General features: G+C 37.1%; 1 protein-coding gene across 1 annotated transcript; it reads right to left on the reverse strand.

The window, feature by feature from the left end:
• Positions 1-13772: 13772 nt before the first annotated feature.
• On the reverse strand, positions 13773-60288 carry KIF5B (kinesin family member 5B). The gene is made up of 26 exons (XM_059404366.1): positions 60150-60288; positions 51703-51790; positions 43588-43661; positions 42568-42672; positions 41840-41888; positions 41218-41273; positions 41038-41125; positions 40728-40852; positions 39559-39663; positions 39129-39274; positions 38024-38172; positions 37388-37581; positions 35579-35647; positions 33250-33456; positions 30444-30587; positions 26249-26437; positions 25550-25667; positions 24955-25016; positions 24744-24853; positions 23771-23872; positions 22679-22739; positions 22495-22566; positions 22219-22323; positions 21103-21319; positions 20429-20578; positions 13773-16279 (listed from the first exon to the last, which is right to left on the reverse strand). Exons 1-25 carry the CDS (start codon positions 60273-60275, stop codon positions 20448-20450), a joined length of 2892 nt encoding a protein of 963 aa, XP_059260349.1. The 5' UTR covers positions 60276-60288; the 3' UTR covers positions 13773-16279; positions 20429-20447.
• Positions 60289-72089: the final 11801 nt, after the last annotated feature.

Below are 72089 nucleotides of genomic sequence, written 5' to 3' on the forward strand. Positions count from 1 at the left end.
TTTAGTGGAGATAAACTTTTTTTAACAATTTCAAAACCTGAGAATATTAGTGGTAGCTCTTTAAAATGTTCTCTTCTCCCTTCATAGACCCACTTTTCTCCCTATTATTTTTAATTTTTTTTTTTAATTCTTTCACTGTAAAGGCTTTCCTCGAATGCTGACGATCCATGGCCATCTGCACATATTGGTTGAATGGGAAGCTGAATGGGAGCAATTGATTCATATAAGTAGGATTTGTTGACTGACATTTCTAAAACTGCTTCCCTGGGTATCCCCAGTATCAGCTGTCAATTTTTTCACAGAAGAATCTTATCTTCTGGATGGGGACCATAAGCCTGGCTGCCAGCATTCAGGTAGCCAAGTGAGGGGGAAAGGGCTGAAGGTCTAAATATTCTTTTATTTTTTTTAAAGATTTTATTTATTTATCTGACAGAGAGAAGAGAGAACACAGCGGGGCGGTGGGGGGTGGGAGCAGCAGGCAGAGGGAGAGGGAGAAGCAGGCTCTCTGGGCAAGGAGCCCAATGCAGGGCTCAATCCCGGGACCCTGGGATCATGACCTGAGCCCGTGGCAGACGCTTAAGGACTGAGCCACTCAGTTGCCCAGTTCTAAATATTCTGATAATAAATTTTCATATTACTTTCTGTATCAGTCATGGTCCAAAGGGATTAAGTATAAATGGGTACAGACAACTTTAAAGAACACTCTAGGGCTAAGGGAGAGTACCCCAAAAAGAAACACACTTAGAAGGCCTCCCTGCACCCCTATGTCTGGGATTCAGATCTCATTGGTGAAGGTGTGATTGCAGCCCGCTGGATGGAGAAGTTTGCTAGGTTTCCCAGGCGAGCAGGAACCATCCCTCTGGACTGTAGTTAGGACAGAGCTGGCGAGCAGGGAACCATGACTGGGATTGAGAAGAACCATGTATCACTGGGATATAAAAGGGGTGAGCCTAGAGCGCTCCTACTAGGGACGCTAGGTGAGTAGGAAATGCCTCTCTCCATGCGGCTGAAGGGTAGGTTCACAGAAGGAGTCAGGGCTTTGGAAGCCCATCCACCGGCCAGAGGCAGTCATGTGGTCCGGGCTGCAAGCTCTCTTAGAGACTGTGCACCCTGCGGCTACGAGCCACTGGATGTCTCCACCCAAAACCACAACAAACACACCACTAACAACTGGGTGGTATTAACAAGGAAAAGCAAGCTAAGGCATGTCAGCTAAGAAAGGAGAAAAGCAGAAACGCAGGAAGGGTCCAGCTCAATATTGTAGTGTAGCCAGTTGTATTAGTTTGCTACGGCTGCCATAATTAAGGTCCCACAGCCTGACTTCATAGAAATTTATGGTCCAACAACTGAGGAGTCTGGAAGTTCAAAATCAGGGTGTTGACAGAGTCGATTCCATCTGAGGGCCGAGAGACGGATCTGTGCCAGGCCTCTCCTTGGGTTGTAAATGACTGTGTTCTTCCTGTGTCTCCTCACGTCATCTTCCCTCTTGTCAGATTAGTCTTTTACAAGGACCCCAGACATATTGGATTAGAGACACTCTGGTGACCTTTAACCTGATTACCTCTGAAAAGACTCCATCATCCAAGTAAGGTCACATTCTAAGGTGATACGGGATGGGCCTTTAACATAGGAATTGGGTGAATTAAGGGTGAATATAGGGACGAGGGGCAATAATTTAATACCTGGCATGCTCTTTACTCCTTTTCAGTAGGTCACTTTACCCTCAGCTCTTCCTGGTGTTTCCTAGTATAGAGACCCTCCAGTTGACCCCTTCTAAATGAACACACAGGCTTGTGTAGGGACATTGGAAAGGCAGTTGCCAAACCGTGTAGTACTAAAGGTCCCTTCTGGGGATCGAACTGAAAGTCCTAAATCCTTTCAACTAATGCTATATTCAGGCTCCTTCTGCTGGTACCTGGTATCATTTTCAAGAACACTGGGGAGTTCCAGGGGGGGACATTGGGTTGCTTCTTGGCATTCCCCACTGTTGGCTTAGGAGGCAGGTTTTTGGGGTTTGCTAAGTTTTGCTTTCCAGCTTCTAGAATGTTATTGCTGTCATCTCCATACCTTGTGGCTTTATAAATTATTAAATAAGGCTACTATATCAGAATAATTTTAGATTTATGAAGTTGTAAGGGTAATAGAGGGGATTCCTTTATGCCCTTTACCCAGTTTCTCCGAATGTTAACATCTTACATCAGCAGTGCATCAGAACTAAGAAATTAACTGGTATGTTACTTATTCACCAGGTTTTCCATTGATGTCTTTTTGCTCCAGGATCTAGTCTTAGGATACCACACTGCTTTTACTTGTCAAGTCTCCTTAGTCTCCTGTGATTTGTGACAGTTTGTCTTTCCTTGCTTTTCATGACCATGGCACTTTGGAAGAGTACTGGTTAGCATTTTGTAGAATGATCCTCTAACTGGTTTGTGTGGTGTTCTTTTCACAATTAGACTGGAGTTAGGAGTTTTGGGGGGAGAATAACACTGGTGAAGTGCCCTCCTCACATATGAGGAGTACAAGATACCCACATGTATTATTGGCAATCACTTGGTTAAGGTAAAAAGTTCAACAGTGGCTCTCTTCTATAGGGTAGGACTGATACCTGTCATAGAACTAGATTCACTGGTAGCAGTGGGGGGGGGGGGATGAAATTCTCCCCACCTTCTCCAATATAAATGCCAGGTGGTGGTGCCTACCATAAGACAGATGGATATAATTATACTGTGCAACAGGAGGCTGGCCTGGCAACCAAGGAGATGGACTCACAGAGAATTATAGATATGACTAATAGAATACAGTATGTGTAGGGCAACATATATGGGCAGTTTTTACCATCAGAATATTAATTATGGAAGATGACAGGGAAGTTGAGGGTAGTTGCCCTAATAAAGTCACAATCCCTTCCCCAGTTAGCCAAGCTAGTTTTCCAACTCAGAACACACAAATAAAAGGTTGAGAACCCAGCAAGAAGGACCTGGCAACAACATAGCATGCACAGACTAAAACACTTGCCTATCTGGTGCCAAAAGGAATTAAGGCCATTCAGAATTGTACAATGGAGAAAGGGGAATACCCACATATTTTGAGGGAGGGCTATCAGACACAGGTAGGAGTTGATACTGACACCCAGAAATCTGAAGCATCATCATGGTGGGAGGGAGGGGTTCATATATAGGCACAGTAATAACTTAATAATAATAAGTAATAATAGGCACAATAATAATAACAACTTAAAAATAATAAGTATGGGCCAAGTTATAAATGTATATTTAAGTGCTCTTATTATAACAGCATAAGCTCATGGATTGGAAGAATATTATTAAAATGTCTACTGAAAGCAACCTACAAATGTAATACGATCCCTATCAAAATACTAACAGCATTTTTCAGAGTTAGAACAATTCTATAATTTGTATGGATCCACAAAAGATCTAGAATAGCCAAAGCAATTTTGAAAAAGAAAAACAAAACTGGAGATATCACAATTCCAGACCTCAAATTATATTACAAAGCTGTAATGATCAAAACAGTATGGCACTAGCATAGACATACAGAACAGAAAACCCAGAAATAAATCTATAATTATGTGGTCAGTTAATCTTCAAAAAGGAGGAAAGAATATGCAATTGGAAAAAGACTGTCTCTTTAACAGTGTTAGAAAAACTGGACACTTTTTGTCACCACACACAAAAATAAACTAAAAAATGGATTAAGGGAGGAGCAAGATGGCAGAGGAGTAGACCTAAATTTCATGGGGTCCCAGGAATTCAGCTCAATAGTAATCAAACCATTCTGAACACCTACAAACTCAACAGGAGATCAAAGAGAAGAGCAGCAATACTAGGAACAGAAAATCGACGAGTTTCTGGAAGGTAGGACATACAGAGAAGTGAATCCGAAGCAATATATGGGAAGAGAGACTGCGGGGGTAGGGGCTGGCTCCCAGCAAGTGGCAGAGCAGCAGAGTCACAAATTCGGAACTTTTAGAAATCTGCTCCACTGAGGGACTTCACTCTAGAGGCTAAACACGGGTGGGGTGGCGGGGAGGGAAGCCTTCACAGGGACAGTTGTGGCTCAGGACTCTTAGGGTCACAGGAAGACTGGGGATGCCTGAATGTGACAGAGCTCCCAGGTATCAGAGAGGGGAAGCCGGCTGCAGAGATGGAGCTGAGGAGTGAGCTCTTAGCTCAGGGTTGCCATAAACTGTGATCCCTAGCACTGTCATGCCACTACTCTTCAAGCAGGGACCCCACAACTGGCAGATATTGGGAAACTCACCGTCCTTCCCTGGGAGTAGCAGCACAGGAGCACACTGCAGAAATTGGATGGGTTTGAAGACTCCAAGCAAGGCTGTGCACCAGAGATAAAACGCTCAATCATAGGCTGGATGAGCAGAGTGCAGCCAGAGACCAGGGAGATGGGAAGGATTGACAGCTTTCTCTGAGGACTCACTTAAGTGTTGGGACCCTTAGCGCTCGGCTCCTCTATGGCCAGAGATGGGAAGCTACCATCTTCATTCTCATCCCCCAAAGCTGTACGGAAATTGATCAGGGAACAAAAGCTACCAAGAGCAAAATTGAGCAGATTACTTAGCCTGGCCCCTGGCAAGGGCAGTGCAATTCAGCCTTGGGCAAAGACAAGTGAGAATCACTGTAACAGGCCCGTAGCTCAGAAGTCAACAAGAACATCCAGCCAAGACCAAGTTCACTGATCAATGAGAATTGCAAAACTTCAGAGCAAAGGGAACACAGCACATAGAATTCATGGCTTTTTTTCCCCATGATTTTTAAGTTTTTCAAAGTTAAATTTTTTAAAAAAATTTCTTATTCTATTTTTTAATGTTTCCTCTTTCCTATTTTAACCTTTTAAAACTATTTAATCTTATCAATACCTTTTAAAAAATCTTTTAAAATTCTCATTGTTGTAATCATATTCTATCCCTTCATTGTATTTAATCTTATTTTTTATATACATTTAAGTTTTTCTTTCTTTAAAATTTTGGGATACAGTTTCTTCTAACAGATCAAAATATACCCTAAATCTAGTGTATGGCTTTGTTCTAGTCTCTAGCCTGACCTTTTCTCTTTTCTTTTTTTCAAACAACTTATCAATTCCTTTTTTAAAGTCTTTTTAATTTTCCTCTTTACATGTTTACCCTTATTTCTGTGTGTGTGTGTGTGTATGTTTTTCTTTCTTTAAAATTTTGGGAGGCTGTTTCTTTTTTTTTTTTTTTAAGATTTCTTTTTTAAGATTTTATTTATTTATTTGACAGACAGACAGAGACCACAAGTAGGCAGAGAGGCAGGCAGAGAGAGAGAAGGAAGCAGGGTCCCCGCTGAGCAGAGAGCCCGACTCAGGGCTCAATCCCAAGACCTGGGATCATGACCTGAGCCGAAGGCACAGGCTCAGCCCACTGAGCCACCCAGGCACCCCAGGAGGCAGTTTCTTTTAACGGACCAAAATACACCCAAAATCAAGTATGTGGCTCTGTTCTACTCAACAGTCTTAAAAAAAATTTTTATATCTATCTATCTATCTAGATAGATATAAAATATAATATAAAATATTCCCTTCCTCCTTTCTTCTCCACCTGGTTTCAGGTCTCTTCTGATTTGGCTAAGGTATATTTTTCAGGGGCCGTTACTACCTTTTTAGTATTTTATTCTCTCATTCATCTGTTCTTCTCTAGCTAAAATGATAAGGTGGAAAAACTCACCTCAAAAAAAAAAAAAAAAAAAAAAAAAGAACTAGAGGCAGTACCAATAGCTAGGGACCCAATCAATACAGACATTAGTAAGATGTCAGAACTAGAGTTCAGAATGGTAATTATAAAGATGCAAGCTGGGCTTGAAAAAACCATAGAAGATACTAGAGAATCCCTTTCTGGAAAAATAAAATCCCTTTCTGAGGGAATAAAAGAACTACAATATAACAAAGTTGAAATTAAAAAACAGCTATTAAGGAGGTGCAACTAAAAATAGGAGGTTCTTACTGCCTGATAAATGATAAACTGATAAATGAGGCAGAAGAGATAATTAGTGATATAGAGGACCAAATGATGGAGAAGAAAGCAGCTGAAAAAAAGAGAGACAAACAACTACTGGACCATGAGGGGAGAATTCGAGAGATAAGAGATACCACAAGACAAAACAATACTAGAATAATTGGGATCCCAGAAGAAGAAAAGAGAGAGAGGGGGGCAGAAGGTATATTGGAGCAAATTATAGCAGAGAATTTCCCTAACCTGCAAAGGAAACAAGCATCAAAACCCAGGAGGCACAGAGAACCTCTCTCAAAATCAATAAAAATAGGTCCACACCCCATTATCTAGTAGTAAAACTTAAAAGTCTCAGTGACAAACAGAAAATCCTAAAAGCAGCTTGGGACAAGAGTCTGGAACATACAGCAGTAGAAATATTAGACTGGTGTGAAATATTCAGAGCACTAAATGAGAAAAATATGCAGCCAAGAATACTATACCCAGCTAGGCTGTCATTGAAAATAGGAGGAGAGATATAAAGCTTCCAGGACAAACAAAAACTAAAGGAATTTGCAAACACCAAACTCTCCCTACAGGAAATATGGAAAGGGGTCCTCTAAGCAAAGAGAGAGACTAAAAGTAATGGACCAGAAAGGAACAGAGACAATAGACAGTAACAGGCACCTGGCAGGCAATAAAATGGCACTAAATTCATACCTTTCAATAGAACGCCGAATGTAAATGTGCTAAATGCCCCAATCAAAAGACACAGGATATCAGAATGGATAAAAAACAAGACCCATCAATATGCTGTCTACAAGAAACTCATTTTAGATCCAAAGACACCTAGATTTAAAGTGAGGGGGTAGAAAATAATTTACCATGCTAATGGACATTGAAAGAAAGCTGGGGTGGCAATCCTTGTATCAGATAAATTAGATTTTAAGCCAAAGACTATAAGAGATGAGGAAGGACACCATATTATACTTAAAAGTTCTGTCCAACAAGATCTAACAATTTTAAATATTTCTGCCCCTAACATGGGAGCAGCCAATTATATAAACCAATTAATAACAAAATCAAAGAAACACATCAACAATAATAGCAGGGGACTTTAACACCCTCCTCACTGAAATGGACAGATCATCTGAGCAAAAGATCCATAAGGAAATAAAGGCTTTAAATGACACACTGGACCAGATGGACATTACAGATATATTCAGAACATTCCATCTAATGCAACAGATTACGCGTTCTTCTTTAGCACACATAGAACATTCTCCAGAATAGATCACATCCTGGGTCACAAATCAGGTCTTAACCAGTACCAAAAGACTGGAATCATTCCCTGAATATTTTCAGACTACAATGCTTTGGAACTAGAACTCAACCACAAGAGGAAAGTTGGAAAGATCTCAAATACATGGAGACTAAAGACCATCCTACTACTAAAGAATCAGTGGGTCAACCAGGAAATTAAACAATTAAAAATCAATTCATGGAAACAAATGAAAATGAAAACACAACTGTTCAAAGTCTTTGGGATACAGCAAAGGCAGTCCTGAGATGAAAGTATATAGCAATAAAAGCCTTTCTCAAGAAACAAAAAGGTCTCAAACACACACCCTAAAGGAGCTGGAGAACAAACTGCAAATAAAGGCTAAACCCAGCAGAAGAGAAATAAAAAGATCAGAGCAGCAGTGCCTGGGTGGCTCAGTCGTTAGGTGTATGCCTTCAGCTTGGGTCATGATCCCGGGGTCCTAGGATCGAGCCCCACATCGGGATCCCTGTTCTGTGGGAAGCCTGCTTCTCTCTCCCACTCCCCACTCTCTACCTGTGTCTCTGTCAAATGAATGAGTAAACTCTTAAAAGAAAAAAAATAAAGATCAGAAATCAATGAAATAGATACCAAAAGAACAGTAGAAAAGATAAACAAAACTAGGAATTGGTTCTTTGAAAGAAATTAATAAGACTGATAAACCCCTGACCAGATTATCAAAAAGAAAAAAGACCCAAATTAATAAAATCATGAATTAAAGAGGAGAGCTCAACATCAACACCAAAGAAATACAAACAAATATAAGAACATATTATGAGCAACAATAGGCCAGCAAATTTGACAATCTGGAAGAAATGGATGCATTCCTAGAGATGTAATAAGCTACCAGAACTGAACCAGGAAGAAATAGAAAACCTGAACTGACCCATAACCCGTAAGGAGATTGAAGCAGTCCTCAAAAATTTCCCAGCAAACAAGAGCCCAAGGGCCAGATGGATTCCCAGGGGAATTCTACCAAACATTCAAAGAAGAATTTATACCTATGCTCCTGAAACTGTTTCAAAAAATAGAAATGGAAGGAAAACTTCCCAACTCATTTTATGAGGCTAGCATCACCTTGATCCCAAAACCAGACCCCATCAAAAAGGAGAATTACAGACCAATATCCCTGAAGGACATGGATACAAAAATTCTCAGGAAAATACTAGCCAATAGGATACAACAGTATATTAAAAGGATTATTCACCAGGACCAAGTGGGATTTATTCCTGGGCTGCAAGGTTGGTTCAACACCCACAAATTAGTGTGATACAATACATTAATAAAAGAAAGAACAAGAACCATATAATACTCCCAGATGCTGAAAATGGGTTTGACAAAGTACAGCATCCCTTCTTGATCAAAATTCTTCACAGTGTAGGGATATGATATTTCAATATCTTAATATCATAAAAGCCATCTATGAAAAACCAATATCATGCTCAATGGGGAAAAACTGAGAGCTTTTCCCCTAAGGTCAGGAACACAGCAGGGCTGTCCACTATCCCCAGTGCTATTCAACATAGTAGTAGAAGTTCTAGCCTCAGCAATTAGACAACAAAAAGAAATAAAAGGCATACAAATTGGCAATGAAGAAGTCAAACTCTCAGTCTTTGCAGATGATAAGATACTCTATGTGGAATACCCAAAAGACTGCTGGAACTCATACAGAAATTCAGTAAAGTGTCAGGATATAAAGTCAATGCAGAGAACCAGTTGCATTTCTATACACCACCAAGAAGACCGTATGATATCTAGGAATCAATCTAACCAAAGAGGCAAAGAATCTGTACTCAGAAAACTATAAAGTGCTCATGAAAGAAATTGAGGAAGACACAAAGAAATGGAAATACTTTCATGCTCATGGATTAGAAGGACAAATATTGTGAAATTGTCTATGCTACCTAGAGCAATCTACACATTTAAAGCAATACCTATCAAAATACTGTCAACTTTCAAAAAACAGAACAAATAATGCTTAAACTTATATGGAATAAGAAAAGACCCCGAATAGCTAGAGGAATGTTGAAAAAGAAAACCAAAGTTGGTGGCATCATCATTTCAGACTTAAAGCTCCAGGCAAAGCTGTAATCATCAAGACAGTATGGTACTGGCACAAAAACAGACACATAGATCAATGGAAAAGAATAGAGAGCCCAGAAATAGAACCTCAACTCTATGGTCAACTGATCTTCGACAGAGCATGAAAGAATGTTGAATGGAAAAAAAGACAGCATCCTCAACAAATGGTGTTGGGAAAATTGGACAGCCACAGGCAGAATGAAACTAGACCATTTCCTTACACCACACCCAAAAATAGACTCAAAATGAATGAAAGATCTCAATGTGAGACAGGAATCCATCAAAATCCTTGAGGAGAACATAGGCAGCAACCTCTTCGACCTCAGCTACCGCAACTTCTTCCTAGAAACATCGCCAACACAAGAGAAGCAAGGGCAAAAATGAACTCTTGGGACTTCAAAATAAAAAGCTTCTGCACAGCAAAGGAAACAGCAAAACCAAAAGACAACTGACAGAATGGGAGAAGATTTTGCAAATGACATCAGATAAAGGGATAGTATCCAAAATCTAGAAAGAACTTATCAAACTCAAAACCCAAAGAACAAATTATCCAAGAAATGGGCAGAAGACATGAATAGATATTTCTGCAAAACAATACAAGCTGGTGTAGCCACTTTGGAAAAATGGAGATTCCTCTAAAAGTTAAAAATAGAGCTACCCTACAACTGAGCAACTATACTACTGGGTATTTACCCTAAAGATACAAATGTAGTGATCAGAAGAGGCACATGCACCCCTATGTTTATAGCTGCAATGTCCACAATAGCCAAACTATGGAAAGAGCCTAACTAGATGGTCATCAGCAGATGAATGGAAAAAGATGTGGTGTGTACACACACACACAATGGAATACTATGCAGTCATCAAAACCCCAAAATCTTGCTATTTGCAATGACATGGCTAGGACTGGAGGGTATTACACTAAGTGAATTTAGTCAACCAGAGAAGGAGAACGATTACATGCTCTCTCTGATATGAGGAATTTAAGAGGCAGGACAAGGGGTCCTGGGTGGAGGAAGGGAGGGAAAAATGAAACAAGATGGGACCAAAGAGGGAGACAAACCATTAGAGACTCTTAATCTCAGGAAACAAACTGAGGGTTGCTGGAGAGGAGGCATGTGGGAAGAATTAGACAGCTTGGTGATAGACAATGGAGAGGGTATGTGCTATGGTGAGTGCTGTGAATTGTGGGAGGACTGATGATTCACAGACCTGTACCCCTGAAACAAATAATACATTATATGTTATTAAAAAATAGATTAAGGGTCTAAATGTGAGACATGTAACCATAAAAATCCTAGAAGAGAGCAGAGTCAGTAATTTGACATTGGTCATAACAACATCTTTCTAGTTAAGTCTTCCAGGGTAATTGTCTCCCTTCCTAACCAAGGGAAATAAAACCCTTTTTAGCACTACACCAAAATAAGCTTCTGCACAGGAAAACAAACAGTCAGCAAAACTAAAAGTTCACTGAATGGGAGAAGGTATTTGCTAGTTATATATCTGATAAAGGGTTAGTACCCAAAATATATAAAGAATCGATACAAGGCCTGGCTGGCTCAGTCAGTTAAGTGTCTGACTCTTGATTTTGGCTCATGTCATATCAGGATCTTGAGATCGCACACTGCACTGGGCTCCGTGCTCAGTGGAGAGTCTGCTTGAGATTCTTTCCCTCTGCCCCTTTCTTCCCACTTGCTTGTTCTCTCTAAAAATAAATCTTAAAAGAAAAAAAAAAAAACAACCCACAAAAGAAACCCTATATAACACTTAAATAATCCAACTTAAAAACACACAGAAGACATTTCTCTAAAAATGATATCCAAATGGCCAAGAGACCCAGGAAAAGATGCTCAAATCCCTCATCATCAGGGAAATACAAATCAAAAGCACAATGAGGGATCACCTCACAACTATCAGAATGGCTAAATTCAAAGACAGAAGAAAACAGGTATTGGTGAGAATGTGGAGAAAAGGGAATGCTCTTGCACTGTAGGTAGGAATGCAATTTGGTGCAGCCATGGTAGAACACAGTATGGAGGTTCCTCAGAATTTTAAAAATAGTACTGTGCTATCATCCAGTAATTGTACTGTTGGTTTTTATCCCCGAATTGCAAAAAAATTAAAAAAAAAAAAATTCAAAGGGCTACATGCTCCCCTATTATGTATTGTAGCACTATTTACAATGGCCAAAGAATGGAAACAGCCTGTGTCCAATGACAGATGAATGGATAAAGAAGATATTGTGAGTGTATGTACATGTATGTATTACCAATCCATAAAAAAAGAATGAAATGCCATTTGCAACATGGATGGACCTAGAGAGCATAATGCTAAATGAGATCAGACAGTCAAAGAAAGACAAATACAATTCCACTCATATGTGGAACTTAAGAAAACTAATAAAACAAGGAAATATTAGAGACAAACCAAGTAATAGACTCTTAACTAGAGAACAAATTGATGGTTACCAGAGGCAAGGTTGTTGAAGGGTGATGGGGATTAAAAAGTACACTTACCAAGAGAAAGAGTAATGTACAGAACAGCTAAAAAAAAAACAAAAAACAAAAAAAAACACAAAAGCATATGCTCTGCAGACTCGACCCTTGGGTCATTTCCCTATTTCTGCAAGTGTAACTAGAACTGACATACTCCGTAAGTGGCAGGACTCCCCACATGCAACTTTGGCCTGCAGGACACTGGCTATGCCAGAGCCAAACAGAAGCCTCTGAATCTGCTGTGCCCTCCCTTCCCACACCTACCAGCCAAATCAGTATGCAGTGCGCTCCTTTCAGATTACAAGAGGACCAAAAGCAGTTTACATTCACATGTAGCAGACAACATACATGTACAATTTTGCTCCAGGCCCGTGTTAACTCTCCTACCCTCTATTCTAAGTTTGAAGCAATCTGAGTATCTGGTCATTCCACAGAACATCAAATCGACACTGTTAAGCTTATTGAGCTGGATGAGACAGAAATGGCTAGCACACTGAGGCCCTGATAAGACAGACTGCATCAGCGCCCAGTGTGGGAGATAAACCTTATTAAGAATGTTTCCAATTAAATCTCCCCATGAAAGGGAAAAATGACTTGAGGCTCATAGAGCACTCTTTTTAAAAAGAAAATAACCAAATAACATACAAAAAACAAGGAAAAAAGGCACAACTGGTCACCACTATCAGATGATAATAAAATGATAATTTTGAAACTTTCAAGTAAAGGAAAAGAATCAATCATTTACCCTGTTTTTCCTAAACTAACTATACCACTGGTTAACCAAATAGTAGATGAAGGCAAAGTTCTCTATGACAACTAACAAATAATTATCAAATTAGAATACTGCCAACCCCTAATAAATTGATAAAGGGATTGATCATCAATGGCAGTTAATAATCCAACAAGAGACTAGACATTATGTGCCACCTGATGGAATACCACCACCTATGAAAGAATGCTGCCCCCTACGCCAACAAAAACAGCAATCTGAATCTGAAGTCTCTAGATTCAGGATAAATTTACTTTCTAAGGAAATACAAAGGTCGGAGGCGTTAGTATCAAAGGAATGCAATCAGCAAAATATGGGAATTTCTACAGGACAAATAACCTGTTTTCCTCATAAACTAATTACAAGGGGAAAAAAATGAGAAAGAGATATGGAGGGGACACAACTCTAGTATATGGATTATAATTGGGTCTTGATTCGGAGTTTATAAACATTGAAATTTTGTTTAGGAAACTTTTTTGTGTGTTTTAAAGAGTATGTATTTTAATATATATGCTGAAATACTTATGAATAAATGCATATGACATTTGGGATTGAGTCCAAATAATAGGGGAGAGGGGACACACAAGTGTGGTTATGGATGGAACAAGATTAGCCACGAGCCAATTAACTATTGAAATAGAGTGATAGGTACTTGAATCTTCATCATTTACTACATGCTTTTATATGTGATTAAACATTTCTATAACGAAGAATTTAAGATTATCCCTCTCCCCCACCCCCAACAAAAAGCCAAATCACCACTAGAATTCATGAGTAGTCTTTCTTTAGTTTTCTTCAACTAGGTCTGAATGACCATTAAGGACCACTGCGTAAGTACTGAAAAACAAACACTTCTTATACAGGTTAATAAAACAATCGAGATCAGATGAACAGAATCATGCAGGAAGGCTACACTAAAGTAACAGGTGAGATTGAGGATTCACTTCTGGCTCTAATTTTTTAGCCTACATACTTAATACCCACTGTCCAAAGAGTATGCAATACATTAGGAAACAAAATATGAACGAATATAACATTTTAGTCACCACCTGCAAGACAAAGGCCACTCAGTCATATGAAATCAACCTAATACTTCACTAAATAAGTTTTAAGAAAGTTACAACATTTCAAAAAATTTTTCTTCTTTATTTAAACATAAAACACATTTACAGCATGCAGGTTAACTTAAAACTTAAAGATTATATGGCGTCTTCCCAAACCAATTATCTTTGAGTGTGTCTTCAAGCACTGAAAATAAACCAACATATTCCACAGGTATATTCAGATTCTTTTCTGTCACCTTCTATCAAATTGAAAGTTATGAACAGTAGCTTGCTTAAATTAGACAAATAATTTAATTGATCACCATGAATAAATATTACTTTTATTTCATTGAGTTTCTCTTCTGAACCATTTATCAATACCATTCAGAGGAACGTTAATAGTCAAAAAAAAAAAAAAAAAAAAAAAAAAGACACCGCAAATTGAAACAAGTGTCAATGTTCCAGATGATCAGAAATTTTATAAGAGTAAATCTTGTGTTTAATGACCTACCATAGCAAAAAGAGCAATTCACTGAAAAACTAATTTATGAAATTCTTTGTACACTTCGTGAAAGTCTGAAATTATAAATAGAAAAGAACCATTTCAGTATTTTAAAAAACCCTAACATTGTGAATTCTGAACCACATGCTAATTACAATTGTTTGTTACACAGCACCAATACCCGTGATACATCTTACAAGAATGAAACTACCATAATGTTCAGATAAAAGAGAAAAAAAATTCTGCTTCATTTAAGAATACTGCCAAAGAAGCAAGCTTTCTTTTGAAACAAAATAATGTCTATGTAAATGCAGCCCAACAGTTCTCCATTTAGAAAACTATCACCATAAATAGGCTATAGCACTTTCTTTTTTTTTTTTTTTTTTAAAGTTAACTGTATTACTTCAATCTTGCTGCACACCAAGTTTTCATCTCAATTTCTGGAGTGTTTCTTTTGACCAATCTGAAAAGCAACACCATCATTTTGAAGGTTGCAGACTACAACAGCAAGGACTTTTGAGTGTTAAAAAAATAAATAAATAAATTTATCTTTTAAATCAAAACTATTATAAAAGTGGAAATTACAATAGTTAAATAGAAAAATAAGCCAATTATGATCTGAGTCTTCTGACTATGGCTCCAAATTTAATACAAATATCTGTGTATAAAACTTTTTCAAAAAGTTAATTCTGCCAGCCAGATCCCAATACAGAATTTTCCAACTTTCTCTATTGACTGAATCACCTTAAAATCATCATTATCTGCAAATTTCTGCTAATATAAGTATAGTCACCCCACACACAGATGAGGCAAATATTTAAATCTCCCTCCCTACTACATTTTGAACTTCTGAAAATAAACTTTTGACGTCGTTTTATAAGCTGAGGAAGAAGTGGCAAAAATGGATACACTTAGTACAAATTACCAAATTATGGGCTATAGCCAACAAAATTTCTTTGAGGATTATTAGTGACTTGCACTTTGCTATTTCTAGACTAACTAAATAAGAAATAAATTATAGTGTATGACTTAATGTAGCAGGTTAAAAATACCTCAGGGATTTCAGACCAAAATTCACCTCTAGATTTATAAGCTCACCATTAAGTTCTCCACAATTTTTCTCAATTTCCATTGGCTATAAATTTAGATCAACCAATACAGTAGTTAAGAATATAAATGCTGTTTAAACCTGTAGTATCTTACTTCATTTCATTATAAGAAGATGACAAATCAGTATCTAATTCTTACATTAATTAACAGGCTCACCAGAATGAAGCAGAGTGTTTTCATTCCATCCCGCCATGTTGATTATAGAACTGGGAAGAGAAATAGAATTCCTTCTCCAAATCCTCTTTCTTAAATGGAGATTTGCTTTTGATATTATAAAATATTTCTATTCAAGATAATTCAGCAACAGGCATTTCATGAAGACAATTAATTAGCTGTGCTCAGTCTCAAATGCCTTGTTACGCAGTTTTAAGGTTTCAGTGCTCAAACAGTAGTTTTCAGAAGCAACTTCAGACACAGTACAAATAATTTTAACTCTGAAATCATTTCAAGGGATTTTAAAGTACAGTACTGACCTGGTAGATTTTGTGGGCATGTAGTGTTTTAGGTGGTGAAATTAAAGACATTTAATCTAAATGTTCCATTTTCCCTAAAGTAAGGAAGACATTTTATTAAGAAAAGTAAGAAGCAGTAGCAGCTAGGTAACTTAAACTGAGATTAAAAAACAAACACAAACAAACAAACAAACAAGTACAAAAAGCACAATCCTATATGGTACAATTAGCTTGGCACAATGAAGACTAAATTTAAGACACAAAAGACAAACTGTGTAATAAATAGAATCACAGTTGTAAACTGTCATCTTTTCCCCTCCTAAGACGCCAAAATTGCACTCTAGTTGTGTTGGGAAGCAGCAGAGTTTACAAGAAGAGTGGGTAGGAAACGGCTGTACAGGCCAGGTATAATTTATACATTAAAAAAGGGTTATAATTCTACAATTCCCAGGGGGTAGAGGTTATAGTCACTGAATGACTCTGCCTGATATTATGTCCTCTTCATTCTTCAATTATTTTCAACACCTGAAAATAGATGCAAAAAAATTATTTATATAAATTAGTTTAAAACAATCACAAAAAGAATGAAACAAGTAAATAAAACATAACAATATATTTAAAAACATTTTAGCCAATAGCTTAGACCACTTGCCCCCAAATGATTTGATCATTTTTCTTTTTACTTAGCTTCTGCTTCAAAGAAGCTCTTTGTTTTTATCTCCCCAAGAGAGTTATGAGTGAGCATATGTAGGAATTACATTAAAAAAAAAAAAAAAAAAAAAAAAGATGGTTAATAAAATGGAAGCCAGTGGACGGTGTCAGTGACATTCTTAAGCCAAAAACCATGATGTTATATTCATGGTAGCTGTAAAAAAAACAAAAAAACAAACCACTAAGAAGTGTGGGTTGGAGAGAGGGATAGGTAAAAACAAGATAGATACAGTAGGAAAAGAAGCAGTGAAATAAACAACTCCAGTTGTTGTCACCTGGTGGCATTCTTGTATTAAGCCGCCCATTTACCTGTGTGTTTAGGAAAACTCAACTTGTTTTTTTTTTTTTTTTTTAAAGATTTTATTTATTTATTTGACAGACAAGAGATCACAAGCAGGCAGAGAAGCAGGTAGACAGAGAGGAGGAAGCAGGCTCCCCGCTGAGCAGAGAGCCCAATGCGGGGCTTGATCCCATGACCCTGGGATCATGACCTGAGCCGAAGGCAGAGGCTTTAACCCACTGAGCCACCCAGGCACCCCAAAAGTCAACTTGTTGACAGTATTACGGAAGAAAGACAAACAGACATGTAAAACTGGGTTCTAACAGAATCGGTATTATTAACACATTGCTGTCTTCCCCAGAAATAAACCCAGTGTTTTGAAATGTTTTGCTTAATAAGTAAAAATAATTTAAACATTTTTCTACATATTATTCAACTTTTCAACAGTTTATCACTTATGAAGCTCATATACTCCGCAATCATGGTTTAAGACTGAATGATCCAAGGCTTTAAGAAATAAAAACCACTATCCTTCTGGACCAGCAATGAAACAATCCTGTAATCAACTATACTTCTATAATTACTACTTCAAGTCTTCAAACCCTAGTCTGGCTAGGTTAGCTATCCCCCTCATGTGCTAAACTGCTGTCATTACACTGGGATCAGCATTCTACTTTCTAGCTAAAACTTAAGTTATACATAACAAAAGGCCCTGGTCTAACCTCTCTGCAAACAAGATAGGAGTTCAAAGTTTACAAGTGAATTCTAATGCGAGGACAATACCCAAAAGGAATAAACTTTTATCTGTATCTCTATTTATGCTGTGAAAATCCCTTTGCCCACCTACACTTCCAGAAAAGGCAGCCTGCCTATTACCGAACAGCTGCTCTGTACTAGGTAACATCATTTTAACTTGCATAATTCTCAAAAGTGACTTACATTTCACTAACAAAGGGGCTCAGCAAGTTATTACTCCAAACAGGGAAAAACAGAGGCCGTCTCTAATTGGCAGGAAAGCAATCTACTGTATGTCTACGGATGTGACACAACACATACTAATTTATTTGGTAGTCTTGTTAAAGATGCTTACGCCCCACCTCGTAAAGCTTTCATTATATAGGGAATAGAGAAATAAGGCTATCACATATAGAAACACACCCAGAGGAGGCATATGCTCAAGGTAACTGGCCTAGTCTCCTCAGTAAACCAATGTCATTAAAAAGGGGGGATTTTTCTAGATTAAAAGAGACTTCAGAGGTCTAACTGAATGTAAACAGTGGTCATGGATTATACCGTGGTTTAGATAAACCTAAGGCCTTAGGCGGGAAAAAAACAATTAGAGAAATCCGAATATGGACTGGCATTAGATAGTATTAAAAATATTTTGTTGTATGCAATGTATTGTGGTTATGGAAAAAATGTTGTTTTATAGGTACATTAGTTTTAGACCACAGATACATAATTTATTTTCATGCTTAAGAAATTTAAAGGAGTGGGCGCCTGGGTGGCTCAGTGGGTTAAGCCGCTGCCTTCGGCTCAGGTCATGATCTCAGGGTCCTGGGATCGAGGCCCGAGTCGGGCTCTCTGCTCAGCAGGGAGCCTGCTTCCCTCTCTCTCTCTGCCTGCCTCTCCATCTACTTGTGATTTCTCTCTGTCAAATAAATAAATAAAATCTTAAAAAAAAGAAAAGAAATTTAAAGGAGTAAAAAAAAAAAAAAAGAAGTCAAATACTATAAAAAGTAATATGCTGATGGTCATAAAAATAGGAAAGTTGGGATTTAAACTGTCACTTTTCTAAACAACAAAAAACTGGAGTTTCTGCTATATGATGGAATACCAGCAGCTTACTACCTAGTTGTGTTGTACAAAAAAATGTTCAGAACATATTACTAAGTTAAAAAAGCAGGTTACAAGGGCATCTGGGTGGCTCAGTCGTTAAGCGTCTGCCTTTAGCTCAGGTCATGATCCCAGGGTCCTGGGATCGAGCCCCACATCAGGCTCCCTGCTCAGTGAGGAAACTGCTTCTCCTTCTCCCACTATCCCTGCTTGCGTTCCCTTTCTCATTGTGTCTCTCTCTCTGTCAAATAGATAAAATCCTTAAGAAAATAAATAAAAATTTAAAAAGCAGGCTACAAAGAAACATATGTACTAGGAGTAGTAGAAGAGTATTCATCAACAGTTTAAAATTAATTTTTAAAAGATCTTATTTATTTGTGAGAGAGAGAGCACAAGCAGGGGGAGCAGCAGGCAGAGGGAGAGGGAGAAGCAGGCTCCCCACCTGAACCACCCAGGTGTCCCTTGAAATTAATTTAAATATTCTAATATGCAAAGAAAGCACCAGAAAGATACAATGTATTGGACAGTATCTTTGGATGATATATATATCCTACTTTGCAGGTAGTCTTTATCCTCCTACAAGGAACAATCACTCATGTGATCAGAAACAGATTAAGACAAATCTGTTAGGAAAATCATTTGCAACAGATAAATGGAAAGGACAAAGAAATAACTTAAAAAAAAAAACCAATCCAAATTCTTTTTTTTTTTTTTTTTAAGATTTTATCTGACAGAGACAGAGATCACAAATAGGCAGAGAGAGCGAGGAAGCAGGATCCCTGCTGAGCAGAGGACCCTGAGATGGTGACCTGAGCCAAAGGCAGAGGCTTAACCCACTGAGCCACCCAGGCACCCCCGAAACAATCCGAGTTCTTAATAAATCAACAAGATGTTTATTTTGGACTATTAAAACGGAAGCTTAAAAACTATTAATATCCAGGGGCACCTGGGTGGCTCTGTCGGTTAAGCATCTGCCTTCGGTTCCAGCCATGATCCCACGGTTCTGGAATTGAGCCCCACATCGGGCTCCTTGCTCAGCGGGAGCCTGCTTCTCCCTCTCCTTCTGCCCCTTCCCACCACTCATGTGTGTCCGCTCTCTCTCCCGTTTCTCTCTCAAATAAATAAGTAAAATCTTAAAAAAAACCACAAAAAAACTATTAATATTCCATGCTGGCGAAGATGCAACAAAATGGACAGTATCCTTGGCTAATATGCAATTTGACCTAATCTTTCTGGCGAGCCATGTATTAAAATGTATCAAGAGCCTAAAATGGTTCACACTTTCTTGGGATGCCTAGGTGGCTCAGTGGGTCTTGCCTTCAGTTCAGATCTTGATCTCAGGGTCCTGGGATCAAGCCCTCCATCGGGCTCTCTGCTCAGCAGGAGCCTGCTTTTCCCTCTCTCTCTGCCTGCCTGTCTACTTGTAATCTCTCTTGCTGTCAAATAAATAAAATCTTAAAAAAAAAAAGTTCACACTTTCTTTTAATTCCACTTCTGGGAATCTTCTGAAAATAATCTAAAAGGTGAGGGGACACAAAAAGGTATTTCACACTTGAAATTCTCCAAATAGAAATTTCCATATATGAAATCTGAAATGTGACACATTTGATAATATAGAAAAAAATCAACTTAATTAAATGTCCAATAAAAGGGAATAGTTATAAACCATGCTATTCCACTAGACAGAATATAAGAGCTTTTAAAAACAATCCAGTATCTTACACATTAAAAAAAAAAACCCCAACTAATACGAAAATCCAAAAAAAGTAATATTTTTATTTTAATAATCAATGGCTGAACATTTCCATTTAGAGCTATAATTTAAAGGCCAGATTTAAACTACATACCTGTAGTAATGTGTAAAGATTACACTTGTTTGCCTCCTCCACCTCGAACTGCTACTGGCTGGCTGTTCTGAACAAATGCACCTCCTCCACGAATTGCACTTGGATGAGTTGGAGAAGCCGCTGGATGTTGCCCGGGACGAATAGGCTTAGCTAATATGAAAAAGAAGAACTGACTTTAGAATAAATCTTAACACATGACTGTAGTGACAGTTTAGGTCTCTCCTTTTCATTCACAATTCCCAAATGTGGTTTTTCTTTGCTATTCTGTTCCTCAGAAAATTTTCTTTTTGGTTATGACCTTTTCACCGGGACCTATATAATCCCTAGCCTCTTAAAAACCTTATTCCTCTATGAATGATTACTCTAAAGCATGTAATATTATTACTGACCACTTATTTTCTTGCAAGTCTCTCTTTGCTTTAGGAATGCTCTCTATATAGTTTCACCACTTCTGACCATTCCTGCATGGCCATCTAGTTCTCATTTATTTTCTTGTCCTGTGAATGTAGCTATCCCTCAATCTGCTCTTTATGCCCAACAATGCCACTCTTTGGTAAATTAGAAATACAATACCTCCATAACAACACATAATCAATCAATCAGATTATGTTTTCAAGAAAATAAAAACATTCAAACCAAGCAAAGTTTAAAAGGTTTTAATGTGTTCTACTAACCAATTTGTGCAGAATGTCCTCTTCTGGCCATATTCTTTGACCTGACTGCTTCCTTTATACGATCTACTTCTTGCTGATAGCGTTTGCGATCACGAGATGCATTTTCTTTGGCTTCTTTCAGTGCTGACTCCAAAGCTTTCACTCTTTCGGCTGTAGCTCTAAGTCGCTTTTCCAACTTAGGAAGTTCACAGCGAAGATCTGCATTATCACGTACCAACTACAAGTACATAAAGAAAATAAGTAGTTTAGCTTTAACAAGATGATTTGAGAAAATACAAACATTTCATAATTTCTCTTTAGAAAAAAAAGTAAAACTACATGTTATATTAACATTTTCCATTTAGCCAATTTAACTTAGGCAGCAACACACAAAGAATACATACATCCATGCATATAATCTATATATGTATTTCTTACAGATATAATTTCACTCAATTTTGGGGGGCGCAAGGGGAAATTATTTTGTCTCCTCACTAGGCAATGACCATAAGGTGTAACAGTGTTAGGTCTCTTAAATAAGGTACTAATCTGGTAAATACCATTTTAAGCATTAAAATAAGTGTGGAAAGCAAAACCGCTAAAAATTCCCTTTACTCTAGTACAAACATCACACTTATATGAACAAAGATGTGCAATTCCGTATGCTAAAAAACTTTAAAAATAATTAAATCACATATTATAAGCCACAAAAAAGCAAAACAACAAAAACAAAGACCCACACAATAAGCACAATTTTTTAAAAAAATGAACTGCCTCATTATTTCATATAGTTCACACTCTGGGGCATTAAATGACAGACAAAAATTACTGTATTTTAACTGCAAAGTCCTATTTACTAAATATTTAAAAATTATCATGAATAAGTACGAAAAACTGACATGCCTGAAATCCTAGAAAATAAATACCCATTTTCATTGGCCTCTTGATAATAGGGTTGTTAAAAACATTAACTTCCCTAAAAATTGCTAGTGATTTATTTATATAATTGTTAGATAAAGCAATAGAATAGCTCAGGGCATGAAAATTCCTTAGACCTCGGAAATACTCAAACACTTGCCATTCCTCAATTATTTTCTTATAATTTTGCAGTTACCTATAAAATAGATTCTTTGTTACCTGTTTGTGCACTTTAGTGAGTTGTTCAAGGTTATTTTCAAGAAAGGAGATCTTTTGCTTTTGAGCAGCACTGCCTCCAGTGTCATCAGAATCGATCTCGGCACTCTTAAGAAAAGAAGGTCAATGAATACTATGAAAACACTGAAAGTTAAAAATTCTAACCTCATCTATACAAAAATTGTTATGACAACGTAAAGTTACTCACTTACAGATATAAATAATTAGACATAGTGAGCACCACTTATATAAATACCCACCTCAGTATTATCTTATTACCTTTTTAACTCTGGTGGCGAGGTCCTGAACAAAGAGTTTCCGCAGGTTGTGTAAAGTCTGAAGTTCTTTTGCCTTGAATTAAGAACAGCAATGTTTTTGGAATTTGGTCTTTAAATATTTAGTATAACCAAGGGGAAACCCATTAAACATCCCACCATCTTATTTATTTTCGAGCTTTTCTTACCACTGTCTCTTCCAAACCCTTCAAATCTTGTCTTGCTTGTTCTCGTCTATCTTGCATGACTCTAAACAGCAGAAAATACATATTTTCAACTCTGATTCCATGAAGTTAGTTTTATTTTCAAATAAATTTTACACGCCTTACAATCTCCTTCTAAATCTATAGTTTATTAGACAAAAAACTTACTACTACAGCAGTGTAGAGATGAAATAAAATGTAGCAGAATTCAAAGAATTAGGAAGGAATGGTTCTTATATTTTAGAATATACCACACAGAACACACTAACTACTATTTATCCAAAATAATTCTGCTTAAACTTGGAATTATAAATTATTGAAGACTAAAACATTTTATGTATTTCATATTAAAATTATTCTAAACAGAACTACGGTTGAGATTTGGCAGTTTGTATAACACCAACTCTGAAAGCTGGTCCTGACATGTGACCGTACTAATAAGAGCAGTTCCATTTGTAAATCATCTGTCATAAATTCAAGAAGTGAGAAGTTATAGTCATGAGTTTTCTACCTGCTGAGATTCTAGAAAACTGAGTACTAAGTATCTCTCAGTACACCAGGTAAAAGAAATGAGGAACACTTCTTTTTAAATTTCACAGAAGGCTTTTGTGGCAGATTCTGAAATCTTCTAAATGACTTAATGATATTTAAGGTATATTTTTATAATGAAATCCTGACAGAAGTCTGGGCCTGCCATCAGTGAAGAATATAGGACCTTGCAAATTTTAAGGTATATATTAAAATTCAGAAGGTTTAAGAAAAATATCCTTTAGCTGATAAAAACTTAAAAATGTGTCCACTGGGTACATCCAAGAGCAATGCCTGCAGTCCTCTAATTTACTTTTGATTTTTTTTTTTTTTTTAAGATTTTATTTACTTATTTGAGAGAGAGAGACAGTGAGAGAAGAGAGAGAAAGCACGTGAGAGCAAGTAGCAGACTCCTGGCTGAGCAGAGGGAGCCTGACACAGGGCTCAAGCACAGTCACGACCCAAGATGAAAGCAGACATTTAACTGACTGAACCAATCACATGCCCCCAGTTGTTAGTTTTTAAATTTGAATTAAAACATTTACTCACGTAAGTTCATGTAGTTTTCTGCTCTTTTCCTGATCTGTAGCTTTCAACTTCTCATGCTCTACTCTTAGACGTTCCTGCTCTAACATCATTTTCTGGTTTTGGCTGACAAAAGGAAAAACGTAACACAATATCAATATAAAAAAAACTATCAATTTTCTGAGTGGCACCATTAAAATTCTTTCAAATTCTTAAATTCCATCCTTTCTCTACTAAAATACTCAAGACCACCTGTAATCCTGTCCCCCACAGGGGAAGGAAGAGGACCTGGCTACTTTTAGTCATGAAATATTTCTCATATTTTGGTTTGAAGCCATGAATCTCATTCTGTATTTATCATTAAGGCATTAACATTAAGACCCACATATCAAAATTTGTCACCATTTTTTGTTACTCTCCTCTGGTTCCTACTCAAATCATGATTTAGTTGCAGACCTCCAATTTTTATAAATTCTAGGCTATGTATACATACAGCCATGGAAACACAGAAAATGAAAAACCAAAAATACAATTGTTTTTTTTAAAGTTCTTGAATTAAAATAAAAACTTAAAAAAAAAAAACTCCAACCTTCTAAAACCCACATTTCCAAAAATTTTTCTCTGTTAGGGAATTTTTAAAAAGGAAGTTGATTTTTAAAATCCTTTTTTCTTTTTTAAGATTTTATTTATTTGAGAGAGGGAGAATGAGAGGGAGAAACAGAATCCCCAGTAAGCAGGGAGCCTTGACATGGGGCTCAATCCCATAACCCTGAGATCATGACTGGAGTCAAACTGAGCCACCCAGGTACCCAATTTTCTGAAAATTTCACCTGGAACTTAGAAGTTATGCTCTTAACTAAAAAGATTCTTTACGTGCAAGGCAAAATGAAAATTTTCAATGAAAAATGGACACTTCTGAAAAGATAGTATTTCCTCTTGCTAAACAATCTTTTTGAGTTAGTTTCTAATATCTCAGAGGGAAGAAAAGTATACTTACTCTTGAAGATCAGTGATGAGTTTTTCTTTTGCCTCAACTTCATCTCTCAAACTACTAATCTGTTTTTGATGTGTTTCTCTGTGGCTTTGGATCTGCTGTTCAACCGCTTGCTGAAGTTATTGGGAGAAAAGGATTTAAATCAGATTAATCAAGATTAAGAATAAGAACAATGGATTAAAGTCATTAGAATCCAACGTTACAGCAAACTTGCCTTAACTTCATTTGCAGTCTGAACCTTATTTAAGTGCTCCTTTTCCATCTCATGTACTTTCTCTGTTTGGGTAGAGAGAAAATAGGGAAGAAATAAGCCTTAAAGTCCTTCCTATATACCAAGGAGTCAAAGGTTTTATGAAGGATCTGTTGCTTGGCAGTACTTGATTTTAAATTATCTAAATGCTCCATAGTATATCTTGCTCTCCGGCCTCAGAACATGTTTACTAATAATATAGTTATAGCCTTTATGTTGATATTTTAGCTTATTTTCTTTGCCTAATCCTGGAACAGATGGGTTATGGCATGGTAGGGGCTAAAATAGCTTTCTCTATCCCCCTATGTTAAGATTTATACACCGCCCTCACCCCCCACCACACACACCCCTCATAACTTTGTGGGAAATTCCTAGATTGGCCACTTCCATATTCAAACACAATTTTAAAAATAGGTTTCAAAACCATTTTAAAATATATTATTTCTGTTCTAAGTTATCCATATTCCCACTACTTTCAGTGTAAATTTAATTTACTACAATTATACTAAAGAAAGAACCAATATATGTAGAACTCATAAAAAAAATCAAAAGTTAATACCTTGTGCTCGAAGCTGGACTAGTTCTTCACTGAGGGAATCAACTGATTCCTCTAGCTGTCTTTTCTTTTGCTCCACATTTTGAAGGTATTCAGTCAATGATTTGATTTTGGCTTCATGCTTTTGGGAAAAATGTACTGATATGAAGTGCCAAAAAATAAAAATCTCATGCACATTTTTCTTAGGAATAATCTGAACTTAGCAGGTTTTCTCTGTATATCTAAACATGTAATATTACAATGATAATTTAATTAAGGAAACGGTCCCCTGTATAGCTTACAACACTTGCAAACTATGGTACTGAAGGCAGAAATAGGCAATATCCTTACTAGTCTCTCCGTCTAACATTACTCTTTTCCCCTACTTCTACAACTCCTATCTTGGATGAATGGCCTCATCCATTCAGTTGCCAAAGCCAGAAAAATGGTTCTGTAGTTGTCTACCCCAGAATTCTTCTAGATTTTTCAAAAGCCAAATCAGTCACATTTTCTAGCAAATTTCTATATATAACATATACATGTCACTAAATATAATGCAGTTAAATTCACTCACATACTGCAGTGAACGAGGGAAGAACTAATTGACCTTTTTACTGTTATCCAAAATAACCCACAGAAGGTCATTTTCCTTAAAATTTTTATAATCAATAAAATGTATATATGGCTGTTCAAAGTGAAGAAACTTTGTTCTGTTATACATACTTGAGAGATACGAAGCTGGCATGCTGCTAATTCCTTTTCATTTTCTTCCATTTTTTTGTTGCTCTCAGTTTGTGTGCTTTCTAACTGTTTGCAGCGTTTTACCATTGTTTTTACTTCTGACTTCATTTTGCTAATGTAGAGCCTTGCAACAGTGAACTCTTCATCTATCATGCCAGTTCCTTCAGGCTGCTGTAAGAAAAAAATAAAATAAAAAATTAAAACCGAAAGTGTCCAGTTTGTGGTTACCTAATTAGACTCTAAAATCTTTTAACAAAATAAGTATTACCCAATATTCATTAAAAAGTATGGAGTTTTTCTTTCATTAAATATTGTTCTTAATAAAGGATAAATAAACTTAGCTTAATTTTTACCTTTCTTGTTTTCTAAAACTTAATGTTAATACATGCTTACAAGGGAAAACAACAAATGCAACCTAAAAACAAACTGAAGACACTGCCTCTTTCAATTTTTAGATTTCCTCTTCACTGATAATCATATGTAAGCCCAGTATAAAACTTAGTAATGATGTTTAGGGGCAGAGAAAGGATGACTTTTAAGTTCAATAAAGAAGAACCGTGGTGACTGTATATTCCCTAAGTTTCATTAAAAATTCCAGTACAGTATTCAATGTCAAAATTAAGTGGAGCTTGAGAAGAAATAAGACTACCTTTGTTTGTAGAAGACAGGATTGTTTAAAAAACAACAACATCTAGAAACAGTAAGCCATTATAGTTAATATTGCAGAATACAAGATTAACTTAAGAAAAGTCACATTCTTATATCAGCAATGAAGAAGGGAATGTGAAATTTAAAAAACAGTGCGGGTGCTTGGGTGGCTCTGTGGGTTAAGTTGCTGCCTTCGGCTCAGGTCATGATCTCAGGGTCCTGAGATCGAGTCCCGCATCGGGCTCTCTGCTCGGCAGGGAGCCTGCTTCCCTCTCTCTTTCTCTCTGCCTACTTGTGATCTCTCTGTCAAATAAATAAATAAAATCTTAAAAAAAAAAAAAAAAAAACCAGTGGCACAGACATTAGAATGAAAAGAAAAAAGTAATACTTAGGCATAAATGTAATATAGCAAATATAAAATCAATAATGCAAATCAATGAAGAACGAAACAAAATGGGAAATATTCCATATTCATCGATAGAAAGACTCAATATTAAGATGTCAGTTCTTCCCAACTTGATCTACGGATTTAACATAATCGTAATAACAATCCCTGCAAGTTTATCAACAGACACTAACTAAAGTTTAAAGGGAAAGGCAAAAAACCTGAATAGCCAAACACTACTAAAGAACAAAGTCAGAGGATTGATACTACTCAACTTCAAGATTTATTTTAAAGCTTGAGTAATCAAGATGGTGTGGGACTGGCAAAAGAACAGATGGTAACTGGAACAGAACAGAGCCCAGGAACAGACGCACACAAATACAGTCATTCCATCTCTGACAAAGGGGCAAAGGCAATTCAGGGGACAAAGGACAGTTTTTTCAATGAGCTGTCACAGAAAAACTATCAATCCAGATGTAAATAACAAAGCTTGACAGACCTTATACCTTACAGAAAAAAGAAAACTCCAAATGGATCACAGACCTAAATGTAAATTATATAAAACCAAAAATCTCCAAAACAGGAGAAAATCTAGGTGACCTTAGGTTTGGACATGAGTTTTAGATACAATGCCAAAAAACTCAACCCTCAAAGAAAGAATTTGTAAGCTAAACTTTATTAAAATTAAAAACTTCTGCTCTGTAAAAGACACTGTTAAGAGAATGAAAAGATAAGCCACAGACTGGAAGGAATATGTGCAAAACGCTTACCTGTAAAGGACTGCTACCCACAACATACAGAGATCTCTTTAAAACTCAAGATAAGAAAACAAACAATCCCACTGCAAATTAAAACAGTAAGATAATACTATACATATACATCTCAAACCAAAAAACTGATGACCTCAAATACTTGTCAGCATGTGAAGTAACAAGAGCGCTCATTTGCTGCTGACAGGAATAATACAAAATGCTACAGCCACTTTGGGGGTTTCTTATAAAGCCAATTCTTAACGTATGTTCTAGCAATTATGCTCCTAGGTATTTTTACCCAACTGAATTGAAAAGTTATGTCCACAGGAAAATTTGCATACGAATGTTTATAGCAGCTTTATGTGTAATGGCCAAAGACCTCAAGTAACCAAGATGGCCCTTGATAGAGGAATGGATAAACTGGTATATCCACACAGCGGAGTATCTGGTGATAAAAGAAATGAGCTATCAAGCCATGAAATAACTTAACTGCATGTTGCTAAGAAAAGCCAGTTGAAAATGAAAAATACTGTATGATTCCAACTATATGGTATTTTGAAAAAGGCAAAACTATACCAGAAAAGATTACACTGGCTGTTGTTCAGGGGAGAGAGGTTAATAGGGCAAAAAGCACAAGGGATTTGTAAAGGAGGTGAAAACTGTTCTCTCTATATATATCTATATATATATTTTGTAACATGCATCTGTTAAAATCCATTAAGTGTACGACACAAAGAGTGAATCATGATGTAAAAACCACAAAGTTAATAAAGCAAAAGCAATGCTTAATGATGATGTTAAGAGGAAAAGAATTACATACAAATGACAAAAATACTGAGAATTATTTTTTCTTTCTTTCTTTTTTTTTTCAAAGAACCTATTTGTGAGGCTGACTTAGATCAAAATGCTATAATGGTACAGTGAAAAAAAACAGTCTAGGGAGTCAAGGAACCTGTATTTTATCAATCGCGCTGCCACCGAAAAGAAACAATTCCTTCTCTTTTCTCTCTATTTACCACTTTTTCACTTAAATTAAGACTTAGTTGAACATAAAATGGAAAGACTTTTCTAAAAAGAAGCTGCGGGCGCATCAGTGGTTCAGAAAGCTAAACATCTGCTTTTGGTTGAGGTCATAACCCTGGGTTGTGGGATTGAGCCCCATCTCAGGCTCCTGGCTCACCAGGGAGCCTTGCTTCTCCCTTTCACCCTGCACATTCTCTCTGTCCCTCAAATGAAATAAAATCTTAATAAATAAATAAATAAATAAATAAATAAAAAGAAGACGCAAATCTAGAACAAATTTTGAACACCTATCTCGTGTTTAATGGTATGAAGTAAAATTTACTTTTTCATCCCCGAAGAGTCCCACATAGCTCTATCATATTAGTTCACCCTCAATATTCAGATGGAACATTCTGGAGGGAAGTAGAGTAAGTCAAGTCACCCAGTATTTAACATTTTTCTTTTGTGTCAATGGCATGAGCCAACATTAAAAAATGATTAGGAGACGAATCCTCCATCAACACACAGCAGCTTTGAATAACAATTAACAGAAGGAATGTGTACTCCATATTGGAAACTTTTATTTCATTTTCAAATCTTGTTAAACTGGGCATCTTATTCTTAGTAGGCTGTCACAATAAACCCTAGTGTAAGTTTGTTCTTTATTACATAATTAAGCTTTAATCAAGAAGAAAAAGTCCAAACAAATACCTACTGCAACATACAAATCTTTCGTATTATATACATGTGTTTGCAGTTAAGAGTTTTAGTTTGCTTTTTTTGGTCTAAGTTTTAAAATTTACGAGGTCACTAATCTTTTCTTCTTATCACATGCCCAGTGCTAACATAACCAATGTTAGCATCTTAAAAAAGATTAGAAAGAATAAAAGACATATAAGTACTGCAACATTTTGATTACTAGTAACTCTGAAGTTCAAGGTAGTATTCTCTCTACTGTTACATGTCTGAAATTTTTCACAATAGAACTTTAAAATTAGTAGTGCTCATCTTTTTTTATCTTTTCAAACATTTAAAAGCAACCACAGGCCAATTCATTTATGAGTTAACTCCCTGAGCTAATCTTCACTGTTCCCCAGTTATATACTTTCATGTACAGTAATTTATTAACATGATCTCTAAATGTAAAATCATTACATGGTAGAGAAAAGAACCAAACAGGGATCCAAATAAATGATACTGCTTTTGAGCATCTCATATTCTCTTCCTCTTTCCTCACCTATTTAAAATGAAATTAATAGCTACATCTTCTACACATTGTTGTTTTGAATGAGATAATGGGTATGAAAAGAACTTTGTAAAAGTTAAGTAGTAAACAGAAGTATGAGTTCTCTACTGATAATCATACTTAGTATTTGGTTAGTATACTTACCTTTACGTCATTATTTCCTACAGCAATTCCGATTTCTGCAAGGTCTTTTAGTAAAGATGCCATCATCTCAGCAGCTCGTTTCTTCTGGTGGTTGGTCATTTCCTTAAGTTTCTGAAGTTCAGCATCTATACTTGCTAAGGTTGCCTAACAGAACCCAAAACAAAAGGCACAGTTAAACCTAGTAAGTGAAAGATTACTTCAAATATTGACAGGTATTTCAGTTCACCCAGGACTCACAAAAGCATTATTTTCTATACTGAGTTCTGGGATAGCTCCCAATTTATTTATTTATTTATTTATTTATTTATTTATTTATTTATTTTTTAAAGATTTTATTTTATTTTATTTGACAGAGAGAGATCACAGGTAGGTAGAGAGGCTGGCAGAGAGAGAGAGAGAGAGGGAAGCAGGCTCCCTGCTGAGCAGAGAGCCCGATGTGGGACTCAATCCCAGGACCCTGAGATCATGACCTGAGCCGAAGGCAGCGGCTTAACCCACTGAGCCACCCAGGCGCCCCGATAGCTCCCAATTTAAACTTAGAAAATATTTTAGACCTAGCAGACTCTGTAAAGTAGCCAGATTATGCTCTTTGAAAACCAGACAGTTTGTACCATTTCACTATATATTTTTTTAAAGATTTTATTTATTTAGTTGAGAATGAAAGAGCAGGAGAACACAGGCAGGGGGAGAGGCAGAAGCAGAGGGAGGAACCCAACATGGGTCTCCATCCCAGAGCTGAAGGCAGTTGCCCAACCAACCGAGCCACCTAAGCATCCCCCCATTTCACTAATTTTTGAGACTGGGTTATGTTTTCTACCTAGAAGTGAGAAACTTCCAAAATAATTAGATTGAATTTTCTTTTATTACCATAGTATATGTCTTATCTTTGGAAACAGAGTCTGAGCAAAATAATGTAAGAATAGAACTGAATTTTGTGTGTTTTATCTATTTTCTACATATACAGTCACTGGGAAAGTCCACTTGATAATTACTACTTCTTTGATATTATGACATAAGCAATTATCTAGGAGATACTGATGAAGTAGCATTACTGAGTTTAATTAAGTTTAAAATAATAGCTGCTTTACCAGCAACAAAATCACCATAATTTTGAAAAGTCCAGCCTCAGTTGGCCATATTAAAACTAATCACTATACCACAGGTCAGATATTAAAAGTCAGTAAGTTGCATTAAAAATTGCAGTAGCGGGACGCCTAGGTGGCTCAGCTGGTTAGACGACTGCCTTCGGCTCAGGTCATGATCCCAGAGTCTTGGGATCGAGTCCCGCATCGGGCTCCCAGCTCCACGGGAAGTCTGCTTCTCTCTCTGACCTTCTCCTCGCTCATGCTCTCTCTCACTGTCTCTCTCGCAAATAAATAAATAAAATCTTAAAAAAAAAAAAAAATGCAGTTGCTTGGGGCGCCTGGGTGGCTCAGTGGGTTAAAGCCTTTTGGCTCAGGTCATGATCCCAGGGTCCTGGGATGGAGCCTGCACTAGGGCTCTCTGCTCAGTGGGGAGCCTGCTTCCCCCACCCCCGCCTGCCTCTCTGCCTACTTGTGATCTCTATCTGTGAAATAAATAAATAAAATCTTTGAAAAAAAAAAAAATGCAGTTGCTTTTAATAAAGATTCCATTATTTCGGTTTGTTGTTTCTTCTGGACATTTTCCTAAGTTTCTGAGTACCAGTAGTGTGTCCACCCAATTTAATCTAAAATACCAGGCATACCTGTCAAGTCTCATAAGGTAGTGTATATTAACATCTAAATCACCAGGTATTTCCTCTAACAACTGAGTAGCAATGCTGTACACATATAGAACACTGTAAGGATTCTCACTTCTACTACCAACGTAGTGCTGACAGATTCAGCTTTGTAACTGAGACACAGAGAGAACTGTCATAAAGACTGAAACTGGAGACCGAAGACCAACTTACAGCTTAGAGTTGTAAGAAATTCCCGTTGTTCTTCCAAACAGTAATTAGATGTGCTAATAATGCAAACTCAAGGGCACCTTGACCTCCATACTATTAAATTGTAACTTTGGAGATTAACAGGGAAAAATGAATTTCTCATCAGGGGCATGAAACCTTTAAAAATAGATTGACTGCTTTTCTTTAAATAGGTGAACATGGATAGGGAAATAAGTAGTGAACACTGACACTGAGTTCAACTCTAGATGTGGTTTCCAGACAAGAAGTTGGTATTGACAGTAATAAAATGTTAGTAGTATGAGGGCTCTTCCATGATGCTACTGCAAGTATAGTAGTCACAATCACAGTTATATACTACCTTTGGCATCACTCTAGGAGAGTGGCAAATCCTGTTTTATAGCAATAATAACAAATAAAGATCCTTATTTATTGCAGAATCGCAAGGAAGAGCCTTCACTTCACTTCGCTACTAGGTAGGCTCTGTGCCAGGGACTGGGAATATAACAGTAAACAAAACCCAGGTTATAGAAAATTGTATCTCCTTCTCTTATTTTTAAGTGCACATTTCTTACTTAGCAGTCATCTAATAACACTACTGAACAATCAGAAGTTAAACTTATTTTTCCTTTAACATTAGACTATTGGGAATAGCCAACAAGTCTTCAAATGGCATTTTAATTACCTTTTAACAGATCTTCAGGAACTAAAAGATAACTCTCTTCCTTCACCTCTAAGGTTTTATATAAAGGAGGGACTGAAGTTAAGGCTTAGAATGCCTTAAGATACTATCAGTATTAAGCTTACTAGAAAGAAGTTAGTTAATTTCAATTAAGAATGCTTTTACTAAAATATTAAGAAAACAGAATTATAACCTACCGATTTCTGATTTAGTTCATCACTAAGCAATTCATATTCCTTAGTTTTATCTTCAACTTCCTGAGATTTCTGATCATAATTGACAGCAAGCTCCTCTAAGGCTTGCAAAACTTCTTTTACTTCTTCTTTAGAGGCATCATTTTCTGCTTGCAGGCGATTCAGTTCAGCTTGCATGTTATCTTGATCCCTTCTCGTAGATGCCAAAAGCTATATGAAAGAATAAAAGTATACAGGTTTTAAAAAGGTATACAAATTTAACAAAGAATAAAATGCGGATGCTATTAACTGTGTGGACACTTATTCATTCAACAGATTTACTGACTACTATATGCAGGCACTGTGATAGACACTGTGGGAGACAGCAAGAAAATGAAAAAGACTTTGTCTTTGAAGAATCTAGTAGAAAAAAAAAAGGTACATAAATAGATGCAATACATGATGGAATGTTAACTAAGCCATAAAGGAGGGAGTGGACATGACAAAGTGCTTGGCAGTATGTATGTATGTATTTATTTATGCTTGGTAGTATTTAAAACAGTATTTCTGCAGGTTATTCATGAAGAAGGTGGCAAGAATTGAGCCAATTTTAGTCATGTGCAAATTAATTTAATGGAAAGGAAAAGGCATACTAGGTTCATGAATAATGAGCACAGAAAAAGAAATTAGTAGATATCTAGAAGATATGCTTTAAAGTTTAGATTTTCTTTGGTCAAAAAGGGGTGGCACCTGAGCTATGCCTCAGGAAAACTTAGCATCAACATACAAAATTTGAACTGCAGAGAAGCCAAGAGGCTAGTTAGAATACTGCAAACATCTATGATCAGTGGCTTTTAAGTGGGAGAGGCATCTGGCAATTTGTAGGAATATTTCTTTCTTTTTTTTTTTTTTTTAAAAGATTTTATTTATTTATTTGAGAGAGAGAGATCACAAGTAGGCAGAGAGGCAGGCAGAGAGACAGAGAGGAGGAAGCAGGCTCCCTGCTGAGCAGAGAGCCCGATGTGGGACTCAATCCCAGGATCCTGAGATCATGACCTGAGCCGAAGGCAGCGGCTTAACCCACTGAGCCACCCAGGCGCCCCTGTAGGAGTATTTCTAATGGTGCAGAATGCTAATGGCACTTAGAAGTGGGGCCATGCAGGGGCGCCTGGGTGGCTCAGTGGGTTAAAGTCTCTGCCTTCAGCTCAGGTCATGGTCTCAGGGTCCTGGGATTGAGTCCCGCATCTATGCTCAGCAGGGAGCCTGATTCCTCCTCCCTCTCTCTCTGCCTGCCTCTCTGCCTACTTGTCATCTCTATCTGTCAAATAAAATAAATAAAATATTTAAAAAAAAAGAAGTGGGGCCATGCATGTTAAATGTCCTATAACAAACAGCACAGAATATTATAATGAAGAATTGTGTAGATGTTTATTAGTGACTTTTCTGAGAAAACATGCCATAACTGAAGTACAAAGATGATGTGACCAGGACTAAGTTGACTGATGGTGGCTATCTCTTCCTTATTGAAACTATATAATCTTTGCGCCCATCTCCAAAACAAACCTTGAATGAAGTACCATTTTTTAATTATCCCCCTGCTCTGCCAGATAAGATAAACTGAGGATCTAAACTAGGTGACAAACTAGAGAAGAGGAACTTGAAAGAACTATTATCAAAGTAAAGAAGGCAAAAATGTACAGGTTTGATAAAGGCAGACATGGTGGGAGAGTAAAAAAGGTTTCACTCAATGACATTCTCAATCCCACAGTCATACCTTAAATTATACAATTCTCAAAGACAGGTCCAAGCAATTCAGAGATAAGTTATTTTCTTTCTTTAATTATCCCTTTAAACCTCTATGTGTGTTTAAGTGAGGAATGACAATACAACATTGTGTTTTTAGTATTTCTTCCTTCATTTACATGTGGAAATACTCTCCACAAAGGGAGGAACAGTCTAAAGTTATCCCAGCCCAGTATAGTAAGTCTTTCTCAAGAATTAATAAGACATGTTTCAGGGGAGATAAGGACATAAAACAGCACTGTACATCAAGCAAGGAAAGTAGAAGACAGAATTAAAAACTCCAATAGAACTATATGAAAAGAATACTGAATAAAGTTTCCTCTCCCCTCCAGTTAGAACTCAAACTGAAAAAAACAGAAAAACCTTAAGAGGAAGTGAATCTTTGCTTTAATCCAATGATGTATCATATGCACAGTGAAGCATGGGAATATTAAAAAAACTTGTTGATGTACTCCAGTATATTCTAAGTTCTGTAGGTTCTTTTATGTTTAAATAATAGTGACAAACTATAAAGCTTTTTTGAAAGCAGTACATAAGGTATTCAACTTACTTCTTCTTGATCCAACATTTGTGTCTTCAGTTTCTCTACCAATTGGCTCTGTTGATTAATTTCTTCATCCTAGAATTTTAAAGTAGTAAGTTAATGAAGTAGCTCACAACCAAATTCTATTTTCTTTTTTTTTTTTTTTTTTTTTTTTTTTTTTTATAGATTTTTTTTAAGATTTTATTTATTTATTTGACAGAGAGAAATCACAAGTAGACGGAGAGGCAGGCATAGAGAGGAAGGGAAGCAGGCTCCCTGCTGAGCAGAGAGCCCAATGTGGGACTCGATCCCAGGACCCTGAGATCATGACCTGAGCCGAAGGCAGCGGCTTAACCCACTGAGCCACCCAGGCGCCCCCAAATTCTATTTTCTAATACAAATAGGAAGATTACTATTCCCCCAACCAAAATATTTCAGAACTGTTTCACTAAATTCAGCCTAGCTTATTTCAATCTCCTAGAAAAAAGTTGAAATAGCTGGAATTTCTTTCAGTTAATAACTGTAACATCACCCAATTTAAAAAGGCTTGTTTATTAAAAAAAAAAAAAAAAAAAAAAAAAAAAAAAAAAAAAAAATTAAAAAAAAAAAAAAAAAAAAATAAAAAAAAAAAAAAAAAAAAAAAAAAAACAGTTTAAAAGCAAAAACAATAAACATTTAAATTTATTACTGAAAATTATGGCCAGGCAGCTATTCCAAAACTGCCATATCTGTTTAAAATACATATAAGGGGCGCCTGGGTGGCTCAGTGGGTTAAGCCTCTGCCTTCAGCTCAGGTCATGGTCTCAGGGTCCTGGGATCGAGCCCCACATTGGGCTCCGTGCTCAGTGGGGAGCCTGCTTCCCCCCTCTCTCTGTCTTCCTGCCTCTCTGCTGCTTGTGATCTGTCAAATAAATAAATAAAATCTTTAAAAAAAGTAAGAAAATTAAAAAATAAAATAAAACACATATAACATATCACCTAAAACCAAAACCAGAACTATTTACTTCTCGTCTCTCCACTGCTCTTGTTTTCCCCTTCTTTTTCTGGTTCATAATTTATTTTTCACACTACTAATGGACATAATCAAAATAGGAAAACACTATTTCCACTTTATTTTGTTCCCTCTCTAATCTCCTGCATCACCTTTGAGTCCTTAGATCCCTGATTCTAAGAAATCGTTTCATTAAGGCTCTCCAATGACCCAATGCCGAATTTTCTTTTGCAAATTCTTTTAAAAGGAAAAAAATAATTATGTCTCACAGTTTCTGCATTAAAACAGAAACTGTGATTTTGTATTTTTATTAATACAGATGACCCTTGAACAATGTGAGGGTTAGTAACACTGACTGTCCCCCACCACAACAGAGTTAAAGATCCACAAATAATTTCTGACTTACCAAAAACTTAACTCTTACTAGCCTGCTGTTGAATGGAAAAGCTTACCAACGAACAAGTAATATATATTTTTTGTTAATGTATTATATTTATTTAAAAATTATTTTTATTTTTAATTTTACATTTATATTTTACATTTATAATTATATATTTTATAAAATAAGATTATTTTATATTTAAATATAATCCATATTTTAAGATAGCAAGCTAGAGAAATGTTATTAAAATCAGAAGAAAAATATATATTACTGTATTTATTGTAAAAATCCATATCTAAGCGGATCCATGCATTTCAAACCAGTGTTATCTGAGGGTCAACTTTACAATGATTTTCATAAGGTTAACAGAAACCAAAGAAGATGTATATTAAAATTAAAATTAAAAATAAAAATACCTATGCCATAACATTCTAAAACAAACTAGAAGATGAACAATACCTACCTTGTCATCAAGTTGTTTGTATAATTTAGCAATTTCTTCTTCACACTTTCTTCTTTCAGCATCAGTAAAGTTTCCAGTAACTCCAATTGTAGCTGCTGGTTTATCATTGGTAATAGTAATATCCTTATCTACTGCAAAAGCTTCCAAGTTGGCTTTCTCTTTGTCAAACTGCTCATCAATAGGCACTGTCTCTCCTAAAATAAGAGAAAGCATAGTTAATAAACTATCCACCTGTCTAAAATGAATTAAATTTTATCCAATTTCAACAGCTCTCACCAACTTTCTTATCAGCTAAGTCTGAGATTTGAGAATCTGCAATTACTTTTGACTCACCTCCATCTTCTAAATCCAGTCACCAAATCTTACAAATTCTATTACTTCACCCTACTGTAGGAACCTTGCCACCTGTGACTACTATAGCTTCCAAGATGGCCTCTGTGCCTCTATTTATCAATACAGATAAAATTAGGATTTAAAAGATTTTATTAAATTTTAATTGATGATCCCTAATTCTTAAAAAGTAAAAATGGATATGGTTTGTTATTTTTATTTATATTTATTATTAGTCTCAAATTTATAAAACAGCTTTACATTCATATTCAACAAACTACAAATGACATATTCATAAATTATTACCATTACGCCATCGGTTGAGTTCATTTTCAAGCCACTGAATGGTATTCCGCAGGGTCTTATTTTTTTCCTTTTCTCTTTCATATTTCTTTTTCCACTGTTCTGCGGTTAATTCTACATTTACACAAACTGTGTTCTTAATTGTTTTGGCCCTAAGAGAAGTAATAGCAGGAAAATAAAAAGTAACTAGAATTAAATATTTTCAATTGAAATCCATAGGTGTTACATGTATATGAAGTGGTGTGTGTGTGTGTGTGTGTGTGTATATATGTATTTTTGGTTATGCAATTTGACTATTCTTAATTATCTTTATAACTAAATACAAAGAACTGTAATTACTATAGTGCTTATTCACAAGCTAAGTAAATTTGTGTCAGTTCTCAAATTTGTGAATAGCTTAAAAAAAAAAACAACAAACAAAAACAAAAAAACCGGGTGCCTGGGTGGCTCAGTGGGTTAAGCCGCTGCCTTCGGCTCAGGTCATGATCTTAGGGTCCTGGGATCGAGTCCCGCATCAGGCTCTCTGCTCAGCAGGGAGCCTGCTTCCTCCTCTCTCTCTCTCTGCCTACTTGTGATGTCTCTCTGTCAAATAAATAAATAATCTTTAAAAAAAAAAAAAAAAAACCCAAAAAACTGATGAGGATAAAAAAACAAGGGCCCCTATTTTCCCAATTCATTTGCAAGGATAAATTAATAAAAAAAAAAGTACTGTTGAAGGTCAAAGATAAATCACCACTACCGACTTTCCTAGGTTAAGCAATTCATATTTGGCTATCCCATTACGTGAACCTATCACATATGTCAACATATACAGGATTATATTTGTCAAGCTTTTCTTTATTATCTGATTTAAATGCTTATTTTCTTTAATGCTGAATTAAAGCTTCTCATATAAATTTGACTCAAGTTAACATTTAACTTTGATATGTACTAAAACTTAATTCAAATCCAAGCAGCTTTAAAAATGGACCTTGTTTACATTATCTCTCAATTTAAGAGCTGCCTAACATATTACAAAATGCACTGATTTGAATAATACCTACCTGCATTTTCCTAGACCTAATAAACAAAAGACCTGTCATTTACACTTTGTATTTTAACAACTAACCTTTGACCAAACAGGAGCGTAGATTTTGTTTCAGATTCATTGTATGATGATGGAGAGCAGCAAATTACAATAGTGGTTCTACAGTTGCCACCTAATGAGTCTTGAAGGATTCTTGTCATTTTACTATCTCGATATGGAACATATGTCTATGAACATAAAAAACATAGAAGACCAATGGGTTTCTAAGGAATAAAATTTGTTACAGAAATATGTTACACTTTAAGTAAGTTACAAAGGGATTTTGGTTATTTTAACGGATTAATATTAAGAGAAGAACTAAGATCTACATACTAATACTATAAATTCCTGTAAGACAACTAATTCACACACACTGATTCAAACACACCGAATCTTTCACTCAAACATCCATGCATCTACACATATGGATCCCCAGAAGACAACAACAAGGAAAGAGAAGATGTGCACTCACGCTCCCCTCAGCCAGAGCAGAAATGACATTGCCAAGAGCAGAAAGGGATTTGTTGATGTTCTTCGCTTCATCCAGCACAGCGCCTTCAGCTCCAGTTTTACTAACCTACACATACGATTTCAAAAGAATGAAACAAAATTTTAAGCTTCTTCAAATTTTCTAAAAAGTTCAGGTCATCAATAGCCAACAAACAATAGCACAAAAACCTTCATGATTTTATTTGGCAAATATTTATTCTAAACTATCACTATTTCTTGAGCATTAGACTTCTGAGAACTTGGTCAAGTAACTAGGTACATGACAAGAATGTCAATAAGGAGATAACAAATTTTATTTCAAGTTTGTGCTCTTGAAAATAACAAATTTACATGTACATTTGCCATTTACTATTTATTAACCCCCTTTGCTTCATTTAAAAAAGGGAAAGCTTTTAACATTTGCTAAAGTATGTTGATACTGTAACTATTACAGACTGAATTTAAATATAAAAGCAAACTTCTTTTAAAAAGATGTGAAATACATATGTTAAAGATAGAATAAAATAGTATGTTAACAATACTGGCTGAAGAAAGACCTCTCAGAATTCATAAAAATCAAAGACAGGCTTTGAAGGATGTGTTCAAGACTTAAGTAAAAGGGAATAGGCATGTCATTTTAATCAGAAGAAAAATTAGCAAAATGGCCAAAATTGTTACAGAGATCAATTATTAAAATATTTGAACTTATTTTAATTTTCGCATAAACTAGAATCAGACTGGTAAATGGTATAGTCTGTAATTATTAAATAATCAACCAAGTGAAAGAAAGGGGTACAACCAAACCAGAGAAGACTAATGGATAGTTACCAGTTTTCACAGGGAGCCCCCAGGCAGTATGGTAAGGAAAAGGATACCTAATAAAATTTGTAACAATATATGCTAAAATAAATTCTCAATAAAATCATACACCTTAAGTCAAAGGTAACACCTATTGACTGAACTGGACTATGGCACAAATGGCAGTAATTTGGAACTGGATAAGCATTGTCATCAAAGCTTTTAACTCTCAGAAATATTAGCAAATCCAATTTTATAGTTTCTAATATGTTAATAATGAATAATGTCAAAGTCCAAATTCAAGCAAAAGTTTTTAAAAATGCTTAAGTATCTACCAGAATATAAAGATTTTACCTTTTCACTACCAGCTAAATCAACCAGATAAAGTTTTCCACTCAGCTTTTGTTCTGTTTGCGTGTTCTCTTGTTTTACATTAATAAGAAATATACTGTGACTCCTAGAGCTATGTTCATTCATATCTGCAATGAAATAACACAAACAACTATAAACAAACATGGCTTTCCCTTACTAATAAGTTCTAAAGCATTACTTTACATAGAAATCTAATACAGTTAATCAACTTCATAAAGACATTTAAAAGTCATAAGACATTTAAGGCAGCTTTGAACCTTAACTAGTGTTAATTAATAAACATCCTACTTACTTGTAACTGCTACATGTCTGTTGGACTTTCCTTCGTCGATGGTATCCATAACTTCATCTGGACTACATACAAAACGCTCTGTGCACCCCTATAAAATATTTTTTGAAGTATGTCAATAGCCTTAAAATTGTTTATCACAGGGCTTTTCTAAACAAGCATTCTGTATTATTTTATAAGTACCTTTACATAGGGTACTCGATTTTTATCTTCATGAACTGAAAGATTGGTCTTTGAAACTGAAAAAGAAAAATGAAGAGTATCAGCAACATTCTCCTCAACTCAAAAACTAGCTATGAAATAGCTTATTCAATTGATTGTTTCCTTTCCCAAGTGACCTAATAATAGATAAATTTTAAAAATACAACACACCGCTATTAAAAAAAGACTGCAGAAACAGTAGGGGATTTAAATAGAAAACTAATTGAGCAATATAGAATTTTAGGTCCAATGCAACCTCTACCACACACATTTGAAAATAACAATAACCCAGAGTGGTTTAATAGTCTGTCTGAGGGCAGTGAATCTAACTGACAGCTGACAGAAGACAAGGACTCACAACCTCTAACTGTAATTCAATTCTCTAATTACTACCTAAGAAACACAAACACCCATAAATATGTGCTTTAAGTAAGTTATTCAACAAGTCAAAAGCATTCAACTAACTTTAAAAGAACTTTAAAATATACCTGTTTCCTACAATTTAAGTCAATTTCATATAGGTCTCTTAGAAATGATTTCATATCTACTATTAAAAAAAGGTAACATGCTATTTTAAAATGCTAAGAGCAAAATTGTAACTTACCATCTAACAGGTCCCTTATCTTATCCAAATAAATTTCAAAATATGAAACCTGAAGGTAAAGAAATGAAGGAAAAAAGATTAAAATTTTAAAATAACTTATTCACTTGTTCATTAAAGTTAATGGGGCCCAGACTAGGGGACAGAGTTATCAACAACTCAGCCACAGCTCATGTTCTACCGGGAAGATATGAACTCTCTAAACTGGTCATGTAACGAAATAGCAATTTCCATTATGTATCTTCATCTAAAATGAATTAGACTCATGAGAACAGTAAGAACCTTTGAGTTCAGAGCACCTGGGTGGCTCAGTCAGTTAAGCAGCTGCCTTTGGCTCACTCAGGTCATGCGTGATCCCAGGGCCCAACAGGGTGTCTGCTTCTACCTCTGCATCCCTGCCCCCACCTCCACTTGTGGTCTCTCACTCTCTCTCTTAAAAATAAAAACTTTACCAGAACAACAACAACAACAACAACAAAAACCTTTGAGTTTAGTAACAAACTCCTTCACTTTTATAGAGAAGGAGGTGAAGACAAAAAAGAGGTTTTGTGACCCTGTTTAAGGTCATCTAATGGTATAAAGAACCCCAGTTTACTAACCCTAAAGATCTTTCCACTGTAACTGTCCAAAGAACTTTAAAAATATTTTTTAAAAAGGAAGAACATTTATTATTTCTTGGAGTAAAATTATTCTAGGTGTAAAACAACACAATCTTTCCCCAAGTCTTATACCTTAATATGAAATTCCAAATTTTCGTCCATGGAGTAAATGTAATTAAAAATATCTTGCACTATTCTTGGAATAATCCCCATGCCTTCTGGATCATGAAGTTTACCCTAAACAGAAAATGAAATGAGACTCAAAGAAATATGAATTAAAAGTAAAAATTTTCAATCTACAATTTGCAGTAAACAAGGGACAGTAATTGTAATTGTGGCCATTTTTTGGTGAAAACAGCTCTACAAATACCCCCAAAAAATCCAATTCAAGTATTACACATTGGTAATTTAAATACTGCATGTCAACAATAAGGGTTACCAATGGTTCTAAGCCTTTTATTTTGGATTTAGATTATCCATGCTTGTGCAATAAACTTATTTTCGAAAGAGGTTTTTAGTCTGTTTCTTCCCACATGTCTTTATTGTTCCTTCAAGTCAAATCAACACAAATGCTAGAAATGTCTTCATTCTCTGTAACTTTATGGAATAAGTAATATGAATTACACTAAAATAAGCAGTCATTTTAGACAGAATGCTCAGATAAATGATAAAAGCAGATGCTTTGTAGCAGCAGCATAAGATAACAAATGGGCTGTTTTCTAGATGAAAGTTTAGACAGGACCACATCTTACTAATAACAGCACCAAAAACTGTGGAGACATTCTTATTAAAGAGTTGCAGATATTTGGAGAGAATTAATTGCTCTGAATAGAAATGAAAACATATGAAACATTTAAAATTTCAAATTTCCATTATAAAGTAACAAGAAATTTCCATTAATTCTAAAATGCTCATCTTTTGTGGTTATGCTAATAAAACAAAGTTAAGATAGGATTTCAAGTATATAATGTCATTATTTGAACTCCAGGACTGATTAGATTACAACAATGAGGTTATCTGTATATTATATGTATCAGAGAATCCAATAAAGAGTAAATATGTTTAAGCATGATAAAATAATTTCACAAATAATGAAAGAATGCACACTCTTTTCCGCAAACTACAGGGCAAGTACAGATTATAAAATGTTACCTCCATTGTGTGTGTCTTCCCAGAGGACGTCTGTCCATATGCAAATATTGTTCCATTGTATCCTTCAAGTACATCTATGAGAAAATAAGAGATTTTATACCTCAGGGGAATTTTTTTTCCTCTAAAAAAGAGTCATAAGAAATTACTTAAGTGTCTTAGAAAACACTGAAAAAATTCACATAGATATTAACTGTTTCTCATCCATGCATAATAAAATCTGCACAAGAAAATATTGGGGGGGGGGTGTGACTGGGTGGCTCAGGTCATGATCCCAGGGTCCTGGGATCGAGCCCCACATCGGGCTCTGTGCTTAGCAGGGAGCCTGCTTCATCCTCTCTCTCTGCCTGCCTCTCTGCCTACTTGTGATCTCTCTCTGTCAAATAAATAAATAAAATCTTAAAAAAAAAAAAAGAAAGAAAGAAAATAGCTGTTGGAAGAATGATGAAGATTCAGATTTTCTTTACACGAATATGAAAGACACCATAAAAGTTGAAGTTTAGTTCATGAAATATTTATAAAGACTGAAGAGAAAGAAGAATATATTAATAGTAATTTTCTTAGTGATGATCCACCTAAGCAATTACTTTCTCTCTAGCCCAGATTACTTTCTGTGGTCAATGAAACACAAATTTTAAATTTCATTGTTTATGATCATCTCTTACATAAGTGCACATCTCAAAAGTCTTTACGTTGTATTCCAAAGCTTTATGTGATCTCAAAGGAAAAATTTTCTGCAAATTTACATACAGATATGAATTCATCTTTACAAATAGGATTGCTGATTAGTGGTTAACTGGTAGTTAAAGCTTACAAGCCCATACAATAGTCCTCCTTATACAAGCATCAAGCCCAGCTGTACCTCAAAAATAAATTTTCAAAATATCTGTGAAATTAAAAATAAAACTATTCTATCTTTAATATCTAAGTATCTTCCTTTACTAGGCTGAAGGGGAAAAAAAATGCGTAACAAGGTGACCTTTTGATTTTCAGTTTTCAGGGATTTGGTTTGTTCTGTTTTGGTTTTGCTGACAAAAAGGTACTATGAAATTACACTGTATTCCAGAGGAAGCCAAAGTAAAAAAGAGAAGCCTGTGTTGGAAATAGCACATGCTAAGTAAATTAGTAAGCAGGCCAATTCTTTTTTAAAACTTTTATTATTTAAAAAAAAAAAAAAATTTCAACACTGGGCACAACTAACTGGATATTAACAAATTTCCTATAGGCACATTTATTAATGAGAAAAAGAAGGTACTTATTTCCCTGGGAAAATTTTAAGAGAACTCAAATCACATTTAAAATAGGAGGCATTGGGGGTACATGGGTGGCTCAATAGGTTAAGCATCCTACTTGACTGGCCTCAGGTCATGATCTCAGGGTTTTGAGACTGAGCCCCGCGTCAGCTTAATACTCTTCTCTCCACCTCTAACCCTCCCCCAACCCACCTTTAAAAAAAAAAAAAGAAAGAAAGAAAGAAAAAAAAAATAGGGCTCCTGGGTGGCTCAGTTGGTTGGGCGACTGCCTTCAGCTCAGGTTGCAATCTTTGAGTCCTGGGATTGAGTCCCACATAGGGCTCCCTGCTCGACAGGGAGTCTCCTTCTCCCACTGACCTTTCTCCATTTGTGCGCTCTCTCTCTCTCTTTCTCATGCTTTCTCTCTCCCCCAAATAAATAAATAAAATCTTAAAAAAAAATAAGATGGCAATGCAGTATTTCTGAACAAGAAATTATCTGGAGAACGAAGTACAGACCCTTTCCAATTCACTCCCTTTACACATAATTGTTCTCAGTATATCGATGTCATACCTTCCGCTTAGGATGTTTTTATCAATCAAATAAAACCTAAGGAAAAAATTCAAATTTTTGTTATATCCATAAAATACTGGTGGGTGAATTAACAAGCGACTCTCTCAAGATCAACATGTAGTAGCATATACCTATATTATACCACATACCTGTGGTTATGTGAAACTGTATTCTATGAGGGCACCAAGGACAGCAAATGCATACATTTGCTTTCGGGACTTCAAGCATAACCTTAAAAATTTCACATGATTACAGAGATTATGGAATATTCAACATTCAAATACTTACTGAGCACCTGCCATGATCTACACTCCGCTCTTGGTGCAAGAGATACTAACAACAACAGATTAGGCAATTTCCTAATGCCACCTTATCACTAAGTAGTTTGACAAACACTTATTAATTAGGAAAATAATTTTTGCCTACCTTCAAATCCATCCCTGACTTTATTTTCTACACTGACTTATTCCCAACAAATCTAAACATACAGATAAAGGGAATACATTTTACAGTGTACATTCCTATAACTTCCACCAAGACTCTACCATTAACACTTTTATAATTTTACTGTTTAATCATGTATCTATTCATTCATCTCATGTTTTAATGTATTTCAAAGTAAACTAGACTTCAGTACACTTTCACCTGAATACTTCACCATGCAGGTATCTTTAACTAGGATTCATTTTCCAGTTTTATTCCTGAGGTAAAATTTATATACAATGAAATGTACCTATCTTAAGCATGGATCTTTAAAAAAAATTATATTCATCTATTTGAAAATCTGAGAGAGCATACATCTGTAATCAGGTAAAATTAGACACTTTCTGTCCTGCCTCTTGTTTGCCACCTCCCACCATCCTTCCTCTTACACTGCTGTTTTGTGTTGGTCAAAATGATCAAATCTGACAATTTCACATTCAAATTCAGTTACACCATAATGTATGCTGTTCCTCACACTGTGATACTCTTCTCATGTGGGTATGCATTGGTCCATGTGTCATCTCTACCAGGAAGGCAACCTCCTTTCCTTCCTACTCTGTGCATCCTTTAAGACTAGCTTAGACTTTGCTTTCTCCTCCAACCCAACTATATAAACCAGTCATCTCATTCTATGTGTTCTTATAGCATCTACATTTAAACATTATATTTATAGCTGCACATTGCAACTGTCAATTTACTTATCTGCCTTCTTCACCAGCTTTTAAACTCCTTGAGGCCAGGGCTGTGCTTAACTCCAAGCACAGTGACTGGCACTTAGTAAGAAGTCAAATGCTTGCTGAATCATTATTGCCATTACTAACACAGAGCACCTTTCTAAAGCCTCCCTCCCTGTTTAAAATATACTTTTGCTGTTCTTGTGAGAAACAGAGATGGACAACTATGGGTATGTACTACTTCTCTCATACTTTGTAAAAAAGAAAAACATTTAGTAAGCAAGATAACAGCATAACACCTTCGAAAAGTCACCTCTCTCTGAACTTCCTCAAGAGGAAACGTCCTCATCAACAAAGGGGAAGGCTTAATTAAGAGAAGGCTACGAAAATTAGAAGTCCTCATATAAAATTATTACTGCTAACATCTGAGAACATACAATGTGCCAGGCTCTTATAATTTTTCATATATTAATGTATTAAATCCTCAGCAAACTCTATGAAAGGTACTATTTGTAATCCCACTTTATAGATGATGAAACTGAGAAAAGAGATATTAATTTGCTCTACTTCCACAGCTAGCAAGATGGAGGTGGGATGCAGACCCAGACAATCTTGGTTTTAAGGACATACTCGTAACCACTGCACTGTACTATCAAGGAACACAGGAACTAAAATAAATATATGGCAGGCCACATCTGTTTAAATTAAAAGTAAATGCTGTGGCAGCCAGTTCAGGTCAGGAAGCTATGGTAGGAAATCCATGAAGACCTGGTATGATGGGTAGCATACAGCAAGTACTGAGTAAGTGACAACTACTTCATACATGGAAGTAAAAAGATATCACTCAGATTTGGAATTCACTAGAGAATACCAGTGGGTTAGCCTCATTCAAAATAAAGAAAACTTATCTAATGAAGCTACAGAAAGGAAAAAGGAATAACTCTGTACATAATAAAGTTATATGTGTGTGTGAACATATATATATATTCACACACACACAAACTTTTACAGAAATTCATATTATGAAACAGTGCTTCAGCCAACTGACAGAGGAGCCCAGACAGTACCAGTTGCTTCAGGTCACCCTTGGCAGCTTGCTCATCAAATCTACATCTCAGAAGAAAAACCTACTCCCACATCATTTTGCTGATCGCTACCTACCAGAAGTTTCTAACCTTGGTCTTCCAAAAGGTTTGTTTGCCAATGACTGTCCCAACTCCACCCTGCCATGTATTTAATTAGTTTCCCATCCTCAGACCTCACCAGGAACCCACCATTTACCTCATTTCTTTCCTTAAATCCATGTTTATTTCCTGGTAACTCCTCCACATTCATAATCTTGTCCTGGACAAGTCCCACTACCTACTATATCCAGTCTCCTCCAAAGTGGTTGAGAGCATTTGGATGAAGACAAAAGGAGTTAAGTCAGGTGACACTTTTCTAATATAAATTTCTGTGGCAAAGCTGCCACAGAAGCTGGAGACAGTGACAGAGCTTTCTACTACAATAGTTACTTGAAGTCTAATTTTGTTGAGTGAAAACACTGTAGGCTATGAATTATCCCAAGCACAATTATTGTTGATTAAATCACGAAAGTAATTTCTTCTCTCAGAAGAGAAGAAACAAGCAGCAATTGGTATCTGTTGTGCTTGCTTCTTCATACCAGGCCCTGGGTAAAGTTCTTTTACATGAATCCTCTTTTTAAATCTTCACAGACCCTTATTTTGCAAAACAAGAAACACAGACATAGAAAAGTTAAGTAACTTCCCAAAAGTCACAGAGCTAAGAAGTGGCAGAATCTAAATTCCAATCTAGGTTTATCTGATTCCAAAGCCTATCCACACAGCAAATAAAGGAACTGCTATTCATTGGGGCGCCTAGGTGGCTCAGTGGGTTAAGCCTCTGCCTTCTGCTCAGGTCATGATCCCAGGGTCCTGGGATAGAGCCCCGCATCAGGCTCTCTGCTCAGGAGGGAGCCTGCCTCCTCCTCTCTCTCAGCCTGCCTCTCTGCCTACTTGTGATCTCTGTCTGTCAAATAAATAAATTAATAGAAACATGTACCTTAGGACTTTAGGACAACAGATTCCAAAGAGTTCTAAGAAAGGTAAGATATGAGACCATTATTAAGAGACTATATAGGGTATAAGCTTTTTAAAATATTCAGAAAAAGACTAATGTCTGAGTAGACCTATACTGCCCAGAAAATAAAATGTTAACAGACAGTATAAGACAGAGGGTAGTCCCATTTTATTAACACCTTCTTCAATATTATCCTGAAAATGAAACAACAGAATAAACAGTCAAGAGAGACTTCAAGGCTGAGGTCTGAGACAATGAAAAGAACGGTTTTAAGTGAGCTCAAGTTTCTAATTATAAGAGAATATTTCATAGATAAAAATTTCCCAGCTACTATAGCTGATTTTTAAAAGCCACGGAGAACAAAAGCAACAAAAGATGACTAACTTGTAAATGTTATACTTATTTTCAAAAAGGAAAAATGATAGATTATTTTTGGTACACCAAAATTTCACTGAGGAAAACCTACAGTTGAACTAAACTCATTTCCTGTACCATGACTTCATAAAAGGACCCAAGTTTTTCATCATATTCTTGTTGACATGCTGATAAAACTAAAAACCAGCGAACTATACAAGAGAATCGGAAGTTGGCTGACTACCCAGTGCAACTTTTAGAAGACTAGTAAGGACCACAGCCCATTAAGCATCTTATAAATGATTTAGAATAATATTTTTCAAACAACAATGTCTATAAATAAGGAGTTTAGCAGAATTCCAAAATCCTGCTGGATTTGGATTAATTTCAATAATCCAAATATGCTGAGAGCCAACACATATCCCTAACAAGATAACCATAAAAACAAAACTCAAAATATAATCAAGAGCTAAAACGAACAACAGGGAATCCACACTTTAAAAGCTAACAGTCAAGGGCCCCTGGGTGGCTCAGCTGTTAAGTGCCTGCTTTCAGCTCAGATCATGATCCTGAGGTTCCTGGGACTGAGCCCCACATTGGGCTCCCTGCTCTGTGGGAAGCCGCTTCTCCCTCTCCCATTCCCCCTGCCTGTTTCCCTCTCTTGCTGTCTCTCTGTCAAATAAATAAATTGAAATTAAAAAAAAAAAAAAAAAAAAGCTTACAGTCAAATTTTAAAAACTTCAAGTATTGAATGGGATTTAATGTTGGCTCCAGCAGATGTGAAAAAGACCTTAAACACTTAAATTGCTCTTGAGCTCATGAATCAATACCTTAGTATTTTTTAAAAAGTAATGTAAAATCTTAGTCTGTACTGATGAAAAAAGTACACTGAAATACAAAGAATGTAATATAATTGTGTTCTGTAACAGATCCACTTGGAAAACTATTTGATGCCTACAAACAAAAGATGACACTGCCTGTTCTTCCTGCAATCATTTATAGAATCAAGTTAATTCTCCAACAGCTTCTATGAGTTTTTCAGCATCCAGTCCACTCTCTCACTAATACCATTCCTGTTCTAATTCTTGATGGTTCCAGTGTCCATGTAACAGATGATCCTACTAAAATACCTAGTTTTCTCCAGATGCCAACTAACCTCTAGACCTTTTCATTACTACCTACACTGCCTTCCTAATGTTAATTAAGTACTACCTCCTATTATTCCTTCTAGTACCCTGATTTCAAAAAACATTCGAGCCCACAAAGACTGTAACAAACTAATCTTACCACTTCCTTTCACTGTCCCTCAAACCCATTCCCCCCAGCTGTATTCTCCTTCCTCTCATTCACCTTAGATTCCATGGATCACTATTATCATTCTCTTGATTCATCCTCAATTCTTTTGCCCTTCTCCCCCTCTTTTATAATCGCCTGGCAAAACCCAACTAGGTAAATCCAGCTCTTCTGGCAGCTAACCTCAAGTGGGCCCTTGGCAATGCTGCCTGGCAATACTGCCACATTTCTTTAGTCCCTTCCCTTCTACTGCCAGACAACTTCACTCCTTCTCTTAGAACTGCCTACCCCATCTTCACTCTGGGCTAACTTTGTACCCGTGATCATAAACAAAATGGAATTTTGAAAATCTGTATTTTCTTCCATCACACCTATAGACTTAGTTCTACCCAAAAACTCTACCTCTTCTCCTCTTACTGGATGAACTGTTTGTGCTCCTACTTAACCCTAACCTGTCCACCCTTATACTGAATTCCATCCTCTCCACTCTAGGGAATGTTACAAGACAGGTTTTTGCCACAATCTAAGAAGTACTTTCTAACAATTAGAGCTGACAAAAAGTAGAATAAATTATATCACAAAGTAATGGCTATTTAACTCGAAGATTCCTTTGACAAAAGGGAGTTATGTAGTAATTGGAAGTCCAAATAATCAATCACACCCTCTCAGCTCCAGGGTTCTATGGTTTTAGAAAGTATAAACTTGAAAAAGCTTAGTATAAAGTAATAGTATTAACTGGAACGTACGCACTTTTCTCACCCTTGGTAACCTCTGTTAAATTCTTCAAGTGTTTTTCTGTTGAACACAAGAGGAGTCTTTGGGGAAGAAAGAACAATGGAATGGAAGAATGACCAATTGCTACCATTTTCTACTACTATTTAGAAACCCATTTAACCATTTTGTAATCATTCTCAAACTGCTGCATTTCCAGAACTGCTACCTTAAAAATTCTCTTGTGAATATCTAATAGAACTGCATCTTCCAAGAACAAGTGTGTAATTCTAATATTCTTATACTACCTTTCACTAAGTATTGTGTATAAATTACATCATGGAGGGGTGCCTGGGTGGCTCAGTCAGCTAATCAGCTGCCTTCCGCTCAAGTCATGATCCCAAGGTCCTGGGATGAAGCCCCACGTTGGGCTCCCTGACCAGCAGAGAGCCTGCTTCTCCCTCTCCCTCTGTCTGCAGCTCTGCCTACTTTGTGCTCTGTCAAATAAATAAAATCTTAAAAAAAAAAAAAAAAAATTAGATCATGGAATTTGAGCCATAATGTGTTTACTAATTGTATCTGATCTTTTCATTATTTAAACAACTGTCTTCTACAATTAACTAAAAAAAGGAGTGCATTAAAAATGAAAAAATTGGGCAATGGGAAAGATCACAAAATTTTACCTTTTGTTAAGACAACAGCATGTTAAATATATTTACCTTTAACAATCTTCTTTGCACAGTCATTATACACTTGCTCTTGAGAGGTGTTTGACTGGAACACTCGGTCAAATGCATACGGCTTGGACTGAAAAATAGAAACAAAGATTTCAACTACACAAAGTAAAGGTGAACGGCCACTTCTAAGTTCCTTTAAAGATGTCATTATATATTTAACCTTCTAAATAGAGTACCTACTATATATATTACTTCGTGTCACAGAATCTTGTGGAAAGGACCTTAAGGATCACAAAGTACAAATCCAATAGAATGAACTCCACAAAACCAAAAATGTCTATTTTTGTCTTTGTTCTATTTCCAGGGCTTACCACTACTATAACAAGCACTCATACATTGCTGAGTGAATTTTATTTAAGGACTGTCTACTCTGGCAAGCACTAAGACTATACTTTCAATAATAGTATCATTTTGCCGATAAAGAAACTAGAATCCTGAAATGTAAAAAAGGTGTTAATGACAAAATTAAAATTTAAATTCAAATCTCCCACCAATTCAGAGCTCCCTCCACTACTCCCATTAGGCTTTTCATTTTACTGCAATAGCTTTTCAGTCATTTCATTCATTTAAAAATTTTTATGGGATGCCCGATATACTAGACATACATCTCACTAGAATGATGACCAAGACAGAGACATGCTTTAGTGGAGGTTAAGTAATAGTGGGACAGACATTAGACAAATAATTATGTGACTAGCATTCTGACTCATGCAACAGAATGCTATGAGAGCATATAAGAGAAGAACATGAATCTGGGAGAAGGCAGAAGAATGCCAGGGAACCACTCTGGAGAAGGGATATTTAAGAACTGAAAAAAAGAGTAGCACCTAGCTCATTGCTTGCCTCTTCAATATACTAGTCTCGGGAGGGTGAATGCAGGAAGTACCCTAGGTACTGGACACATAAATCCTAAGGCAGAGGGCGCCTGGGCGGCTCAGTTGGTTAGCTGCTTCTGCTCAGGTCAGGATCCCAGTGTCCAGGGATGGAGCCAAGGATCTGGATCCCTGCTTAGCGGGGAGCCGGCTTTTCCCTCTCCCTCTGCCTGCTGCTCCCCCTACTTGTACACACTCTCTGTCAAATAAATAAATAAAACCTTAAAAAAAAAAAAAAAAAGATCCTAAGGCAGAAATGAGGCTGCAGAATGCAATAAACCAAAAGTTAAGTTGGAAGTTATGGAGCAAAGCTCCAATGTGACAACACAGTAAAAAGGCAAATAACAGCAGTATTATTTTGAAAAGTTCTGACCTTGTGGGTCTCCTGAAAGGATCCTGGGGACTCATTTAAAGAACTGACAGTCTGAAGTTGAGCCAGAGGGATGAAATGAAAAATATTAGAGTATAGCATCCATGCAAGTGAAGGAAAAATTACTGAGGGAGTGATTGTGTCAAATATAGCTGTGAGGTCAAGGCAAAATTGAAAATAGCCATTTAAAAAGGTTAGCGTGGAAAGAGATTAAAAAAGAATGGGAAGTAGGGGCACCTGGGTGGCTCAGTTCTTAAGCATCTGTCTTCACCTCAGGTTATGATCCCAGAGTCCTGGGATCAAGTCCCATTGGGCTCCCTGCTCAGAGGGAAGCCCCCTTCTCCCTCTCCCAGCCCCCCTGCTTGTGTTTCCTCCTCTCTTGCTGTGTCTCTCTCTGACAAATAAATAAATAAAATCCTACCAAAAAAAAAAGAAAGAAAGAATGGGAAGTAACTAAGTAGAGAAATCTGGCTGAGGGTCTAAAGACTTTTTTTTTAAAGGACAAGATCTGAGCAGGTTTAAATGTTGGCCGGAACAATCTAGTAAACTAAAAGAAAAAATAACATATACAGATGTAAGAGGAGAGCAAGGAGGTCTAGTATTTGAAAGTATATGCTTGCTCTCTACCCTTTCTTAAAGGAAAGGAAGGAATCTAGACCTTAAATACAAAACAATCATGGCCATCCAAAAAATCCTTAACTTTATAGAATACTTCCTAGGCCTCTGCTAAAAAAGACCTTACTTTTTAGGAATTATGCTTCACAATCTCCTTCCCCAAAACTTGGAATAACAGTTAAAATGAAAAGTACAATGAAACAGACATTCCTAAATGGCTATCCAAAATCATTAATAATTCTCCTTCCCTTTGCAGCTTCCCATTACATAGGCTGGGAAGCTAACTACCTGATAGCCTAGTCTCCTTGCAACCAGTGGCCACATGACCCATTTCTGGATACTACAAAGTAAGTGACGGTCTGCTGAAGGGTCTTGGGAAGGGGTTTTGTTTTTTTTCTTTGATAGAAAGGACCATCTCAGCTGTAGCTGCCCTTTCTCCTTTCTGGAATGATGAAGCTGTAGCATCCATCTTAAAAACATGAAGAAAAATCAATAGCTTAAGGATGACAATAGATAACAGATTCAGTAAGCAGCAGCACTAGGGGCCCATCTCCAGACTTTTAACATGTAAGAATAATAATCTCTTTAAATCTCTTTGTTGTTTGTTTGCCCTCTGCAGCAGAAAGCATTCTTAAAGGATATACTATGATGACTTCACTTTGGCATCAATTAAAAGTTGGCATCTTAATGTCTATTCTTTGCCTGTGAGACAAACATAAAAGTGTCCTTAAAAAAAAAAAAAAAAAGATAGATTGATTTATTTGGCAGAGAGAGACACACAGACACACACAGAGAACATAAGCAGGAGGAGCCAGAGAGGAGAAGCAGACTCCCCACCAAGCAGGGAGCCCGATCTGAGACTCTATCCCAGAACCCTGGGATCATGACCCCAGCTGAAGGCAGCCACTTAACGACTGAACCACTCAGGCACCCCTAAAAGTGTCCTTTTGCTAAAATTCTACAAAGACATTAACCTTCAATTTTACAGGTGCAACGAAAAAAGAGACAATCTATTCTTTTAGTGATTATACAAGACGTATTTGTGATAAACAATTTTTTTTGTGATAAACAATTTTTAAAACACAAGTACATTCAAAATAACAATCAGCAGCCAGAGATAAACCACACTAATTTTTTCTATGTGAAAAGAAAATAAATTTTCCTCTTCATGTATCCAGAAAACATTTATTTAGCACCTGTAAGGTATCAGAAATTGTAAATGAGTAAAAGAATTTTAGAAATGTTATTTAATTAGTACAGACTACAGGGTTCAAAGAACAGAAAATAAGACTGGGTAGAATCTTGAAATATACAGCTCCTGGGTGGCTCAATCAGTTAAGCATCTGCCTTTGGCTCGGGTCATGATCCCTGGGTCCTGAGATCAGGTCCTATGTTCCTGGAATCAAACCCTGCATCAGGCTCCCTGCTGGATAGGGAGTCTGCTTCTTCCTCTACCCTTCCCCCTGCTTGTGCTTTCTCTCTCTCAAATAAATAAATAAGATCTTAAAAAAGAAAAAAATCTTGGGGCGCCTGGGTGGCTCAGTGGGTTAAGCCGCTGCCTTCGGCTCAGGTCATGATCTCAGGGTCCTGGGATCGAGTCCCGCATCGGGCTCTCTGCTCAGCGGGGAGCCTGCTTCCTCCTCTCTCTCTGCCTCTCTGCCTGCTTGTGATTTCTCTCTGTCAAATAAATAAATAAAATCTTTAAAAAAAAAAAATCTTGAATATAAAGCTAAGAAACTGTGTAAAATAGGATCAAATACAAGTGGTTCAGTAATGTTAACAGAACTGAAATGGAAACAACCTCTAGCATTAAAGAACTCACAATCTGGCAGAGTCAAGAACAGACTGCAACTAGCCAAAATACACATTTAATAAAAATGCATAAAAATATACTATGAAAACAAAAATTAAAAAATGATTAACTCAAACTGTGCTTGCAAGAAGCAAATTAATCAACAGAAAATAGGCAATAGCATGAAGAAAACTGCATCCTTCCAAAAGAAGTAATAACATACTAAAATAAACATTTAAAAAATATAAAGAACAAACACCACTGAGCTTGAAGTTATCCCATTATTACATCAGTAAAAAGAGTGGTCATAAACCATTTAGAAAGAAATATACCAAAAATAATGGGTAATAGGGACACCCAGGTAGCTCAGTCAACTGAAGCATCTGCCTTCAGTTGAGGTCATGATCCCAGGATCCTGGGATGGAGTCCCCCATCTGGCTCCTTGCTCAGAGGGGAGCCTGCTTCTCCCTCAGCCTGAGGCACTCCCTGCTTTTGCACATTCTCTGACAAATTAAAAAAAAAAAAAAAAAAGAAAGAAAGAAAGAAAGAAAGAAAGAAAGAAAGAAAAAAGAGGGTAACAGTAAAACTTGCCTAAAAAGTACTTTATGCAGGTTTACTATGGCATTTACTATGTTTACTATGGCATTCCTTACAGCAAACATGCAAACTAAAAAATAACTAAGCTGGGATCAAGTGTTATGTTCTATCACTGTTGAATCAAAAATTAAGTGCTAAGCATTAAGTTGACAAAGATCTTTTAATTCCAAAACTAAACTATAATTTTGGTATGTAAGGTAAATGTTTAATTAGAGATCTAGTCATGAAATTACTAACTGATAATAGCTTCCTGGAATGAAAAACAAGACTTATGAAATATAAAAATTACTTCTAATAGTCTACAATTAAGGGACATCTCCTAACCAAAACTTTTCAAATAAATTAAAGAAAGGAAAGCTCATTATCTGGACATCCGTATCTTAAAAACCTGGTTCTTGGCCTTGAAATGTATATTAGGTAGTCTTATTTCTATGAACCTTCAAAGATACTTCAATTCATAAAATATATTCACACCTGACAGGCTTCAAAGGGACAAAACCAAATAGGAATAAGCTTATTTGAACTGCAACCACAACGTAGATTTTTTTTTTTCTTTTTAAGATTTTATTTTAAAGTAGTCTCTATGCCTAACTTAGGGCTTGAACTCACAACCTTGAGGTTAAGAGTCACAAGATCCACTGACTGAGCCGGCCAGGGACCCTGTATCTTAGATTTCTTAAGTGAAGTGGCTCCTGTCTATATCTGGAGAGACCAGACTGAACACCAAATCTGGTTATAAAGGTCACCCTCCTAAGCAGGAATATACCTTTCTCTGGAATTCTGAATAGTGACCCTCAGATCACATGGGATTGTATCTTACCAGACTTTGCTTAGTCTGACAATGATTGTTAGTTAACATATCATAATTGTACAGGTATGTGATGAGGGCTTCTTTCTCTAAGATTTATTTGAGAGACAGAGAGCCCGCCTGTGCATGCATGCACATGTGTGAATGCTCATGCAACCTGGGCTAGGGGCAGGGGCAGAGAACCTTGTGGAGCAGGAGGCAGAGCTCAATCTCGGGACCCAGGAGAACATGACCTGAGCTGAAAACAAGAGTCAGGAGGAAGGCTTCTTCTCTTTCAATTTTCACTCTTATGGTAATGAGGATCAAACACCATAACATCGTTCATTTGAAAAGAGAAATCCTGTTGAGCTATAGACAAGAACTAGACAAGATGATCTAATTAGGTTTTACTTTCCTTTAATTTCAATGAACTGCAACAGCCTGTTGTTGGTTCTGATAGTCTATTCAGTATACCATATAAGGAACCATGATTGGTCAAGATACTTAACAATACAAATATGCACATTCCACTTTTACAATTCATAAAAGAGTTAACTTTTTCTATTGATTTTTTTTTTCCTGGAGTTCTCAGCAGGCTTATTTCAACTACATAAGATGTTACCCTTGTCCTCTTTTGTGGATAACAAGTTCTCTTATTTAAAGCAAATTCTATTTTTATCAAGTAAAGGTTTTCCTTAAATAATTCACTTAATTCATTTTTGTGATGTGGTATTTATACCTCTTCAACAAGCACTTAATTACCCTAAAGAGTTGTATAAAGACTGTAAAACATAGAGCAACACTACAGGATTACAAGATTTGCCTGCCACAGGATATATTAAAGTCACTGATGTAACAAGAATAAAAAGTTTTGACAAAAGTGAACTTAGATGAAAATGAGAATCCTCAGAAATTATTTTCTACAGGAGCACAGACTATATCTATAATTCGATCACATTATAAACTAAAATATTTATCCTTTTACATTTTGATTTAACCAGAAGATTGTATACAAAATGTTTTAAGATCACGTTTAAAATAATTTAGTTTTAAATGCCACATTGCAGCAATCCTTTCTTAAAACTGTTCATTTGGAATCAGGATCCAGTAAAATGAAAACAAATCTAGAGATTTTTAGAACTTTAAAATTTCACTCTCCCAGCTATACCTCATAAATTTTCAACAGCCTTTGAAAAAATTCATAAAAAAAAAATTGAGATGTCTTGTAACCAATAACTTAGTATGTGCAGGATTAGCTTTTGAAAATAATGAAGTAAACATGCCGCCTTACATTTCTTAAGGCTAGGTGACTCTGCTGTATTTCTGCTTAAACTTTAAAATAAAAAAAAAAAGACTAAAGATGCTTACAAGTTTACCTAAAGGCCAACTGTTTATTACAGATTCACAACTCAATCACTTATCCATTATTTCTATTATTATTTATATTTATTTACATTGCTCAGGAAACTTAAATAAGAACTTATAAGAACTTTATTCAAAGGAAACAACCTAAAATACAAGTGTGCTTACTGTGGTAACTATTTTAACTCTTTCCTCCTGTCTTATTTGGGCAGAAAGCTGCCTTCTCAATGTATTTTGGGAATCCTATCATTCCAACAATGAATCTTGGTAATACTTACAGATTTGCTTAAACACACACAAAAATCTGCAAAAATAAGATATTCTTTATACAAGTCTAAAAGGAAAATCGTTTTGATGTATCAATCACTGTTGAGCAGCTGAATAATCACAAAAACTATGAGAAACTAGTAGCCAGTTTGCCAACTAACCCAGGCCTTGCAAGCTTCCTGATTCCATGTCAGAGATATCCTAAAGAAAAAGGATGACTACTGTGCTTAACTTCGTAGTTTTACCAATGCCATTTATCGTTTTTCTCATGAACTTGTTAAAAAAAAAACCAGCCACACAGAAGTAGCTGGCAGTTGTTGGTAATCTAATGACTTCTTTGCCAAATGCCTACAGAGCAACAGAGAGCTATGACATTCAATTTCTAAAGCTGAACTTTGCAAACTTTCACATAAAAATTCTTAAAAGAACTTCAATCCTGTCTTGTAGGTCAATGCTCTTCACCATCAGTGTCCCATCTCCTATGACCCCCTTTGTTGCTTTTCCAAACTAAACTGTGCAAACAATATGCTAAATATGGAATGCCATCAGAGAAAAAAAAACTAACATTTAGATTCTGTACCATGATAGCAACGTAGAAAAAATTCTGCCACAATGGCATTACCAAAAAAGATAGATTTATTTTAGTCACAATTCACTCTTCTGTAAGCAGTGTCCTACTACCTACCCATTTTAACCTTCCTGAACGGGGGTTGTAAAATATTTGCAGATACCTTTCAAGACCAGAGATCAGACCTAAAATAAAATAAGTTAAAAAAAAAAAAATCAACCTTATATTCTGGTTTCCCTGACAATAATCAACCAACTCTGGTCATGTTTTATACCACAAAGGACACTACTTCTCCATCCTGAGATTTATCAAAATTGATTTTTCAAGGTAGAAGTAGGGATCTAGTACTAACAATAAATCCAATTTACTGATCAATTTTATTTTCTTTTTTAAAGCTTGCATTTGTAATACCCTGATACAAAGTTAACACTCTTTGCTATACTGCTACCCCATAAAACCCAGTAAGAGTATATAGGTCATTCTGGGCACCTATTTGACCCAGTCTGAGTTGGCCAGATCAGCTAGAAAACTGAAGAAAACTTGATCACTCCTATTTCAAAAGAGAACTCAGTCTTTTTACAGTCGCCGATTCGCAATTTTTAATAGTTAACATGAGCATTCATTCATCACTCAAAGGACGGGTGGGTGAACGTAAGAGATACAGGTATATTTGCAGTCATTCGATAATTTTTCCTCCTCCCGAGAGAAATATGGTTCATCACGTAGCTGTGCCTTCTGTTTCTATACAACTAGGTATGTTTACTACTTAAGGTACAGTAGGGCTGTTCTTGAACCTCAACATTCCTAGCTGAACTTTAATCCTGCACGTGTTACAAATGGTAAACTTGCGGGCAGTCCAAAACACCAACAGCAAGTGCGCACATACAAGCAGAAACGTACGCAAATATGCACTAAACTCTCCCCGGACAGTTCCTCCAGCGCCCCAGGTGGGGGAGTGTCCCACACGGAGACCAGGCGCCTCCCTTCTCTCCGAACTTAAGACCCGGTGAGGGCGATCCAGGAACACCCGTGGAGCTGCGCAGTCTCCCTCCCCAGGGTTATTTGAACCGGCAAACTCTACCGGGGGGCGGGGTTGGGGACACCACTGCTCGTTCTCAATTCTGCACCCCGCCACTTCCCAGAACTCCGGGCCCAGCCAGGAGCAAAGGAGCAGGACGGGGGGGACCGGGCTCACTCACCGCAATCATGACCGTGTCTTCTCCCTGAAACTTGGCGATGTACTTATCGCCGCGGTTCACCTCAGACTCGTTGAGAGGTCTGAAGCGACACATCACTTTGATGTTGCACTCGGCCGGGTCCGCCATCTTTCTCGCTGCCGGGGCCGGAGGCCGGGAGCCACTCCCCGCCACTCAGTCTGGAAGGAAGCGGGCCCGAGCTGAAAGTAAGGGTCGCGAAGGTCGAGAGAGTCAGCAGTCTGCAGCGCCGCGCTTCCCCCGACGGGAGTGGCCGGGAAACCCGGACTCGAAGCACCGGTGCCGGTAGCCGTCGCCCTGAAGCTCACTTCCGATCCATCATGGCAGCCATGGCGGCGGCGGCACGGGTGGAGAGTCCGCGGCTCCTCAGCTTCTCTCTCTCCTCGGACTGGGCAAACTACAGGGGCTCAAGAGGATTCCAGACCCCGGGAAAGTCGCCCCCTTACTTCTTCGGAGACAGCAGGCCGGGCACACCTTTTGCTCGCCCGGCTGTCCGCTCGCCGGCTCGCCGGCAGCCGCCCGATCACTCCCGAGGCCGCAGACCGGCGACTGGGCGTCGGGATGGGCGGGGCGCGAGGAGCACGGCGCAAGCGCGGCGGGTCCCGGCTCCCTGACAACCAATCCGCGTCCGCGCCCGGCCGCGCCGCCGCCCTACCGCCACTCTTCGCCCAGGGGTCGCGGATTCAAGTTTTACCGGCCGCTCACTGCCGGAGGTGCCTTCGGTTACTCCAATGCCTGACCTGACCGCAGAACTTCCCAGAGCGAAGGCAGATGCGTTTAGCTTTCTTTTCTTCAGGGGTCAAGGGATTTGTTCAAACTTACGTTGTAGTTTATTTAAATACAGTACTATATTCCTAATAAGGAAGTGTTTGCTTTCTATTTGGTCTGGAGATAAAATTGGTTCCTAGTCCGCCTTATTAGAGCGCCTTGCCAGAGAAAAGATTTGAATGAAGGGTGACGCGTGGCTCTCCAGTTGAAGCGGTTACTATTTCCTGAGAGAGTGGGCTGGCGAGTCAAGAAAGAAAAAGGAAATTTATCCTAGGAATGAAGAAAATTACTAAACAAAGGTGAAAAGTAGGGTGAGCGGGGAGAAGGCCCTCAGTCAGTCAGAGGTCCCACTTCTCTGGTAATAAATATATGGAACTCAACCCCGGAGGAATGACTGATCTGAGTCATTCCTGGATAAAAGGCCTGGATAAATTTGTGGATTACATGTCAAAGGGAAACCACTCAGCCGTTGAAGTTTTTTTTTAGAACGGTGGATAGAATGGTAGGTAGAACCATAATGGCTCTCAACTGGAAGTCGCTCTGAGGTACTGTGAAAGGAGAACTGCGAAGACGATCAGGAACCCTTCGTCTGGGTCTCAATTATAGTTTGTAAAAAGAATGATTGCATTATAAAAACCTCCAGGGCTCTCTGCGCTCAAGACATGCCTCCAGAAGTTAACCTGTAGCTCAACATAGAGGTTTGTTGATCCACAGCAATAGAAAGCTCACAACCGAGGAGCTGGGGGGCAGCTCACCAAAGGAAACGATGGAGTTACACAGCTCTGGAGGAAGTGTGGAGTTAGGGCAAAATTTTGATGAAGTTGTGTTTCAGTAGGCTCTAAATAAAGCAAAGCGTTGACATCACGTCTAGACTACAAGTGGACCTTAGGTCCTGTTTCCCTGGGAACTACAAAATTAAGGCAGATGTGGAATGTTGTCTTCAGAAACCCCTGTCCCAAAGCTCTGCACCAGGCTTGAGAGTCCATCAGTGCTGCTTCTCTAGGTCTTAGATCCTCCAAGCAAGAGTAGGATGTTTTGTTTATACTGATAAAGTTTCAAACAGTGATTCTGATAGTCTATAATTTTAGGGAACAAAGTTTTCAGTGAACAAGAGACTAGCAGTCACTCAAAGAAGGAGGTCGTGGCACGTGGGCCACTAGTTTTCTACCTTTGCTGCAGGATCTCTTGAACACCCTCTCCTCTTCCCTCTGCTCTTTGCTCTGAGCCCATTTCTTCAACAATTGCTTGACTCTCTTATCTTCATATCTACAGACCTGACATTCCCATTTCTCTAGCTGCTTACAGGCTACCTTGTTTAGGGTGCATGTCAAATTTGACATTCCAGAGACCAAATTAATTATCCTCTTCTTCCTGCCAATACTCAGTTCAACTTTCCAGTTTGATTACCAGCCTCAGCATTCTTCTGCACTCCCAGGTTAAAGCAGTTCCAGTCACTTATCACTCCACTATTCATCTTCTATACATGAGGAATAGAAATATGGTAGTCTGTCTCTAAAATCCCTCAGCTTCTATTCCAGCATGCCCATGTGTCTTCAGCTCAGAAGGTCTGGGGAATTATTGGTCCAGAGCAGTGATCTGCAAATTCTCCATGGTGTAGGGGTTCCAAAAAGGTGACTCGGGATTTCATGATATGGGGAAGGAAAGGAGATTGATGGAAGGGCCAAGGAATTAAGCTCTGGAAGCATCTGCTATTCAAGGCACTTCAGTTGCAACTCTTGCCTCTTCCTTCCTTCTGCATAGCAGATATGGAAGCTCAAACTTTATGAAAACAAAATCCAGAAAGGGAAGTGTCTTGCAAGAACCTTCTGCTTTCAGATATGACATACATAACTTCTTCTGGACAAGGAAGCATAAAAAGCCTGACCCTGCACAGGATCAAGAAGGAAAAAAAATACTATGTGAAAAACAAAATATTTCTAAAAGTTGTCCTGTCACATTAGTGAGGAATAGTGGTTTTAAGCAATAGACTTTAAGAATTATTTTCATAGGGTCCCCTGGGTGGCTTATTCAGTTAAGTGGCTGCCATCAGGTCAAGTCATGACGCCAGCTTTTTTTCTTTTTTTAAAAAGTATTTTTATTAGCATATGATGTATTATTTGCCCCAGGGGTACAGGTCTATGAATTGTCAGGCTTATACACTTCACAGCACTCACCATATCCCATACTATCCCCAATGTCCATAACCCAACCACCCTCTCCACACCTCCCTCCCCCCAGCAACCATCAGTTTGTTTCGTGAGATTAAGAGTCTCTTACGGTTTGTCTCCTTCCCAATCCCATCTTATTTCATTTTATTCCTTCCCTATCTCCCAACACCCCCACTCTACCTCTCAAATTCCTCATATCAGGGAGATTATATGATAATTATCTTTCTCTGATTGACTTATTTTGCTCAGCATTATACCCTCTAGTTCCACCTATGTAGTTGCAAGTGGCAAAATTTCATTTCTTTTGATGGCTGCATAGTATTCCATTGTGTGTGTGTGTGTGTGTGTGTGTGTGTGTGTGTGTGTGTGTAAAACGTCATCTTTATCCATTCATCTGTTGATGGACTTCTAGGTTCTTTCCATAGTTTGGCTATTTTGGACATTGCTCTATAAACATTCAGGTGCACATGCCCCTCTGAATCACTACATTTGTATGATCCCAGCTTTTTGAGGAAACTCCGTGCTGTTTTCCACAGTGGCTGTACCAGTTTGCATTTACACCTACAGAGCACAGGGTTCCTTTTTCTCCACATCCTCACCAATACTTGTTATTTCTTGTATATTTGATTTTAGCCATTCTGACAGTTATGAGATGATATCTCATTGTAGTTTTGATTTGCATTTTCCCTGATGATAAGTGATATTGAACATCTTTTTATGTGTCTGTTGGTCATCTGTATGTCTTCTTTGAAGAAATGTCTATTCTTGTCTTTGGCCCATTTTAAAATTGGCTTGTTTGTATTTTGGGTGTTGAGTTGTATAAGTTCTCTAAATATTTTGGATACTAACCCTTTATCATTTGCATTTGTCATGTCATTTGCAAATATCTTCTCCCATTCAGTAGGTTGTCTTTTAGTTTTGTTGATTGGTTTCTTCACTGTGCAGAAACTTTTTATTTTGATGTAGTGATAATAGTTTATTTTTGCTTTTATTTCCTTTGCCTCAGGAGACATATCTAGAAAAACTTTGGTATGGCCAATTTCTCTGATTTTTATGGTTACATGTGTCACATTTAGGTCCTTAATCCATTTTGAGTTTATTTTTATGTATGGTGAAAGAAAGTATCCAGTCTAATTTTCCCAACACTTTTTGTTGAAGAGACTGTCATTTTCCCATTGTATATTCATTTTTCCTTTGTTGATGATTAATTGGCCATATATTGGTAAGTTTATTTCTGGGTTTTCTGTTGTATTACATTGATTTATGTGTTTATTTTTATGCTAGTGCCAGTTTTAATTACTACTGCTTTGTAATATAACTTGAAGTTTGGAGTTGTGATACCTCCAGTTTTGTTTTTCTTTTTAAAGATTGCTTTGGTCAAGTTCTTTATGGTTCCATGTAAACTTTGGGATTGTTTCTTCTAGTTCTGAAAATGTACATTGGTATTTTGATAGGGATTGCATTAAATCTGTAGATTGCTGTGGGCAGTATAGACATATTAACAGTATTTGCTTTTCCAACCCATAAGCATGGAATGTCTTTCCATTTCTTTACTTCATGGTGAATTTCTTCTATAAAACACTGAAGAAAGAAAGTCATCCTCCTTGGTTAAACTTATTTCTAGATTAACTTGTTACAAATAACAAATTTTTTTTGTTTTTGATGCAATTGTAAATGGGATTGTTTTTTTAATTTCACTTTCTGCTTCGTTGTTGGTATAGGAACACAATAGATTTTTTTTTCTTTTCTTTTTTACTTAAGATTTTATTTTCAAATAATCTCTATACCCGATGTGGGGCTCTAACTCATAACCCTGAGACCAAGAGTCATATGCTCTTCTAACTAAGCCAACCAGATGCCCGGGAATGTAACAGATTCTTTCTCCTCCTCCTCTTACCTGCCCCTCCTCCTACTTCTCCTCCTAAGATTTCATTTATTTGTCAGAGAGTGCGCGTGCACACAAGCAGGGGGAATGGCAGGCAGAGGGAGAAGCAGGCTCCCCACTGAGCAAGGAGCCCAACCCAAGACTTGATCCCAGCACCCTGGGATCATGACCTGAGTCAAAGACAGATGCTTAACTGACTGAACCACCCAGGTGTCCTGCAACAGATTTCTTCTGTACATTGATTTTGTATCTTATGACTTTACTGAATTCAAGTATCAGTTCTGGTAGTTTTTCTAGTAGTTTTTCAGTTCTAGTAGTCTTTCAGGTTGTCTCTAGTTTTCTTTCCAGTCACCTGCAAATAGTTTTACTTCTTCCTTGTCAATTGGATGCTTTTTAATAATTTTTTTTTCTTCTTGTTGTTGTCTGATTGCTATTGCTAGGACTTCGAGTGCTATGTTAAATGGAAGTGGTAAGAGGGGCGCCTGGATGGCTCAAATGGCTGAGTGTCCAACTCTTGATTTCAGCTCAGGTTATGATCCCAGGGTCATGGTATTGAGCCTGACTTTGGGATCATCAGAGAGTCTGCTTTAGATTCTCTCCCTCTCCCTCTGCTCCTCCCCCTTCCCCGCACATGTGAGCTGGCACATGCACTCTCTCTTTCTAAAATGAATAAATCTTTAAAAAAAAAAAAAAAGTGGTTAACATGGATATCCTTGTCTTATTCATGACCTTAGGGGAAAAAACTCAGTTTGAGGTTTGAATATGATGTTTGTTATGGGTTTTTCATATAAGGCCTTTATTATACTGAGGTATATTCCTTCTTAACCTACCTTGCAGAGGATTTTTATCATGATGGATGTTGAACTTCGTTAAATGATTTTTTTCTACATCTTTTGAAGTTATCATATGGTTTTTAGCCTTCCTTTTATTGATGTGATGTATCAAATTGATTGTTTTGGGAATATTGAACCCCCTTGCATCCCAGGAGTAAATCCCACTTGATCATGATGTATGATTTTTTTAATGTATTGTTGGATTTGGTTTGCTACTATCTTGTTTAGGATTTTTCCATCTATATTCATGAGAAATATTGGCCTGTAGTTCTTTTTTTTGTGGTGTCTTTATCTGGTTTGGGTATCAGTGTGATATTGGCCTCATAGAATGAATTTGGAAGTTTTCCTTCCTCTTGTATTTTTTGGAATAGTTTGAGAAGAATAGGAATTAAGTTCCTATACAGATTTCAAACACTGAATCTCCATTGTGGAAGATAGCCACCAAAAATGGTCCTCCAGTAAACCATGCATGTCTGGGTTCAGACCTCTCTCCTTGAAGGCTGGCCTTTTCAGAAGTGTGACATACTGGATGCTATATTAGATGAAATGAGAAGAAGTCTTATTACTTCCACTTAGGTCTCTTGAAACACTCTTTCAGGGAGGTCTAAGCCACAACATAAAAAGACCAGCTCCCCTGAGAATGCCATGCTAGAGAGGCTATACTTATGTAGGTCCTCTAATCCACAGTCCCGGCTTATCGCAGCCTTTCAACCATCTCTACCCAGGCACCAGACTCGTAAGGGAGGCCACCTTGAACTATCCAAACCAGCACACCCAATAGATGAATATCAGTGAGTAATCTCAACTGACAACCTTGGAACAGAAGAATCGCCCAGCTGAGGCCTGCCCAAATTCCTCACCCATAAAATCACGAGATGTCATAAAATGGTTCTTGTTTAAAGAAACTCAGTTTTGAAGATTTGCTACATGACAATAGACAACTGGCATAATAACCCACAACTTAGAGCTTAAAATTTGTCTCCTGGAAATGACTCTATAGAATGTTACTTATTCATAGTATATATACTTAGATGAGACTATATTTTAGATTAATTATAGTTGGAGGGGGCCTAAGAATATAACCCTTGCTTATAACATCATTATTATAAGAAAATTTGTTTTTAATTTAATGTGAAATGACTTTTTAAATGGGCATTTAGAATGGGAAATTCTAGTCTCATTTTTTGAAATGTGCACAAGAGGGGCAGTTAAGCGACCCAACTTGCTTTCCACTCAAGTCATAATCTCAGGGTCATGAGATCGAGCCCCACCATGAGCTCATGCTTAAGATTCTCTCTCTCTCTCACCCTCTATGCCTGCCCCTCTCCCTGGCTATTACCCCTTCCTAGTCCCAGCCTTTACTACTACATTCCTGGATAACTATAACGGTGCCCACCCAGCCTCTTTTCCATTTGATCATTCAGTATGTATGGGTTAAGCTCCTACTTTGAGTCACACACCTGAGATATGTGCTGGGGATACAGTAGTGATAGAAACCAGGCAATTCCCACCCATGTCCGCTATTTCATGTACAATAATTTTCACATTAAATTTCCTAAAACCTTGCTTTTATTACATCATTTCATTGCCCAAGAACCTACAGAAGAACCTTCTAAGCAGAAGAATTTGATGCCTTTTATCATCTGACTTTCCCTTACTTAAGTAGGATTTTCATATTGTTGAATATCTTACTTTCTTGACACCTGGCAACTGGCCCTTGCTAATTTCAAGGTCCCGTGATCCCACCCTGACCTTTTTTTTTTCCCACCCTGAACTTCTTTACCTTAGGTCCATCCAAATCCTATTATCTTTCCCCAAATCCCACCTTGTGCAGTTGGTTTCCCAGACTAGAATTCTTTCACAAATCAGACAGAAAACCTGGGCACTCTATTTGTTACCATATTTTAATTCTTTAGAAGATCCTTGTAAAATGTGTTTATCAAAATAACGCACATCCATGGTTTAAAAATAAAATTACAACCGTGAAAAACAGAAGTTCTTGCTCCCCCCGCTCTAATCCTCATTTCTATTCTTCAGAGCAATCACTTTAACTCTTGTAGTTTTTCTGATATTTATCTCCATGTCCTAAATGACATTTTTTTCTACTACTTTTTGATTTACTATTCTTCTTAAATGAAATTATAACTCTTTTATACTGCCCCTCATCTGACTAAACACACATATTTTCTTCCCCTTATCTTTCCGACATATTTCCATCACCAGTGTTAGTTAATTAGCATACAATTACATTCTTCTTCTTTTTTTTAATTTAATTTTATTTATTTTGAGAGAGAGCTGGAGCAGGGAAAGGGAGAAAAATCTCAAGCATACTCCCCTCTGAGTACGGAGCCCTATGCTGGGCTCCATACCATGACCCTGAGATCATGAGCTGAAATCAAGAGTTGGTTGTTCGGTTGTTCACTTAACTGACTGAGCCAGCCCGGCCCCCCCAGTGTTTACATTCTAAGTAATTATTATTCACAGCTTAGGAAATTGTGCATTATAATTACATTGCCTTTCTTTTGCAACCTTTTTTTTTTTTAACTGTCTTCTGGCTTCTCTTGTTGTTGAAAAGTCTGATTCCCTCTGGCCCTGATCATCTGTATGTGATCTGCATTTTTCTTCCAGGCAGCTTTTAGGTTTTTTTTAAATCTATACTTCTCTTGTCTTTCTTACTTGACATCTCTGAGATTTGTTCTTCTTTTTGGAAGATTCTTTCATGTGCATTTTTAATTTTAAATTTTTTTAAAGATTTTATTTATTTATTTGACAGAGAGATCACAAGTAGGCAGAGAGGCAGGCAGAGAGAGGAGGAAGCAGGCTCACTGCTGAGCAGAGCGCCCAATGCGGGTCTCGATCCCAGGACCCTGAGACCATGACCTGAGCCAAGGCAGAAGCTTTAACCCACTGAGCCACCCAGGCACCCCTCATGTTTATTTTTAAGTCTTATCTTGGTTATTTTATATGTGCATGTACACATATATGTGATAAAATTTCTTGGAAATGCTCATGTTTTTGGTATGTTGATCCCAGACTGAAATTTATGTGTGTGTGTGTGTATACATATGTGTATATGTGTTAGTGTGTGTGTATGTTTTTCTGAATTTGTATTCTCTAAATGAATGTTTTAAATTTGTTCTTGCTTCATAGAACAGTATCTTCTCATCATTCTGCGGAACTATTTTGTTTATGTTTTAGATTTTTTCTGTTTTGTAAATTTTCTCTGTGGTTTGTTTTCATCTCTCTCAAATGTGTGGTGACCCGGGTATTCTAACATCTTTGAGTAGGAAACTAAAACACTTATTGGAAGCTCTGTGCATGTAGGTTGTATTTGTAGGTTAATGGCCTCACTGCCCTGGGATCAGGCAGGATCTAGCAACCTCCCTAGAGAAATTATAAATGTCATTTTGCACAGACATCTCTTTTGGACTGGTCAGTTTCCCCACAGAGGAATTCTCCAATTTCTTGCAAGATGAACGTTAGTCTGGTGGCCAGTTTTCTTTGAAGTGAATAGGATTGGCTGATCTCAGCCTTCAGTTTGTACACTTTCATCTCCCTGTTTTCAGTAAGGCAACTCATCTGCAACATCAGCTGTGTCTGGTGTCCGTGAATCCACAGCCTCTCCCATTCAGCTTCTTCAGGGAGTAAGTTTTCTTCCTTCTGTTGTGCTGGGGAGGGAGGCAATCTTCTGGCACTTTAGTAGGGGGTCAATTGCATTTTAACACTGCCTGTATAATCTTTCAACTAAATCTTCCTATTTTTCAGCTCTACCCCTGCCTCCTGGTGTCTACAATTCCTGAGGCTTTTTGTATTCTGTATGAAGAACTGTCTTACTTTCTGGCTTTCTGCCCTGCAAGCTTAGGTTTTAGCATTCTCTAGCCTATTTAAGCAGTTACACATTTTTTTTTTTTTTTAGATTTTATTTATTTATTTGAGAAAGAGAGAGACCATGAGTTGGGGGAAGTGGTAGGAGGAAGGGGATAGAGGGAGAAGCAGACTCCCCACTAAACCAGGAGACCTATACAGGGATGAGAGGCTCAATCCCAGAACCCTGGGATCATGACCTAAGCAGAAGGCAAATGCTTAACCAACTGAGCCACCCAGGCACCCCTAGGCATTTACACATTTTTAACACTTCGCTGAAATCCTGTTTGCTGATGATTTTCTTTCAAGTTTTCTTTTCAGTTGTGGCTTTAGGACTTTTGTATTTCTTTACTATTATTTTAATGGAGCATTAGGGGGATCAAAGGTATATGTGACTATTCAACCTGCCAAACTTAACTGGCTACTCTAGCTGTTTAAGTATGTTTAACCCCAAGAATATAATAAGTTCCTCCAAAGCAGTAAGTGTAACTCATTTTCCCCAATGATGTTTAGCTCAGTATCCAAGATCTCATAAGTGCTAATAAATTCTGTACTGTTTGAAATTGGAATTCAATGAGTGACTATTAATTATGGTCCTCTGCTCAAGAGGTGGTGGGATACAAATGTGGGTAATTTCTCATTGAGGAAGTCCTAGTCCAGAGGAAGAGTTAAAATAAGTATAAATCACAGGGATAGATTCTATAAAAGCAGTTCCATAAGAGCACAAAAAATGGATGTTTCGGAGAAACTCCCTGACATTTTAAAAGTGAAGTCAGAGGAAGATCTTATCCAAAATCTGTCGCTCATATACAAAACACTGGGTTGGATGTACTGTGGTTTGACCAGGTCTACCCTGGTCATGTCTCCAATGCCCAAGGTTTCATTCTTATTCAGCTAAGATCCACTATTATATATAATAATATATATTTAATACATAAAATACATAATACATAAAATAATATATATTGTATATAACCATCACAATTATAAGGAGACTGCACATAATTGAGAAAGTAGAAACTAAATAAGAGTTTCTTATTTACTCATGTATTTACTGTGATTTGGCAAGGTTGTTAATTATTTTTTTTAAAAACCAGATGTGTATTTTCTACAATTTAAAAATTTTTTCAGACTCCTTTTATTTTTTAATTTTTTAAAAGATTTTATTTATTGATTTGACAGATAGAGATCACAAGTAGGCAGAGAGGCAGGCAGAGAGAGGGGAGGAAGCAGGCTCCCCACTGAGCAGAGAGCCCCAGACTCCTTTTAAATAAACATATATGCAACCATGGGGTTGGCTCAGCAGGTTAAGCCTCTGCCTTCGGCTCAGGTCATGATCCCAGGGTCCTGGGATGGAGCCCGGCATCAGGCTCTCTGCTCAGGAGGGAGCCTGCCTCCTCCTCTCTCTCAGCCTGCCTCTCTGCCTACTTGTGATCTCTGTCTGTCAAGTAAATAAAATATTTAAAAAAACAAACAAAAAACATATATGCAAACAGTTCTCTATCCCTAGGAATAAGTAGGGTGATCCACAAGAAGAGCAGCAAGAATTTTACTGCAGCCAGTCCATTTGCTCAAACCAAATTATTAGAGCAATACTCTACAATGACATAAAAATAGTTCTTTTTAAGTCTGCCAAAAATTTTTGCCATATGTCTTGGGTTGGGTTTGATGGGAAAAAGTCTCTAAGGCTGAAATTTGCTTGCAGAAGGTTAATTGGGGTGTGCTCTTGGCAACACCGCCTGCAGGAAAATGTGCAAAGCAGCATTAAGCAGAGAAGTTGAACCGTGATGAAGTTGCAACAGAAACCTCAAATGATTTTATGGGAAAGCTCCAGAGCAGGATGACCCATTAGAGTTGTTCTAATTGAGACAAAAGACTAGTCATTGGATGTTGGCTACCACTGGTGAAGGGACATGATCTTCAGGAAGACAGCTCTTTTCCCTGGAGGGCAATTCCCAGGGAGGCTGGGGGTCACCACCAGCCTTCATCGTAAATGGGGGATTCGGGAGTTGAGTGGCACATCACAAAATCGATTAGACCAATATTGCAGTTCACTTAAGAAGTCTTTATATTGTGTATCTCTGCAAAGACTTGATTTTTTAAAAAAGATTTTATTTATCTATTTGACAAGAGAGACACAGGAAGAGAGGGAAGACAAGGAGGAGTAGTGGGAGAGGGAGAAGCAGACCTCCCATCTAGCAGGGAGCCTGATGCAGGGCTCCATCCTAGGACCCTGGGATCATGACCTGAACCAAAGGTAGATGCTTAATGACTGAACCACCCAGGTGCCACAAACTTGATTTTTTAAAAAGAGTTTATTTTATTTGAGAGAGAGAGCACAGAGGGAGAAGGAAAAGCAGACTCCCAGCTGAGGAGAGAACCCAATGAGGGACTCGATCCCAGGACT

This window comes from Mustela nigripes, chromosome 6 (genome assembly GCF_022355385.1).
Source record: "Mustela nigripes isolate SB6536 chromosome 6, MUSNIG.SB6536, whole genome shotgun sequence".
Classification (NCBI taxonomy): domain Eukaryota; kingdom Metazoa; phylum Chordata; class Mammalia; order Carnivora; family Mustelidae; genus Mustela; species Mustela nigripes.

Coding starts and splice junctions, on each gene's coding strand:
- KIF5B (XM_059404366.1), bottom strand. CDS start 60,275: ATGGCGGACCCGGCCGAGTGCAACATCAAAGTGATGTGTCGCTTCAGA. Junction 43,662..51,702: donor TGCAAAGAAGATTGTTAAAG/GTAAATATATTT, acceptor ATTTTCTCATAG/ATGTACTTGAAGGATACAAT. Junction 22,567..22,678: donor AGGGTTTGGAAGAGACAGTG/GTAAGAAAAGCT, acceptor TCTTAATTCAAG/GCAAAAGAACTTCAGACTTT.